The sequence below is a fragment of the Ruditapes philippinarum genome, unplaced genomic scaffold (genome assembly GCF_026571515.1).
Source record: "Ruditapes philippinarum isolate M1 unplaced genomic scaffold, ASM2657151v2 ctg4060_1_1_1_1, whole genome shotgun sequence".
Taxonomy (NCBI): Eukaryota; Metazoa; Mollusca; class Bivalvia; order Venerida; family Veneridae; genus Ruditapes; species Ruditapes philippinarum.
This window is the reverse complement of record NW_026855793.1, coordinates 10358-72381: the sequence shown is the minus strand read 5'-3', so window position 1 is coordinate 72381 and position 62024 is coordinate 10358. Positions and strand designations below refer to the sequence as shown.

At 32.2% G+C, this 62024-nt stretch overlaps 1 long non-coding RNA gene across 1 annotated transcript; it reads left to right on the top strand.

Annotated features, from left to right (window-relative positions):
* Nucleotides 1-2456: 2456 nt before the first annotated feature.
* LOC132744402 (uncharacterized) lies at nucleotides 2457-55820 on the top strand. The gene is made up of 3 exons (XR_009627695.1): nucleotides 2457-2539; nucleotides 16388-16449; nucleotides 55316-55820. It is a non-coding gene; the product is annotated as an uncharacterized LOC132744402 (long non-coding RNA).
* The last annotated feature ends 6204 nt before the right edge of the window (nucleotides 55821-62024 follow it).

Sequence of the window (62024 nt, the reverse complement as noted above, 5' to 3'; positions counted from 1 at the left end):
TTATGAGTTTTCTACAATAGTTAAGAACCTTCTAGTACATACATGTAGTTTATGTTCTAAAATAGAACAATGATAATATTGGAAAAACCAACTGGTCAGATACAAACTATATACATGTAATATGTTGCATACATAACAATAAGAATTTTTTTTTATGCAGACACCACGTTTTTTAGTAGAATTGCATTGTTTGATGCAATAATTAAGCATATCTATTTTCATAGTCTCTTTGCAAATATTCGATGATCGGTAATAATTTGTCGGTAATGATCGGATTCAGTATGGTACAACGGTATATGTATAAAGTAGAATTACAAGTAGAATTATAATCATATCACTTGCTTTACAAGCCTCGATGACAAGGTGTTAGATTTTAAGTTAGTTTCAAATTGAAGACTGTAGGTTCGATAAAGTGATTTTTTTATGTTTTCTTTTATAATACTTTTTGTATTTTGCAAAACTTGACCATTTATCAAAATTATGAAATAAAAAAGTGCTAGAAATAAAACACACGATTTATCAACTTATGTTTCATAAAGTTAAAAGATATAATCTATAAAGATACAATCAATTGATGAAATTTACACACAGGATTTGTCCATGATTCGAACTTGCGCCAACTACATGTAGGTTACAACTTACCACTAGGCCATCGAGCAGTATTAATTGATATAATTATACATGTTATTATACTAACAATGAAATCGTTAACATTAATCATAATAAGTTATGTAAGCTAACGAAACAGCTCCCGAAAATTATTGAGTCTCGGGTAAATATTGTCAAACAGTACTTCCTTATTTAATAATGATAACAGTTTCTTGACAAAATTGCAAAGCAAGTTTGCTTCAAATATGATGTTTTATTATAACACAACATGAATTTATTGCATAAAACTCTTTTACAAAGTTTATAGCAAGAAAGATATAATTGTGGTAAGTACGTGAAAACGTGTTTCTGAATAAACATTACTCAACTTATTGTTCCTCTTTTCTTTATACTCGAACCATTAAACTGATATTTTCTATTATTTATTATGATAATGCAATCATATTTCTATCCGGCGACTTGATGCTTTAGCATCAAAATCTCTACTTGTTAATACTGAATCAATCATCTGGCGGGATAATATGCGCATGTAGCTAAGTTATTCTAGTTTACATGTCATCTTTGTGACTTAAATGCGAAAATATTCATTGACATTTCAGTCCTGACCAGAGCTTCATTACTGGTACTGCAGTAGGTACTGCAGCGATTTTGCAAGTACTGGTACTGATACTGAATTACTCTTACACAATTTTGCTACTACTGGTACTGGTACTGCATTACTGTCTTAAAAAGTGGTACTGCTACTGCATAACAATGCAGTACTTTTGTTTTTAATAAATAGCATCAATTTTTCTCATAAAATAAAGCTGTAAATTACATTAAAACATTAAAGATCCAAGTTATATTTTTTATGTTATGTGCGGTTAAGACTGTTTTGTAATATTTTTTACCATGTTTCTACTGCATTACTAACGCAGTAAGGGCTACTTTTGCATATGTTGATAACTTTTTGGTAATTTTCTTGGATTGTAAGTGCCAATTGCAATATGTAAGTTACTTAATTTGCCGTACAATATTTTACTTCTAAATACATTTCTAAAATTTTCATCAAAATTAGCATGAATCTGGAGGTGTGCTGCTTTAAAGTTAATAATGATTTGATTTCTTTGATGAAGAATATGTGCAATTATTTGTTTGACACTGTGTATTTATTAAATAAAAGAAATGGTACTGATACTTAATTACTTCCCCAAAAAAGAACTGGTACTGCAGTATCGAGCTAAAATCTAGTACTGGTACTTGTAATGGTACTGCATAATTTGCCAAGTACTGGTACTGGTACTTAACTACTACACCCTTAGTACTGATGCAGCTCTGGTCCTGATAGACATAAAAATGCAAAATAACTTATAGATAAAATCATCTGCAAAGATAACCGTAGAGAAGAGAATGAGCCAGAGGAGTATATCACGTTTCAGTGTCTTGTTTTTTTTCCCCTTTCTGTTTTTATCGTTAACGCGCACTAATGTTCGCGTTACACTATAGGCGCGTCAATGGAACATGACCCTTTTAAACTGTAAATCGTTTTTATTTTGAATATGTGGTAAATAGAATTAAATATTCGTGTGGGTTCAAATACTAAAGTTATTGAACGAGTTGAATAAAACAATATTATGCTCGCCTCTTCTACACTCATTCAATATCTTCTATTTTATATTAACTGTTACAACCACCAGCTTGTATGCAACCAAATTAACTTTATTAAGCCGTGAGTAGAACATGAACAGGTTTATGGTACTTTTTTGACATATATGACAGGGAAAAACCAACCAAATACATATATAACACAATGTACGTTGCATGTATTAGTATGTAACATCGTTTTGAAATAGTGTTGCTTTCTTTGCAGATGTACAAGAGACATTAGAACAAACTAGTTATCATTTATTATGAGCTGTATTTACGTCTTGGAAAATCGTTTATTGTACAGGTAAGATATACGCCGCACATGTTTGTTGAATAAGTTTTTACATCGTAAATTCCAAACATTCCATTCTATGTAATTTTTAGTTGAAAATGTGTGTTATTTTATTAATTATGCTTATTAAGCCCCCCCCCCCTTCGAAGAAAAGGGGTTATTGTTTAGCTAATGTCGGTCGGTAGGTAGGTCGGTCTGTCCGTCAGTAGACCACATGGTTCCCGTTGATTATCTTAAAAACTACACAGTCCTCATATTTCACATACTGATTGATCATAATTAGTAGAAGATCCCTGTTGATTTAAAGGTCTCTAGGTCAAAGGTCAAGGTCACATGGGCATAAAATGTCAGAATGGTTTTTGCTGATTATCTTGAAAACTATTTATATCAAGGTCTACATATTTCACACAGTGATTGGCCATAACTAGTACCTAACCCCTATTGATATTTGGATCACTAGGTCAAAGGTCAAGGTCACATGTGCCTTAAATGACATATCCGCCAAATATCTTGAAAACTATTCATTACAAAGTCTTCATATTTCACATGGTGATTGGTCATAACTAGTAGATGTCCCCTATTGATTTTTGAGTTACTGGATCAAAGGGACAGGTCACAGGACCCTTTAATGTAAGAATAGTTTCTGCTAATTACCTTGCTTACTATTTATCACAAAGTCTTCAAATTTCAAATATTGATTGGTAATAATTATTTGATGACCCCTATTAATTTTAGGATCACTAGGTCAAAGGACAAGATCACAAGGCCTTGAATGGTAGTATGGTTTCTGTTCATTATCTTGAAAATATTTTGCATATTGATTGATCATAACTAGTAGATTACGCCTATTGATTTTGGGGTCGCTAGTTCAAAGATCAAGGTCATAGGGACCTTCAATGTCAGAATAGTTTCCGCTTGTTATCTTGACAACTGTTTATCACAAAGTCTCCATATTTCACATACTGATTGGACATAACTAGTAGGTGACACTTAATGATTTTGGGGTCACTAAGTCAAAGGTCAAGGTCACATGGACCTTGAATAAAAGTATGGTATCCGCTCATTCTTGAAAGCTTCTCATCAAAAAGTCTTCATATTTCACAAAGTGATTTTTTATATATAGTAGATGACCCCTATTGATTTTGGGGTCACTAGCTCAAAGGTCAAGGTCACTGGAGTCTTAAATGTCAGAATGGTTTCCGCGTATTTTCTTGAAAACTATTTATCACAAAGTCTTCATATTTTTCATATTGATTGGTTATAACTATTAGATGACCCCTATTGATTTTGGGGTAATTAGGGTAACGGTCAAGGGCACAGGTGCCTTAAATGCCAGAATGGTTTACGCTTATTATTTTGAAAACTATTTATTACAAAGTCTTCATATTTCACATATTAATTGGTCATTACTAGTAGATATCCCCTATTGATATTGGGATCACTTTGTCAAAGGTCAAGGTCACAGGGGCCTTGAATGTCAAAATGGTTTCTGCTCATTATCATAAAAACTATTTATTACAAAGTCTTCATATTACTCATATTGAATAGTCATATGTGGTAGATGACCCCTCTTGATTTTGGGATCACTAGTTCAAATGTCAATATCACAGGTGCCTTAAAAGTAAATATGGTTTCTGCTTATTACCTTGAAAACATTTTATCTCAATTATTTATTAGTCATAATGGGCTCACTAGTTCAAAGATCAAACTCTTTATATTTCACATATTGATTGGTTATAACTAGTACGTCATTATGCCCCCGCCATAAAATGGCTGGGGCATATAGTGTTACCCTGTTCCGTCCTTCCGTCATTCTGTCATCATGAGTTTCCGCTTATTATCTTAGCAACGGTTGCACACATTCAACTCAAATTTGACGTATGGATATATCATGAGAAAATACAGGTCAAGTTCGAATTTGGTCATGGTCCGATTTCTGGCAGAGTTATGCCCCTTGATAAAATTTTCAGTGTCTGTTCATTATCTCCCCAACAGTTGTAAATATTCAACTTAAATTTCAAACTTAAAAGGAATGCGCAGGTCAACTTCGAATTTAGTTATGGTTCGATTATTTTGGCAGAGTTATGCCCCTTTCACTTTTAAAATGATATGAAATTTTCAGTTTCCGTTCCTTATATCCCCAACAGGTTAACTCAAATTTGTCAAATGGATACGTCAAAGGAATGCGCAGATCAATTTCGAATTTAGCTTTGGTTCAATGATTTTTGGCAGCGTTATGCCCCTTTCACTTTGAAAATAATAAGAAATTTTTCGTTTCCGTATGTTATCTTCCCAACAGCTGTACACATGTTCAACTCAAATTGACATATGGATTCGTCCAAAAAATTCGCAGGTCAAGTGCGAATTTGGTCATTGATCGATGATTTTTGCCAGACTTATGCCCCTTGAACTTTTAAACTAATGAGAAATGTTCCGTTCTCCAACAGCTGTACACAGTCAACTCAAATTTGACACATGGATACATTAAAAGAATGCGAAGGTCAAAATCGAATTTGGTCATTTTTCGATAATTTATGCCAGAGTTATGCCCCTTGATTTTTAAAAAAAGATGAGAAATTTCCGACTCGATGACATTTACATGTGTTTTCATATCATCTGCCCTTAGTGCAAGTAGTAAATTATATTTGAAATCTACCTTCCATCGGTTTGGCAGAAGAAAAGTATTTGTTTATTAAAGATATGAAAATGAATGAAAAAATAAGCAGAAAAAAAATGTTTTGTTTTTTTAAATTATTTATCAGAATGATTGTAACAATTTAATTTAGTTATTATGAACAAAAGTCCAAGAGGGATTCAAACTTGGGGTTTGGGACTCCTAAACATCTGAAGCTGTTCAAATCAATATTAACCAATTAGAGACGTGTTTTAAAAGATGGCACCTAACTGTTCACGTTGAAACGACTAAAATTATGGTATTCCGAAAGGGTGGTCAATTACCAAGAAATCAGGCTTGGACTTATAACGGCCAAAACATAGATATTGTTGAAAACTTTAATTACCTAGGCTTTGTAATGAGCAGTGGCGGTTCATTTCGAAAAGGCATAGCTGCATTAAGAGATAAAGCTCTTAGATCAATGTTTTCTCTCAAAAGCATCACTCGAGGGATGCAAATACCATTACAAATAAACTTTAAACTTTTTGATGCTTATGTAACATCTATAATGTCATATTGTTCTGAACTATGGGGATTTGGATGTAAAAATAAGTAAGAAGGGTTATGCACTTTATGGTGTAAAGGGACGGTTTCCGTTAATTTAAACAGAAAAGTGGAAATGATGAAATATTTTTCAAACTATTAAATTTACATGATAAGAATTGTACTTTATATTCTGTTTATAATTTTCTATTTGAGTCACATGATTTACAAAACAATTGGTTATCAAAAGTTAAGACTATGTTGCAAGGAATGGTGTTTTATGATTTCTTGTGTTTTCCTGCATCTGTTGTTAACATAGAGTGCTTTATTGCACAGTTGAAGCTTATGCTTAAAGACATTTATATAGTACAGTGGAGAGAGGCAGTAAGCATTTTAACGGCATTGACTGTATATAAATAAATTAAACAAACTTTTGAAATGTCTGAATACTTGACAAAACTTCAGAAATGTCTTGGCTAAATTTAAACTTTCTTCGTACTGTTTAGCCATAGATCAGGGTCGCCATAGAAACAAGATAAGAAGTGAACGAAAGTGTGTTATATGTACCAAAGACGATATTGAAGACGAATTTCATTTTGTGTGTATATGTGAGAAGTATAAAAAAGTTAGAAAATTATATAGTTCGTCAGAAATCGTCCTTACATGTTTAAGTTTATTGAACTGTTAGATTGCAATAATCACAAAATATTGTGAAGACTGTCTATATTTATTTCAAGAGCTCTGAAAGTAAAAAACAATCACATTAATCTCGAAGTTTAATAATATCAAATGTTGATGTGTTTGTAATATATATTTGCCAATTTGATTTGATGCTCACTGATTACGTTGTATATTATTTTCCTTCTATGCAACTTACATTTTTTGCCATTTTCATTTGCATGCGATTGAATGGACATGTATTATATTTTTATGATCGATGAAAAGCTTTATTTGCTTAAGTCAAAATAAATATTCTGTTCTGTTCTGTTTCAATACCCAACCACCGTTGACAAACAATTTCACAAAACAATCAAATTACCAGACGCAATGTTTTAAAAACTTTAAACATCGATGTATAGAGCCACCATAAAAAGGTTAAGATTGACATTGAGCTTGGAATAAAAAAATCGTTTATGCAAACAAATTTAAAACAAAATGTTATTATATTATTTGAAATTTTGGCTGCATGCGAGGGGCATTCGTGACGTTACCACACATTCCTAGTTTACTTTAAAGCATCTGTTTATATTCCTTGTGCAATAGGAAACCCATTTTGATAAGTTATATAGTGTACATACTTATTCAAATTCTTAACTTTCATAAAGATTATACAAAGTAAGATTTATATGTGTCAGCTCTTAAATTACACATTATATAGACCGTTATAAATTATTGTTACAATTATCATCGAAAGTGACATATTTATCAGGTTTATACGTGGGTTGTAGAAAAAGTAAAGAGATAACCGTTGTGACTTCACTAATAATCTGTAAATTCAAACAAGAAGAATCTTTATTAAAGCTACTCGGCCGAAGTAAATGATGCTTTTTCTGATTTTCGATACATATAGACTTGCATGACAATGAAATGATAATTTTTTGAAGCAAATAGTCGGCCTTTGTTCCTGGGTCATTTTGTGAAAGACAAGTTTCATCCTGGGTGACTAGAAATGCATCCCCTTCCTCCTTAAGCTTCAGACATTCCGACGATGAAGTAACGCGCTGTCTTGTGGTCGCCGGTGAGAAGTCGAGGTACCTATCTAGCGCTCTTCTTGCTCATGTTCAGATCTTTCAGTATCTGAAAAATTGTATCATTAGACGTACCCAGTGTTAAGTTAAAGCTTCTAAATAGTTGACGTCATTGTGATTTCCTCACGTAGACAGTGACGGGTTAAATAGCTCTGTTTCTCCTCTACTGATCATGCTATGGAGTTCTAACAACCAAAACACATATCGTTGTAACATCTGTATGCAGACGAAATTTCGCGCGCAAAAACTTGAATCTTAGTAAGGTTTAAAGGGGCCAATTTTCTCTTGGCGCCATGTAATATTGTGTGCGCCGCTCATCAGATATGCTACATTGGAAACGCTTCGAAGTTTCAAGTAGAAGTAAGAATTTCGAAGTAAAGCTTTTTTTAAAGATGGTATACATATTAAACTACAATCTATTTAAATCATCCCTAAATATGTAATACGATCTGAAATCCACTCATAGGTAGTCACCTTCTCGTGGTCTTTCAAACAACCAATCATTGGCGAGCTTTCATTATTTTGAAAGCGATACGGTTTCTAATTATAACTCCTGGAAAATCAATACTGAGTTTGTAATTTTCACGATTTTAAGAACATCCATAAAAGGACAGGTAAACTAGCAAAACAATCTTGGCCATTAAAAAGTGACTCTTATTATTTCAAGTTTTAGTCACGCCTACTCAACAGTGGCTCTTTTACATTTTGGTTTTCTGTTTAAATGAGAGCCATCGACACTTCCGTTATTGCGCCATCGACCAAAACAAGGCAGAAAAAGGTAAAAACAATTAATAAAAAAATCCGATTTTAATAGTATGCTTCTGTTTCAAAAATCGAAAAATGCTATGCCACGTAGAACATTTTACTCATCAGTTTGGATGCAGTTTCAATTCGAAATTCTCTAAAATGACGTTGCAAGAACTTTTACCAAATATCAACTCGTGTGTTTTCTTTCGCGAGGAGACACATCTTGAGTGATTTTCTCTACCATAAAGTAAATGTTGACCCACACTATCTTACATGTTACATTGTGCCTACCTCACCTTTGGCTCAAGACAAATAATATTTCAAATAGCGTGGTTAAAAATAAAATATTTACATTTATTCTAATGTAATTGAGCCATCTACAAGGTGCTCGCGCCATCGGTAATGTGGAAAAGCCCTAATGTGATGTAGCCAAAACATGCATTCAATTAGTGTCGATATTTTAGAACATTGGTGATTCATATTTATAAATAGACAAGATTGCATGAGTTGATTAAGATCTGTAAAGTCATGACTTGTGTTACAGATCCGTGTAATTAAGATATGTGCCTCAATGAAAAGGCAAAATAAATTAAAAGGATCAGATAAAGAATTTTAAGTTTTAAGGGAAGAAAATCCTCCAGTCCAATAATTTCCCTAAAGTAAAAATTTCCTCAAACAGTTTCCTTAAATATCACCTAAGGTGAATTCTTTGGCAAGAAATTTGCAAGAAAAAAATTAATTTGCTGAATGTTACTATGAACTATAATGTATTATATATTTTACCGATTTGGGGGTATTCTCATTGTTGATGTTATACAAAATGAACAAAGGATTAGCCTTTTTGGCAACCTGGTGACCCTATGACGGGTTCTCAGTATGGCAAGTATATGATCTGCGGGTAGGATGGCATAAGGCGGTTTCGGATAGTTTGGGCACTGACACGTAACTGCCGAGCAGTAGCTGTAGCTGGCAAAATACGGTTGCGAAGGTGATTCAGCCTAATGACGTGGTTGTCCCTTAGTGACGCCATATGAGGTACGGTCATGAACAGATCCAGTATTACCGAGACGTATGGAACGCCATAGCTGCCTCATGTTGTTTTATTTCCCCCTAAAAGCGTCTTATTATGTATAATAGTAGTGTTGGCTTGCCAACGTTTTATGAGAACCTGTCTTAACGAAGTCTTATTAGATCAAATATTCATGTTATCTTATCAAAACGTAGTGCTGACTTGTCTAAACACTGTCTTATTATTTCAAAACGTCATGTTATCATGTCCAAATCCGGTGTTAATATGCCTAATGGAAGTCTTAATATGTCTAACATACACGCCATCTTTTCGAATTAAGATTTCAACATGTCTAAACACAGCCTTGTTTAAATGTGATGTTGAATAGTCTTGAAATTGTCTTATTATGTGAAACAGTAGTGTTATCTTGTCGGAACTTGGGGTCAACTTGTAAAAATCATGTCTTATCATGTCGGCTAGTAATGATATCTTGTTCAACTGTTATATTGACTTGTCTGAGTATTGTCCTGTTTTGTCAAACTGCAATGTTGCTTTGTATGGGGTGGTGTTATTCTGTTTTATTGTGCCAAAACATCATGCTTTCTTGTCTAAAACTGTTGTTATCCTGTCTAAAAATATACTTATTATGTGAAATACTAGTGTTGACTTGCCAATAAATTATGTTTGTTTGTGTAAACGTTAATTTATTATGTCAAACAGTATTGTTGACTTGTGGAAAGATGGTATTGACATGTCTTAACACATCCTTATTTTCTCAGATCGCCATACCATTTTATCCAAACTTGATGTTAACCTGCCTATACACCGTCTTATTATGTGAAATAATGGTGATATCTTTACAAATTATGATTATGAACTGTTAAAACGCTGTTTTGGTTTTGTCGAACTGTCATGCTATTATGTCCAAATGTAGATTTAACTTGTCTAGATTCGTCTTATTATCTCAAATAGTTATATCATCTTGTCGAAATGTGGTGATGACTTGAGTACAATACTATATTTTTGTCAAAGTGCCGTTTTATTTTGTCAAGGTTCGGTGTTAATTATACTAAACATCGTCCTTTTATGGCGAAGTATCATTTTGCCTTTTCAAATGTGGTGTTTACTTGTTAAAACACAGTATCATTATGTAATACAGTGGCGTTGACCTGCCAATTTATTACGTTAACTTCTCTAAATACCGTCACATTATGTCAGATAATCGTGTTATCCTGTCCAGATGCAATGTTGGCCAAATATAGTATCACGTGACCAAAGCCCACGCAGAGCGTGAAAGCATATCTAGAGCAGAAAAGATAACGGAACAGTTAAGCAAAATCAGACAGCGCTTTCTCAAGACAGAACTATATTTGAACGAAATAAGATAATTATTAGACATAATAGGACTGTATCTGTTTTTACAAGAAAACATCAATTTTTCACAATATATAGCACTTCTGTTTTACTTTATAAGAAAGAGTTTTGACAAGATACCGCAATTTTTTGAATTCATAAGACTGGGTTTTAACCAATCAAAACCGCTTTTTTGACAAAATGGCATACAGTTTATCATAGTAAGGCATGATTTAGTCCAGTTAACATGTCAACACCCCATTTTGGCGAATATTTGATAGAATAAGGCAATTCAGTAGTGTACGTTGGCAAATTTACACTTCTGTTTGACAAAATATGACAACGATAAGGCATTTAAACACCGTATTTTGACAAAATAACAGAAGTTTGATCAAATAAAGCTGTGCTTTGATAAGTCAACACCAAATTTCGAGAAAAGAACACTACTGTTTCTAATGATCAAACAGTCTTTTGAAAAAAGCTAATAGCGCGACTAGTTGACATAATATGACACATTTCAGAGAAGCAAAAACGACATTTTGGCATGATAACACTACTGTTTGAAATAATTAAACAATGTTAGGACAAGTCAACATCACATTTCGAAGAGATAAGACTACTGTTACGCATAATAAGACAATGTTTAGACAAGTCGATACAATACTATGGCAACACAACGCTAATATTTGACATAATAAGACGCTTTCTAGGCAAGATAAAAAGAAATGTAATAACATGAGGCAGCTATGGCGTTCCATAGAGACGTGTTAGATTATTACTTGTAAACAAGATTATTACTTGTTTACCTAGAGCAGCCAAAATGCTGTGCAACATCCATAACCCTAGCACTCACTTGCAGCAACCAAATAGTCTGATGGCGTTGATTTTGGAGAGCCGTGGCATGGCTTCTGAAAGTCTCAAGATTTACAATAATGTTTTTGAAGTTGTGAATAAGAGTGAAAGAAGTCGCCCGTACATGATACAACTGCAGGAGATTGTGGGGCTTGTGTTTTAATAAATTGAGGTACGCACTTAATTCAGGTTTACATAATGCAAGTTTCTTTTTTTTGCTGAGTGTACTTCTGTTGAATGTAAATCATTATATTATCCGTGTTAAGTCTATGCCTATTTATTTATGTGTCTCATTAGAAAACCCATTTTGTAAACAGCCGTCGTGGGAACTAATTATTTTATATATAGTACGTTATATTATATATAATTGTTCACTTCAGTCTGTTCCTCTTTATTTTATGAATTAGGTTAGTTTACATGTTTAAGGTAAAATGAAGAACATTTTCGAAATAACATGCCAGTCATCACAAGCTTAAAATATGAAAGCGAAAGTACTGTTTTTGTAAACAGCACATAAATAGATCTGCTGAGTTGGCATAACCAATAAAAATGTCATTTTTTAAAAATGTATAAAGATATATGGGAACCTCTATTATGGCTATAAACTAATACATACTTGAGGTAAATGAAATAATTATTTGTTATCATGTCTATTATAAATATCTTGGTCCGTTTACTTACCATGTTACTCATTTTGACCAAAGCTTTAGGTATAGCTTCGTCGTTACTTAGATATTTGACATGAACCATTGTCTGGTGGACCATTACCCAGGTGTTGTTTTTTTCTTTCTAATTATAGCCCCGGGTCTACATCGATCCTACCTCAGGTCCTTATATTTTCCTAGTACAGTAGAAACCCTACTTAAGACCACCCCGGAATTAAGACCATCCCGCTATTTAGACCAGTTATTAAAAGAACGGAATTTTCTGTTCTTTATGTCAATGGTTATTAAGACCACCTCGCTTATCCACTTTTAAGACCACCAAATTCAGTCCCAATTCTTTGTTATGTTCTTTATTTGACCTCACTATTGAGACCACTGATATTAAAATCATGAGACCACTGATATTAAAATCAACACCTTTCTAGATCTTCAATTTGTTGTTATGTTGTTATTATATGCTTGATTGCTCTTAGGCATGACACTTGATTACACAAGGTGTCAAAACCTGTTATTTAAGGGATATAAAATGAAATAAGGTGAGAAAGTATATTTTAGAGTGGTTTAATGTTGATTTTAGCACATTCATTTTGTGAAGGAATAATGTCTTATATGATATGTGAATAATAAACATCATAAAATGATTAATATTGAAATCAGAACAAAGAAAATTTAATATTAAATTTCTTCAGAAATATGTGTTCTTTCCATTACATGTAACATTATAACATACTTTTATATTGTATTTGCAGGTTAAGATACATATTGTTTGTCCATACAAAGTGACTAAAATAGGCATGTAAGCAATGATAAGAATTTCCACAATTAAGACCACCCCGCAATTAAGACCACTTTTGTCCAGTCCGGATGGTGGTCTTAATTGAGGGTTTCTACTGTACTTATAAAGTAAAAACTTAAGGCAGATCATGTTTCAAAAATTCATATGTTTTAATTCTTTATAAATGATGAAGTAATATTATAATGGAATTAGATATTAGATATTTATCAACTGGAGTAAGTTGAGAAAAATGTGCAGTAATGTGTCATAAAGGTAGCAAAATGTTAACAAACTAGTATTTTTTTATTCAATACAAAATACTCATTCACTATGATTATTACAATTGCCAGCAGAGCAAGCAATTTTTTTTTGTAAACTTTATCAAAAATAAAACGTTTTTTAGAAATAAAAGTGACAGCACAATGCGCCTTTAAAATTTCTATTCCTCAAAAGCCATTACATCTAAATCTGATATATATTTGACATGAAATATTGTGGACCTCTTTTAATTTTGTTCAAATTATATAAAATTGCTCCGCTCCGTTGGTCATGGATTTTCCATTTTATCCCGACCTTTTTAATGAAGAAAGTAAAAGAGGTATTGTTACAGTCATGGCGGCCTTGCCGTCCGCAAAGTCTTCATACTTGGCAACAACAACCCTTGGAACAAGACCTTGAAGTAGAACTAAACTTTACTTTCATTCATAAATAACATTGACCTTTAAGGCCAAATGTTTTACGTCCAATTACAACTCTTATAAAATTCTCTCATGGTCCATGTTCATGAAAGCCTCTGGGAGATTGTGGTTAATAGAATTGCAAGACGCTCCCTAGCACCGGCTTAAGCGGTATTTAATCTCAACACTAATGGTATTGGAATCACTGATACCGGAGGACAAGAAAAAATGTAACTACACTAGTGGTGTATATATGTACGAGGGACGGTCAGAAAATATCCGGACTTTTCTTGTCCTCTCTTTCCACGTGCAGCTATATAAACACATTATATATTGGTGAAAACTACATTCATTCGCCAATAACGTGGTCAGTTTATTTTCAATGATAGTTGTGTATACACAGTATTTTGCCCTCTGATATATGATAGGTGTTTCGTCTATCATGGACTCTTTGTTAGAGGAACAACGCTCTGTAATAAAGTTTCTGGTTGCAGAAGGTGAAAAGCCCTGCCACATCTTTCAGAGGCTTAAACATAATAAATGTGTATCACGTTCAACCTTCTACAACTGGGTTTCTCAGTTTCGTGAAGGCAGAACAAGTGTTTGTGACAGGCCTAGGACTGGGCGGCCAGCTGAGGCGGTGACCCCAACAATGGTAGCAAATGTTAAAGCTTTTGTCAACAAAAATCGTCGAGTAACTTTGGAGGAGGTAGCCAACAAGTTTAGCATCGGTAAGGCATCGGCACACAAGATTTTACACGAACACCTAGGCATGAGCAAGGTAAGTGCCAGGTGGGTGCCTAGACAGCTGTCCGCAGATCAAAAGGCAACCAGAGTAACCAATGCAAAAGAACATTTAAGTCGTTTTAATCGTGAAGGAGATAAGTTTTTGAACCGCATTATCACTGGAGATGAGATGTGGGTCCATTATTCCGAACCTGAGACAAAAGCTCAGTCAAAGCAGTGGAAACGAGCTGGTTCCCCACCTCCTAAAAAGTTTAAGCTGTCTTAAAAAAGTCATGCTTGTTGCCTTTTGGGATTCACGAGGAATGGTACTTACTCATTTCATGCCAAAAGGTCAAACTGTCACCGCCAAGTACTATTCTGAAGTAATTCTGAAAAATCTCAGAGAAAAGCTGAAGCAAATTCGTTAGCACAGGAAAAAATGTCCTCCTTCTTCACGATAACGCCCCCTCCCATACCGCCGCAGCTACAGTGGAGGTTTTAACTCTTACAAATGGCAACTCCTTATAGCCCAGACCTCGCCCCCTGTGACTTTTATTTGTTTCCAGAACTGAAAAATTGCTTGCTGGAAAGAAATATAAGACCAGGGCGGCTTTGATATCTTCTGTTACACAGTACCTAAAACATAGGTCTACGTTATGGTTCACAGCGGGAATAAAAAAGCTCCCACGAAGATGGCAAAAGTGCGTAGACGTAGGTGGAGAATATTTTGAAAAAGAGTAGAAAGATTTTTTTTTAAATGTTGAATGGTTTTCGAGAACGAGTCAAAAGTCCGGATATTTTCTGACTTCCCCTCGTATTCTATGCATTTGCCCGTGTCGGCACAAATGGCAGCTTTCGCTGTCAGTTATGGACCCCGGACATGTCACCAAACATGCCCTTAAAAAATGTTAATTTTAAAGCACTAATGGTATTTCCTCGGAGTATTACCCAATGATGTGAATTTTAACTTGTACGGCGGCCTATGAAAATACCTGAAATGGACTGTTTTGATAGCAAAGGGCCTGACCCTTAAGCTGTCACTGCAATACTAGAGTACAGGGCAATTTTATACGCACAACACTTAACGCCTGTTGTTAAAGGGAGCGATGAGAATTGATATTTGTTTTACCTGTTTATGTGGGATATTTGAAGGTGTACTATCTTTTCAAGTTTACAATAACACACTTTGAAAGCCAAATATTGACATATGATACATTTTATGTATGTTATATTTGATGACTAAAATTGATGTTATTTAGGCATGGTTTCTTAAATGCGTATAAAAATTAATAAATATTTATTCAGAGGGTATGCCAAGTATTTTAAAATATTAATAAAATCCAACTTTCCTAATTCATGTTTTTATCAGATGTTATTTTTACTCTAAAACGCACATATACATTACAATTTTATCACATGCATAATAGAATTATGAATAGCTTATTTTCTAAATTGATTTTATTTTACATGCAGCACTTCCATGGATATTTTTCAATTGATATTTTCAACCTAGAAGCGGCTTGTAAATTGGGATGCAGCGATTAAATTTTCAACATAACTTCTCAATTTGTTTTTAATTATTTAGAACTGTCAAACATGTGGTTAAAATGTTGTAATTGTGAATTTAGAGCGTTTTAGATGTTAAACAGCTAAAGAAACGCGACATATTGATTGTCCATACAAAACGACTGTTGGGTCAAAGGCCTCTGTCAATAACTTGACAAATTTGAAATGATGATGCAATTTGGTGAGTTCTGTCACCCAAAATCAACTGTCATTCAAATTATCTCTTAAGATAACTACCCGGCACTTAACGGTAGGAACGCGTTGTTCTTTGGACAACTCTTGTTTTAATATATTCCTACCTAAGTTTAATTAAAACATTTTAAAACTGTACAAGTCATTATATCGAAACCATTTACAGGTCATCACATTAAAACTATGTACAGGTAATCACCACAAGTCATACTAAAATATTTGCCTAAGGCTTTAAATCAAGGGCGTGTTCTGGTTGTTAATATTTCCTCTATTTCTAGGTTCTATTCTTGATGTTGCATATGAGATATACTTATGCTACAAAGATTGCAAATATATAAAAAATTATTCAACTTTATATATATATATATATATATTTTATGTAAATTGTTACAGGTGCAGAAATTTCTCATTAACGTGTAGTTATATGAAGAGGTAAAGGTGTATTCACTTGAAAGGTAAGGTCAGACTTATACGATGATTTTTGAACTGTAGTGGATATTTTTTGTCATGTGTTTATAATACGAAATCGACAACATTTTTCCAGTTAATATTTAGTACATATCTCACTGAGGTGTCGAAGAAATTATATATGTTTTATATGAACGTATATCTAGACGAATAAGAATACAAAATTTATGTATAAACATATAGTGTCCAAAACACATTTAATGATGCTCATTTTTTTGAAAACTAATGAGTTTTTCATTCTTCCTTCTCATGAGAAGGAAGAACTACGTTTGTTGAAACTCACTGACACGTGACGATGTTAAACCAAGACATCCAAAGCATTCAGAATTATTATGGAGCGCGCCATTTTGTTCTATGAAGAAAGCGACCATTACTTTATCATTGTTGCGCATTTATCAATCTGCCACAGGTCGGCATCATGTATTTACATGTCTTGCCATTTATCAACAGCAGAATTGTTTTATTACGATTTTGTTTAAGCTGTTACAAATATATATCTTTAAACTATTAAAGATACATGAAAATATTTTTAATCTATCTTCTGGAGTCCTGTTTATACCCATATTTATTAAATTAGTATTGCCCTAGAAGGAATTTTGGTAAGCTAATAAGTGGTAGATATAATGAGCAATGATACTCCTCCGGTAATACTTTCTCGTATTAGCTATAAATAAGCATGACTCACGATCAGTTTGTGTATCCAATTGATAACACATGTCCTCATTATATACTTTCATTTTCAACACAAGACATTATGTTACATCATTTTACATGTCACAAATTACTACTGATTATAATTAAATATTTCTACAAGAGCATATTATAATGATATAATTAGAAATAACAACAAATTTATTCAATATCCGCCATTGCATTGTATTAGGTCAATAACTTTAATAATGCCTTTGAAACGAATCTTGATATGTTCAGGTGAAAAGCTTCGTACCAAAACTTGACTGTGTGTATCTGAAAAAAAAAACTCTTCGTGATGACATTTAAATGTATATATGGTATCATTCATTTATGATATATCCCGATACTAGGGCAGAGGATCGAACTTGCGGTGTCTAGTGCAACTTACATACAAAACAGGCACCAACCCCCGTGAATTAATTTAATGTGATCATTGAAATAGAAAGATTCCTCACATCATTTGTAATGCATGTTAGTTTTGTGTTATTAACACCAATTATCAGTAAATATTGGTGGCTGATTTTGGACGCTTTTGTGCGCTAACAACAACATGTCAAAGCGCCAAATGTCGAACTTTCGTCTTGTCATCATGTCGCATCATGTCGCATCCGCGCAGTCTGGTCAGGATCCATGCTGTTCGCTATCAGTTCCTCTACTTGTAATAGAGTTGGTCAGCGAACAGCATGGATCCTGGTCAGACTGCGCGGATGCGCAGGCTGGTCTGGATCCATGCTGGTCGCAAACGCACTTAGTTGGTTTTGTCGTGACACGGCTCATATTTACCTTAACAACCATGATTATACAGAATGCCATTTGTCAATTCAGCAATGCTGGAAATCAGTCTAATAAAAAAACCCTGGAAACTTCTAGTATACCCTCTTTATAACCCTAACATTGCCAAAGTGGACTTTCGTAAGTTTGTGGCGATTTTATTCAGTTCATGACCTCACAATGTGTTCATTAATTACACGCATAATTGCTTTATTTCGTGAGTGATTATACAACAAAACTTTCGACAAGACTTAGTGGATCTCCAGGCATGAAAAGTATGTCCGTTTGGCTAGCGATTATACCGAAAAGTATGCTAAACATTTCTCATGCTGAAAAATCATACAGATAATAGAAATAATTTCTCTCAAAATTGGGCAACTCAAATCAAAATGATATTAGATAGTCACGGTTTCAGTTATATTTGGAATTGCCAGTTTGATATAGATATTCCGTTTGAAGAGATTAAGTTAAGAGTTATTGATAGTTACAAACAAAATTGGTACTGTGAAATAAATAATTCGAATCGCTTACATTTTTATTCAATATATAAACACGAATTTTTGTTGGAGAAATATTTTTCAGATGTTTGTGAACAAAAATTTAGAATAGCTTTAACTAAATACAGAATATCAGCACATAATTTACGCATTGAAACTGGAAGATATGACGACACACCCCGACAAAGTCGACTATGTACCTTTTGCAATTCTAATCAAATTGAGGGCGAAAATCATTTCTTGTTGGTCTGCCCGTACTATAGAGATATAAGAATAAAATATTTGCCAAGTTATTATTGCCATTGGCCAACAATCACAAAGTTTGAAAATATCTTATCATCTAATTCTAGAAAAAAGACTTAAAATTTATCAAGATTTTTATACTTTGCCTTTAAAAGAAGAGGTAATCAAATTTTTCTCTTAATTTGTGTAGTAATCTTTATTTAATCACAAAAAAATCAAATCAAGATTTATATTTTTGTCATATAACAAATATCCCTCCGCTAACACAGATTTCATATCATTTTGTTTTGCATATTGTTGCTAATAACTATGTTACCTGTCTATTATTATGCTAGAAACGTTGTTATAATGTTTAAAGCAAATAAACTATTTTGTATTTTTCATTGTATTGTTTTGATATATGGTTATGTCATTTTGATATAGAACAGAACAGAACATTTATTTTATTAGATTTGTACCATAATTAAGTACATCATCGTAACATATTTACAAAATCAATACATTTACATGTAATATAATATACAGTCACATGATAAACCAGTGTTTATAAGTATCGAATCGCAATAACACATACATTACATTTACACATTTACATTTAATAAAGTTACAATTACATAATATAATCATGATATTTTAAGCATACAATTTCATCGTGTTCTTTTCTAAGAGGATGGACTTAAATATGTGTAGCAGATGCTCTTAAAGTCATAGCACGTTTAATACATTATATATAGCTAAATTTTTAATAATTGTTCTTTCATCATTTTTTAATAGTTCTACAAATTTAAACATGCTTGGTTTAACATAATAATACTTTTTTGTATTTTCTGATCGCAAGATCAGTAAATACATAGCTAACATCCACGGTCTAACACAAAATTTCCTAACAGACCTAACAACGCAAAGTAGTTCTCACTCAAAACTGCTTAAAAACCAGCAATTTAAAAGACAGAATAATTTTTAATGTAGGCATTTAACGAATTACAGTGCATTGAAAGTTCAGATAAGTCAATAGAAATATGAGGTTACAATCACAAGTTTCGCGGATGAATATCATTTTAATCAATGAAAATGCTATTTTTAGCTATGTCAATTACTGAATACTCCAGGGCGTAGTACACAAATAAATCGTGGAATATATACATGTCGGACTGTTTTGGCGAGAAGATTTTCGCTAAATTATTTTTATCAGTGTTAAACAGGTTTATCGTGAACAAAATACTTCGAAATTGATAAGGATTACAAACACGAAATGGAAATTCTCAATTTAGAATAACAATGTATTTGTTTTTATTCAGGCTACATATTACGTATTACTTCCACGTGGTGCAGGAGTATCGCGCCCGTATCGCGCTCGTTTAAAGTGTGAGAGGCCTAAGGTTCAAATCCTAGTCGAGGCAACTTTTTTTTTAAGTGTCTTTTTTAAGGAAGTAGCCACGATATGCAAGGATAAAGTGTGGCTGTCATAAAAAATGATTTTTGATGCAACTCTAGTCATGCAAAATTCCATATGTATCAATCTCAAACTATTACAGAAAAAAAATCTTAACGCAGTCGCTGCGTAAGATGAATTATAGTATATAAAAATAAACTTATATAGGAAAATACATACAGATAGTCAGTATGATTTAGATTGGAAAGATCAGAAAATACCACAGAGCTTGCAGCCCTTTGATTATATATAGTTTCCTTATAGTGGTACTCTGATTTTATACAAGTATAATTACCAGGTACCATTAAACAGTCTTCAAGAGAGTCGGGGTATACTTCAAGGAACACTGGGGGTCTACAAGTTGTACGCGGAATTGTCACCAACAGCGTCAATGATAAATAAATCAATTAGAATAATGAACAAGAAAAGCATTGATGCAAAGCATCAAAGGGCGTCCAAGCAAGAAATGCAGCAAGTGAAGATGAACTAGTACACATATGATGACAAGATATTCTTATAAACTACCAGAAATGTATATCACTTATGAATGAGCGGACGAAAGACATTGTTCATTATGAACTTTGATTGCAAGCTAGAGATTAGAATATTACTTGTTATTTCTTTATGATCGTGGTTATTAATAGCAACGGATATACATGTATGCAATCATTTATAATCCATATGTGTAACGCATGATCAACAAGTACCACACATTTGTAATTGTCCCTTATTATGTTATCGCTATTAGCGAAGACCCCCTTAAGGTATCTGTTCACACTTTAAGTTAGTAAAAATATGACACTGGTTATATTACCATGCTGATCATAATTGTTTATTATACAATAATTGTAATATCTATTAATTTTAATTAAAAAAAGTACAAATTTTATGAATATTGTTTTCTTTTATTCTTTTTTGTGTTTTATGTGCTATTTTAATACTGAGTTTTTACTACTCTTTTTTTATTAAAATTGTAAAATAAATTTTAAGAATTCAATTGTCATATTGACCGACGATTATAAGTCAAAGCTTGACTGGAAAAAGTCAGTAAATTATGGTTTATCTTTCAATATATAATATTGTTTATTCTTAAACCATGTACATGTACATTGTATTTTTCTTTATCATTTTTTAAATTATCAATCAATTGAATAATTCATGAAATCTAATTTGTAACTTTGAATAATTCCTCGGCATCTTTACTAAACACGGATAACAAATTAAATAAAATGTTTCAAAGTTGATAATGTCATTTTAATACCATAAAAATGTACCTTTTTCTCAATTATTGTACATATCACGGATTTATATTACATATAAATCCGTGTACATATTTATTGTTTTTATCTCATATAGATAAAATGAAACATGCTATTGTTGTTTTTTTTTTCTAATTGTAACGATATCAAACATCTATTCCAAAACCGGGAGAGACCGGACAATAAACGTGTGGTACTATCCGCCGGTCACTAGTAAATCCTGGTCAAAATAGACCGGGAGAGACCGGCATTTACCGATAGGGGTGATAAATAGATATATCTATAAATAGTTTTTGGAATATTTAGGTCATCAACTGATCATTCTAGGATACATGTACAACAATAACATACCATGATAACCGACTGTGTACTACAAAATGATAAATAAAAAACCCCGAAGAGCGCGATTTATTGACGGAAAAGGTTATTTCATTTGAAAATGTTTGCATTGCGAAAATTCATTGTAACATATCGCGACATTTCATTAATTAATAATCAAGCACCCTCATACCGATCGGAATTTTCGGCTTTTATTATGACCGACTAAAAGGCTCGAGAAGTTGCTGTCGCCCTTTCACAAAATCTGATTTCATTCCATAAGAGCGCCGCGCTTCGGCGCGGAGGCCAATAAATGTGCTAATATTTAAACTGAAGAGTGCTAAAATGAAGTAATGAACATGAAAAAATCTGAATATCGAAACAAGTAATACAAGTAATGTGGTTAAAATTCCTTTGTTTATTTCTAGAAACATCCCGCCTTTTTAATGAAATTTCATTTTACTAGCAAAATGAAAAAAGAAAGAAAGGACTAGAACAAATGGATCACCATCAACGAATTCTTAAATTCATCCATAATATGCACGTTTGATACCAGACTTTGGAAGGGATTTAGGCACTAACCGATAATGTAACGCGAAAATTATGAAAAATAAACTGGCGCGTAAATATGGTAGCCACAGACCTTTAAAGTTAGTGTACAAGTAATAATACAAAACACGAGACTTTCGTTATATTTTAAATGACAATGTTTGGTGATTAAAATTCCTTCTGATCAACCGAAGTAAGTTTAAAGGTGAGATACCAGCTATTCATACCGGAAAGCTGTCGCTTTGTGCATAATTTCATGCTTGCGCTTCTTTATGTGCAGAATCACTGATCTAAAGTAAAGCTAACTATTTTCTTACCGACATGAAACACGCCGGAGATAAAAAAAAAAAACTTAATATAAATGACGCAATAAAGTAGTAGTCTGTGCATTTATGACACGTACAAAGATTTTCTTTTTTACGTGTTTTTTTCTTTGTCGATATACCGTACTACATACAGCTCGAGGTGGCATTGCTTCAATATCCGGGTTTTCTGAATCAGAATTCTTTATTGCGACGGACGCGCCCTCAGGCATGGAATTTCGACGTCTACAATCAAAAAAGTGTCCCGAAGACCCGAACCGAATAACATCTAACAAATAGTGCACGATTTAATCATATAAAGCACACACATTATGTTGAAATATGTGGAAAGCGTTTATGTTCCAGTTTGATTGCAAAGACCATTACTTATCTGACTTATAATATAAACAAATGAATATCATATAAACGAGAAAATATCGTAATAATTGCACTACTTTGACCTAATTTGTCCAATCCGAAGTCAGCCAAACACGGTTTTATGAATGAAAGTCGTAAGCAGAAAAAGTAGAACGACAAGTTATATAGAAAATAGTTATAATAATCAGTTCAATAAAAACAAACGCTTTTCTTAAGCTTTCGACGTTTAATCTTCTTCAGAAAAATTGACGTTTATAAAATAACAAATGACAAATGACGCAACGTCCGTTTAACTATACGCTAAACAGAACGTGACGTTAACGCGGGAATAAAAAAACTTTGTCAAATAAATACAGAATCTTTCATGAATATAAATACAGCAATATACAATAAATTACACATAAAATATGGATCTGCACATGTGATACAAAAATTCTCATAATTAATAATGATAAAAAACCTTGATATGAGAAAAAACATACTACATGTATATGTATATGTATACCTATGGAAGCCTTGGAGGGTCACTTTTGAGTTTCGACTTATAGATTTATTTTATTATTTTCTTATGACTTTTGATTTATGACTTTTGATTTATGACTTTTGATTTATGACTTATGGATTTTGTTATTTCCCACGTGCTTGCCATTATTATTATAATTTCCAAGGAAAATATGGTAGAATATGACAACGATTCAGACGAGGTAAGTTCATTTACTTACCTAAGTTTCCTGGAGACTTATTTAAAAAACAAAATATGTGGGCTCATATGCAAGCACAGAATGTTATTCTTATATAAACCTTTTAAATTGATTAAGAAAAGAAAATACGTTGCTTGCATTACATTGCATTGCATTGCAATGGGTATCCATTTTTTATTTTGATTTCCGGAACAGGGATATATAATCTCAAATTAACATACAGCGTATGAATCAAACGGTTTATTTTTTATGTGGGTTCCAGTTTTAAATTCAAACCAGTCTCTTATTGTTGTTTGCTGCAGTTACAATCGGTATTCAACTGCAGTTTATTCTTCGTCCATCTGATATTGAATATAGACCAAATTATTGGCCTTATTTTGACAAAGAAATTTGTGGTTAAGAAGTTTCATGAAACATGGTATTTCAAAAACAATAAATCATACAGCTTTGAAACTTCACACACTTGTTTAGAACACGCTCTAGGTTAGAAATCTCTGAATTGCATTGTTATCAAATTCAAATTTTTCGATTTTGAATTCATGGTTTAGAATTTTCATGAAAAATGGTTTCTCAAACACTATTTTAGCGATTCCTTTGAAACTTGGAACACATATTAAGTGTTGACATCTAAGATCAGTGACCAAGTTTCGTATGAGTGGCGCACAATTTGACATACTTATGCCCATTTTAAAGCTAAAATGTTTTGTCAGATGGTTTATGAAATATGGTCCAATAAACCAGTTATGATATAGTATTGAAACTTTATTCGCTTGTTCAGTATCAATAACTTAGGTCACATACCAAGTACAAAGTACATATTATTTGTATATAAACTTTTGTATACAGTTATGTCTTAAGGAATATTTTGTATTTCATTTTGTATATATATGTATTTCATTTCAATTGAGATAACATATACTTTTAATGTTTTCAGTTTAAATTCTAGTAAAGCTACCTGTAGGAATTAAGGACATGCTGTCGAATGGTTTCAACTACAAAGCAGTTGCAAGAGCATCAGCAATACATATTTGTCAAGTTTTCGGAGCCAGTTTAGAAGACTAAGAGGTTTCATGGCAAAACAGCGTTCGTTCCGAGTGGAAAGTAGTACAGTTAAGCAAATGCAAAATGTCCAAACACTAGTGATTTGGTTTTCTTCGTTATTGTCTATGGAAATATTCAGACATTTTTGGAATACGAGCGTTACCATTTCACACTTGTTTCAGACGCTCGATAATTTTCAAGTTTTAACCCCACCACTTATTGTGGACGCTTTATTGGAAACACGCAATGTCACGTCCCGCCACGTTTATTTTATACTGTCCATACCTCCAATATGGTACAAATCTTGTATCGATATACAGGTCATGGTGAGACAGAGAAAAGTGTGAAAAATCATGAATTCATAATTCTGGCTTTCATAATTTTCAGAATATGCCCATTGTAAATTTTAAAACTTAAAAGAAAGGTATCGAAATCAAACTTTGCATGTTCATATAGCTTGGCGAGGCAGAAAGAAACATACTTCTTGCTATCATAGCTACATTTTAGAAAGTCCCCTTTGTTGTTGATATTTTTTTCTTTTTTTCTTTCATACTTAGATTTTGTTACACTCATAATTATCTCAAAAACTGTTGGAGGCATCATTTTGAATTTACTGGCGAGACAGAGTGCATTGTGTTGTTAACAAAACTTTTGATTATAACATTTAATCGTTCTTCTTAGTTAAACATTCCCTTTTTCGACATGCTGTGGGTTTGGGGTATGCTCATTACGAAAGACTATGATATTTCCATTACATATAAAGTCGGTTATTCTTCGGAAAAAAAACGAACTTTTGGACGTTATTTAATATATACATTATACAATGTATACATTTTCTTAAAGTTAACTAGGAAATTTTTAGCTAGAGACTGTGTTTGTTTTTTCTCTCTTTTGAACAAAATAACGCTTTGACAATGATTTTAAAAATTTTGACTTCAATAATAATACAGTCACTCTAGCGTTGCTAGTTTACCTAATTTATCTTATGTTTTCAAAAGCGTCGTTAAATCACTCATGATTATCTTAGTTTTTCATCAGTAACGTATCAACGATATGTTGTTTTGTAGACATATTGCATGTATATATGTCTTCTGTGACGTAAATACTTGATGTTTTTTGTTGATGGCAGTGTTTATTTTTAGCTGTTCTATAGTGTTAGCTTTTAAGTAAGGCATGTGTGCTATTTTAGAAAAAAAACTTACCTCTGTTGTTCTTATCTCTGTTTTTGAATTAAATATAATGAAGCTCAAATTCAGTTTGTTTTGCTTATCTAATGCATTTGTTTTCTTAAAAGACAACAATTTTGTTAAACAAAATAAAGCACGGTTGTAGAATAAAAAATGTTTGTTGTTATCTGTTTAAACGCATTTATTCCAAACAACTATTGATAGCTCTGCCAACTTGTCACGGTCAAGACCGTGAGGTAAAAGCCTTTGGTAGTGTGGTCTCTCGGTAGAGGTATGTTGAGGGAGTTGGCTGGTTCCACACAGTTTACTTCTATAGTGATTGCTATTCTATTTCTACTTTGCTCATTTCAACCTCTTACTTATAATTTTAATGGAACACTATCTCTACATAGATAAATAAATTCTCTGTAACATTTAAATACTGTTTATTCCGGTGGGAAATTGCAAGTTTATTTTGGTTATAACAAAGTTACAATAACACAATAATAAATTGTCAATAAATGAGGAAAATGTCTTTTTATCATTCAGGACCAGATTTAATATGATAATGTAAATAAGTACAAGTTTGAAGTAGAAATCACAAGAGTTTCAAGTCATATTTGTGTCAAAACCGTTTTCTAAATTTTATTTTATACCTATAAATTTTCTTCCAACGTATTATGTTAGTGACAAATACGGTACCATATATGGAAATGCCGGATTATTTTTGACATTGGTTCCGATCTTAGCTGTGTCTTACGTAGCATTAGAAAACGGGAACCAAAATTATAAGAGGCGTCGCCGGTTTTGCATAAATTACGTATTCATCCGTCAGTCATAAATTTATTTTTTTATTTTCTGAATTTTCTTATAGAAGTGTAGTTAAATGAAAATCAGTTTTACTAAAAACGAAAAGGTATATAATAAAAGTAAAATTATGTTGTAGTAGCTTTCTGAGGCTATGCATTATTCTAATTGCAACATTGGAAACTTGATATCTCACTCGACCTTCGGTCTCGCGAGATATCAATTTTCCACCACAGCTTGTAGCAAAATACAAAGCCTTAAAAAGCTACTATTACATAATATTCCGTACATATATCTTCTTTATTTTAATGTATTGTAATGCCTAACGCTTGTACCCTCTTTAATAGTCATCACGGAAAAATAGCGTACCAGTCAACCATGACTAACTTCAACAAGGAATTAAATAATCTATTTCAAGATGTAACATGTTAATAAAGATTTGTAATAAAGCTACACATCTAGAAAATAGCTAAGAACTGTTTTATCTGAATAAAAAAATCGTTATTTGTCAAGAATAGTTTATTTACTTTAATACTTAATGCTGCAGACGGCACTTATAAATGAATGTCCCGAATTAAAACTTCTATACATATGATTTCACACCAACACTTGATGTTGTTTCTTCACGTAAAAACGATCAACTATGATAAAATCATATGAATGCAATAATTCTAATTTTAAACATCATATGACTTCAACACCACTCTCGGCTGATGTGCTCCTTGCGTTTGGTGATTTATCACAAATATGCTTATTTTGCATTAATCTAAAATCAAGTAAAACTAATGTTTATACCAAGGCAAAGAGTAACAGCAAATGGCAAAAAGTTATAAGTCAAAAGATAAAAGTCATAAGTAAAAAGTGATAAATTAATAAGTGAAAGTCATAAGGCAAAAAACCTAAAAAAAAAAACACGAGAAAATAAGTCAGCAAATTATTACAAAGATCAAATTACTATTTTTGAAATAACAATCATATATATTCCTTTTAAATACCATAATACATCCTATAAAGTATGATTGCTATTTGTTGCGAATAAATAAGACGTTTGAATCTAATTACACATACTTGAAATTAAACGTATAACTTTATATGTCACGGTACGAATATATTCAGTAGATGATATGCAATCTCGGTGGAGACAGAGCTAGCCCTGTAAGGGGTTCCCCGGGTTCGATCCCGGTATGGCTGCATATCTTTTCTCCCCCTGTGGACATTTGGCATAGTAGAAAGTGTCCCTGCCAGTCCATGCGGGAGACCGAGGTCTATTCCTAGTCGGGCAGCCTTTTTGTAACCAGGTCTTGATAGAAGAGATACAACCAGAAGTCGATTCATATAGTGCAGTTAATCTTCGTAATAAGTATGCCAAAAAACAAAAAAGAAAATACAGCATGTAATTTTACGTAAAAAGTCACAAAAATTGCACATACCTATATTGTGATGTAAAAACTTTACAAATTAAAAATTTTACAGGCTGCTGAGTTGGAAATCTTTAAAAGGACAATTAACTTGTGCAATAAATGTGTTTAGATTTTTCTAGTTATATTAAGATGGAAAAATATGCACGTTTTCTATTATTATAAATTTTTTTTACAGATATTTCATTGCCTAATTAATGCTAAAAAAATCTAAGAGCAAATTACAATTATAACATTTTCAATGCTTTATATATTACAAAACTAGCCGGTTAAAGCCGTCCATATTTCACAAAAAAAAATGAATCAATATACTTCTAGAAAGATTTTAGCAAACTTTTTTGATACAAGCCCTTTGACTAAATGTAATTTTAGTGATTTTTTAAATTTAGAATGATATGATAAAAAAAAATGTTCAAATTGGTGAGGAAGAGAAACATTACCATGCATTATTTCTATCGTGTCGAGAATAGTCATGCATTAAACATGCATAGTTTATTACTAGAATGTTATTTTTTTTGCATCTAAACAAACAAACTTGCAAAACATGTTTAAATGGAGATTACACGGATTTTTTTTAGACTTTCAATACATGTATTTCTTTTAAAAAAGCCTTTTTAATGTATATGTTCTGAGTCATAATAATGCCTACAACTCCAAATCCCGTACGGTAAATTTTGCTTAAATTTTCATACAGGTGTCCTTTAGGTTTATACCCACTAAACAATGTTGTCAATTTTACAATGCCTTATAGTGCAAATTAGAGTGGGTTATAACTTAAATGATAAAATTTACAAATATATTGTAATTCGCTCAATATTTACAAACCAATATCTTAAAATAACCATATAGATGAAAGTTTGTGGAAAATCGTAGACTATCATCTTTATGATTTTTAAAACATCATTTTTTGAAACTTAGCCTATAGTAACCTAGTAATTTATCAATAGCAAAATCGACGAAAAAAAAATCAGTAATTTGTCGTTTCAAAGCGTATTTATATTAAATCTATTCTCAAAATTAAAATCTTTCAACTCGGTACACAGGTTGTAGTGCTGGAATCAGCGTCCATTTTTTCTCGTAATGTACCACCACCACTTCAAGCGTTGGTTAGATGTGCTTTTTTCCAAGCTACAAGGCTTTTGAGTACCAACTATCGGATCCTGTTAAAATCGTGTCTGAAGTTTTTCTACAATAGTACAATGCAGTTTTTTTTCCCGTACCGACATTCACAACCTATAATTGGGAGAGGGGGACTTGAATAATGTTCATTAAAGGTGGGTTTAAAAGAATCTTGGCAATAATTTGTGGGTCTTTTTTTTGGAGTCCAAAAAACCTCTAACCATTGTTATTTTTCTACTTATTACCCCATTCACAGCCCCATGAATATAAAATCCTAATGGTTTAAGTTTGTTCTTAACCGTCCATATGGGCCATGGCGTAGTATACGCGCTCACCGGCATAAAGCGATTGAGCTTTCCGCATCTCAATACCACCCGGATATCAAGCGGTTCCTCTTATTTTCCATGACGTCGTCTCCCTTGAGGTACATGTGGTTAAATCCAGCCATTTAACCTACGCCATTATTGTACGGTACATTCTATGCGCTGTCCATTTGTTTTGTTATTTTCTCTGTTTAATAACATCAGACTCACAGTCTTCAAAGGGTAGTTATATATTCCATAACGCCGTTTAAAATTTTAATTAAGCGTTTAAAAAGTTTATTCACTGTACTAAATGACGTTTCGTAATGCCATGGCTGTTACCGCAGAAAGAACTCTATTATAAGCAGAGTTTTTGTTTTGTTATAGATGTTGGAGGGTAGGTATCTTGGCACCCGGTAAGGCTTTTTGGTAATGCTTGAACCAGTTAATGATGAAAGACACAGATCAACATCATAGGTTTTTTACAAACCCTCGTTACCCTTTTTGTCCAGTAAATTTGTGTCTGGAAATAAGAGTTTTATCCTTTTCATCTTAAATCTTTATACATTCATAATGATATAAAAGGGTAAATCTGTTAGCTCCCGTTTTTTTTTAAAGTATTGAATAGGTGCGAAAAAAAATTTTTTAAATGTAAGTGGATATTTTGTTCTAACTGCGTTCTATATCTACGTTTTATTCTTAAGTGTTTTTTCTCAGTTAAAATTTTTAAACAAAATTAGACTTTGATAAAAGAAATTCCAAAAATTTTTAAGTTTTAACTTTGTACTTTGGGGTTTGAACATACATTTTGCCGTTTTTCAAATTCCTTTCAGCTCAAAAAAATTGGGAATTGCGATACAGTTAATACGGCACCATTTTTTTTAAAGGGAAAAAAACTTGTTTTCCCTGAATTGAAAACTTTTTGTTACCATGGCAATTTGTGATAGGACAAAAAAGTATAAGCACAAAATAAATGAACAATTTAAACATAAGGGTTTTGTACAAAACACACATTTGGGGGAATTTAAAGTCTGTGAATTCCACTATGGATTTAAAAAAAAAAAACCCTTTAACAATCCTCTCCCCCAGCAAATTGAATAAATTATTAAAACTTTTAAAAAACAACCAAAAAAAATTTTCGTTTTCAGTTTTCTGGGGCACGTGAAAAGGGGTTAGCCAAAAGTAAAAACAAACCCAAAAATCAAAATCAAAATTTCAAAAATAAAAATAAAATATCCAAAAGTGAAACCAAAATGACCCTCCAAGGTTAAAACCGGGCCAAAAATTTACAAAGTTATATTTTGTAAAAATTTTTCATTCATCCCTTAGGAGATAAGTGTTAACTTTTAATCCCGTATTTTCTTGTAAAAGCTTCCATATTATCGGGGAAATCTCTAGGATAAATTTAAATCCTTTAATAAAAAGATTAGTTTTTTTGAATGTTAGCGAATTTGGGTTAAAATAACGGTTTGGAAAAAAGTTGATATCAAATCTAGGTATTCATGCGTTTTTAAAACTTGTTTGTTTTGTTTTACCAAAAAATGCTCTTTACATTTACAAAATGACAAGATATATAAAATTTTTCGTAGAAAACAGTATTGTTTTTTATTTTTTTATAAAAAATATTTACATTTTTAAAAGGGGGAAAAAAGTTAGTAAAACAAGAAGAAAATTTTAGGGAAAAAAATGCCCCCAAAATATTTTTTTGGGGGTGACTGAAATTTTTTCAAATAAGACCCCTCGAGAAGCACTATTTTATGGGAATTGTCAGAACGTCATTTCCTCGAATTTAACTTGGCCATTTGCAGACATTTCCCCCTAAGAAGTTAACTCATCTTTTAAAAAATTTTTGTTTGAGACATTTTCAATTTTTTTTTTCTGTTGAACGAAAATAATGTTAAAAAGATAAAAATTTTCAATAGGGATTTTGAGGGGCTGGGTGTGGCTTGAATTGTACGGGGATTAAGTGTCTTTTTCCCATGAATCTGACCTAGTTTATCGACGATCAGATCAAGCATCAAACTGCAGTATTTTTTAATGTAAAATGTGTTTAGATATTAATTTCCTTCATTTGCAAAAAAAAATGTGTAAATTGCTACGATTACGCATGTAGTTAAAAGCAACTAAAAGTAGTGTATACTGTGTAGAAAGTACGTACTACGGTAAATGGTACGACCTTTTATATTTTGATTGGCATTTTTTTTTTTTCAAAAAATATATAATTGTTTATAATTGGAAATCAATAAAATTAAAAACAGTCGTAGTTAGTGGGCGTCTCCATTATAAACAGAGATTTTTTCTAGTTTTCGAATAAGTGAATGTGATTAATGTAAAACAGTAGGGATTGGCGAAAAAATATGAATTCTGAAAAAACAACAACAAAAAAAAACATGAAAGAGATACCAATTAGCCAGGCAGTAGAACCCAGAATCAACAAGTCGTTGTACATTTTCCTTAGATTTGGTTTCAAGACAGTTCTTTTTCACGAATGGCACACTTCTTTATACTCTATGCATAAACCATTTAAATTCAGGCGAACTATTATTTATTAACTATAGAAATACGACCCATACAAATTATTAAAACATTGAAATCGAATATTTGTTTTATTTCTTTTTTATTATTTTAAAACCGTAGACTGACATTAAGAAAGAATCGACACAAGTATGTTTTCTCCAGCATCATGAAGTATGTCATACTGAACCTAGATCTATATTCTAGACAAATGCGATAGGTACCCAGTTTGTAACCAAGATATTAAAGTACGGTTCAGCTATAAGACTAAGATATGTCTCAAATTGAACTTTTATGGAAAATTAAAATTGAATTGACCATTTATTTTGATATTTTTCCATATTTTAATAGATAGTGATCATTTAAAGGGACGGGGACACGGGAGGGGCTGAAGGCTGAGCCCCTTCCAAAAAACCCTGGGCCCGAATTGTTTTTTTAAAAAAAACAAAGGCATTTAAGAAATATGAAAAAATCAACCTTGTTTTTTTAAAAGAACCCAGCTAGTTTCCTGTCATAAATTCTTTCAGTCCTTTTACAAATTGGCGAGATAAATAAATGGCTTTGACTAAATACATAATCAGACATAATTTGTTCTCTTTTATGAAAGAGATTATTGAACATCTAAAAATTTTCTTTTATGAAGTACCCTATTGAAGAATGTGATATGATTTTTTGTATATATTCAGCAATTTTGTTTTAATATTTAAACGGGAAATGATTTAAATTTAAAATTTTTTTTAATCTTAAAACCGCTTTTTTTGGGGTTAATGTAAAATATCTTCCCCCTTTGGAAAATTTATTTTAAAAAAATGGCCCATACATTAGATTAAATTTTTTTTCCATTTTTTAAAAATCATTTTTTGAAAAATATTTTACAATTAGTTCAAAAAAGTCAAAAAAATCCCCAAAAGCAATAAGGAAAAATGAATTTTTTTTTTTTCCTGGGAGAACGCCAGCCCCCCCTCAAAAAGGGAGTTTGGTATTTCAAATACCCCCCAAATTCTTTGGCCGGCCCCGTAATAAAGAGAAATTATTGAAAGTTTTTCTTCACAATTCTTACCTATTTTTATTTCTGCTAATATTGTGCAGTTATAAAAGCTGACCTTGAGGAAAATATTACTTCCCCTTTTTAATTTTTTGTTAAATTATGAACAATAAAAATTTAAAATATTTCAAGTTTATTTTCTTTTATATGAAAAAGATGGAGGGCTCCGGGGGCTGAGAAATTCTCAATGTCCCTTCCCTCATCTTGGCTTGTAGGATGTCACGTTTGCGCATACCACTTTGGTTACAGATTTTGGGGCAACGTTCAGCCTATAAGCATAGAACTTCATAAAACAATTATTATTGTAATTTCAAAATATTTTTGAGATCGTCTGTAATAAAAATTTAAAAGCAATAAAACTCTAGCATAGTTTTTGACAGAAGAAATTGACAATTTTGAACCAAATTAAATCTGTGCTATTTCTTTCTATTTTGTTGATATGTTTTCAGGATTATAAATGGAGGTTTACTCTCTGAACCCCATAAATCTAAAAAATCATTTAAGAGTCAGTAATAGTCTTTTTTTAGGTAAGAAAAATCTTAATTTAAAACTTTGCAAGAAAATCAATCTTTAGGACAAAAATATATACTTGTGGTATTTCATTTAAACATATAACATCAGTTTTCAAAAGAAAACAGGAGATATTCATATAAACCTTTACATGTCTTTAGTCCATGCTAGTATAAATTGGGAATTTCTATCCAAGCTCCTAAATCTCAGGCATAGGAGTTTGCTGCCCCTTGTTAAATAATAACAAAACCTTGGTTGCCCTTTTTGGCAGATTTATGCAATTTCCTTTTTATGTCCTCGCACCCCAGTGCTTTCAGCATTTGATTTTTTTTAAAGATCTACCATGTTGGCTAACTTAATCTCTCCCGGAAAAAAATGTGGACACCTAATCTTTTTATGCCCCGAGCATCTGCGATGCGGTGGCATATAGCGATTACCTGTGTGTGTGTGGTGTGGTTTGTGTGTGGTTTTTGCTGTGTGTTATATAGATTATAAGGTGAAATTAAAAAATTTTTCTTGTGAAAAACACTGGTCCCAATTTAAACCCAATTGGCAGGATTGTTCCTTGGGGGAAGAGCTTCGCAAGTTGTTAAAGAATTTCATTCCATGCAGAAATCTGGTTTGCCATGGCAACCAAAGGAAATTATAAATAAATTTAAAACATCTTCTGTAAAGACCCCAAAAAGGCCTAGAGCTTAGATATTTTGCATAAGGGCATTGTCTGGTAGACTCTACAACGATTGTTTCAAAATTATAGCCCTGGGGTCCAAATCGGCCCCGCCCGGGGATCATTGATTTTCACTATGTACATATAGTAAAAACTTAAAATACCTTTTTGTAAAAACCCAAAAAAAGGCCTAGAGCTTAGATTTTTGCTTAAGGCATCATCTGGTAGACCCTTACCAAGATTGTTCAAATTAATAGCCTTGGGTCAAAATCGGGCCCCAAACCGGGGTCATTGATTTTTCGCTAACTATGTACGTATAGTAAAAACTTAAAAACCTTCTTTGGTAAAGACCCAAAAGGTAGAGCTTAGATATTGCATAAGGATTGTCTTTGGTAGACCTCTACCATCCAATATAGCCCGGGTCAAAATGGTCCCGCCCCAGGGGTCATTGGTTTTCCTTATATGTTTATTTAGTAAAAAGTCTTCTAGCAATTGACAATGCTAGAGGTAGATATTTTTGCAGAAACATTGTGTTGTAAACTCTAGCAAGATTGTTCAAATTATGCCCCTTGGGTCAAAATTGGTTCGGCCCAGGGGGTCATTGATTTTCATTATGTACATATAGTGAAAAAAAATTGTCTGAAGGTTCAAGGCATAGAGCTTTGATGTTTGATATATAATATCATCTATAGGTCCTCTACCAAAGTTGTTCAAATGTCAAAAATTGGCCCTGCCCGGGGCAGTGATTCTCATTATGTTACACGTAGTAAAAACAGAAAATAAAACAAATGTTTTCTGAATAAGAGAAAGCTATAGCTTAGATATTTGACTTGAAATGTTATTTGGTGGACCGGTATCAAGATTGTTATTAAACCTTGGGTCAAAATTATGCCTTGCCCAAGGGGACAGTGACCTACTTTCTTGTCCTTTGATGTACAGCAATGACATTTTGACCATGTGCACAGTTTTAGTTGTAAATTGAACTTTGACACCTAGATTTTGATGATGTGACCTACTTTCTTGTCCTTTAATGTACAGCTATGAAATTTGAACCATGCGGTGGCATAGCATTTTTCTCAAATGCAATCTTGTTTCGCCACGGAATAATCTTATATTATTTGTCATTACGTATCTAGGAAAATTTGTCTATAGATGTGAAATCATGCACATACACGTGGACCCAACCCCATCTCGTTCTCGGAAAATTAAAAAAGCAATTAATGGTTTAGCATGAGTTCACTAACAGAATTGCACATTATGTCTTAGAAACGAAAACATTTTTTCTCATTTTTAAAAACCTGAACTACTTGCAAAAGAAAAGAAAAAATAGATAGAGATGGTACCGGCGATTTGCCTGGAATGATATAAGTTCATTTTTTTATAAAAAAAGCATTTGTGAAGCATAATTGGTTACGTTTATAACAAGGTTTTTAATCAAAGTGCTGCAGCACTGAATGCGACGGACATGCAACCGGAGAGACATTAAGGCTTTTTTTAGCAAAAAAACAAAAACAAAAACAAAACACAAAATATATACTAGGACGAAAAAGAAACGCCGGGTAACCTATAATGATTGTTTTAAGGGATAAATTGTATTATTGGATTATTATATTCATTTTTGTATGAAATGTCATCTGTATGGAACTAGCTGTTGAAGTTTCAATCGATTTCCGATGCTGATTATGTGAAAAAATACCCCCTTTTAACGATGACCCTTCTTGTTTTGCGAAACACGGCCGGACATATCAGTATCTTTGTGTGTCCTCCATGCGCAGCTGTGGCAGCCCTGATCCGTCTATGCATGGAATTCACCAGGGTGTTAATCATGGCCATGGGGATGTTATTCCATTCTTCATGCAAGGCATGTGTGAGCTGGACATGATTAGTGGGGGCATTTGGACGTCTCCTTACCATCCTATCCAGTTCGTCCAACAAATGTTCAATTGGGGACAAATCTGGACTGAATTCTGGCCAATCGAGTGGGTGTATGTTACTGTTGGCAAGAAATTGCTGGCAAACTCTGGCGACATGGGGCATTATATAAATCTGACCGATTTTCATTGTTTTAGGCCAAGCAATAAAATATGTGTTGCATATTTTATGTACCCGGCGTTTCTTTTTCGTCCTAGTATATAACAGAGAAAATTTGTTCCATACAAGTTCGAGATTTGTAGAGCAATATATTTTGTGTCCCAATCTGATATAATTCAGATTTTCTACTTTCAAGCATTTAAATACAGAATGAAATTTATGCCTAAAAACTCTGGTCAAACTTGTAAATCAGTGTCCTTATCGATTTATTCCAAGAAATGATATGTAAATAGAAAAAAAACTGTCAACGAAATATTTCTAAAATAAAACCATGCAAATAAACTTCAAGCATAATACATTATACATGTGAGAATGCTATTTAGAATTGCTTCGTGTTATATCATAGTGGGCATATAGACAATAAAATATAAGTCATTTGTATTTTTATTTCTCTTGGATATGTCTCATTAAAAATATTTTTGGTTAAAATCATCAGCAATTAATAGTGTATTTTTTAGATTTTTTTTATTTACAAGGTAAAGATGTAGAGGCCAGAGCACATCGTTTTTATTTTAATTTAAATGTCACTTAAGCACTACAGTGTCTAGTTGTCCTTTTCAATTTCACACTAAATTCCATTTTCAACTTGTTTGCTTCTTACAATTGTATAGAATTTCTAAAAGTATTGCATGTAATCCGCTGGTTTATTACATGTATATATAATGTGTACTCCCTAATCGCCTGTCCGAAAATCAGCACAAGTGAAGCAGAATCTATTTTTAGAATAGCGAAGGTTAACTCATATCGTGACCTAGAAAAATATGTAAACAAACCACAAGAATCGGAAGTAGAACTGATATTATAACTTCCTTCAATAAAGATTACCATGAAAGACTACATGGTGGTAAGGTGTTGAAAAACGCTCTTGTTACATGCATTTTCAAAAATAGATATTTATACTAACAATTGTACTGTATCCAATTCGTTAATAACTGCTGAATATTCAGCTAAACTCGCGGTATGAGTCACGAAAATAGTTCTTCTTTTATTAATGCGCGAGTTATTCTAAAGTCACGAAAAACTTTTGATTTGTTAATAATAATGTTTTCTATAATGTAGAAATATTTATTTCCTACTAATAATTTCTTGGAACTCAGAGTTTACACCTTTATTATAGTATAATTTGCTGTCCTACTTTTTCGACAGCGGTAAATCGTTTCGGCAGTAATTTGCATATTGCGCAATAATACTACGGGACTACAACGTTTTTATCAATCATATACGTTCATATTTTAACTTGGATAACTTAATTTGAAATTGAAAAGGCTAAATATGGAAAATTTTAAGATATCCCGACAAAGTATGGGAGTTTTAAAGGATCAAATTCATGTACTATTTCTTGGGCTGTTAATCGGTTGAGGACACTTTGCGCGATTGTAGCAGACAAAATCCCATGTGTAGATGACTTAGCTCTGAACGCGCCTGAGGGCGCGTCCGTCGCAAAAATGATTGAATTGCATTAATACTGACTAACTACGTAGAATACCTTCGATGATATTAAGTACATGTATTTGGCCAGTCTTTGTTTGGCAATTCAGTGTGTAATATACAAGGTAATGACCGATACATAACCCTTTGACCGGAACTTATATTTCTAAAAATAAGTCAAGCTCATAGTATGGAAATTCCAAATACTTTCTTTTTCATTTCACAAATTTCGTGCTGGAGATATAGATTTCTGATAGAAAATATAATAATGTAAGTGCAAGTGAGTAATTTTTTAAAGTATTTTTGGACGCTTGCAATTTATTGCATTCAACATCTGGGTAATAATTTTTAAACCAGGTTTCAACAGTAGTGTGTTTTGATAATTATATTCAATAACTTAAATAATTGTAGAAACCTCGTTATTCCAAACATTTAATCTGATTTGTGTTGTTAAATAATCCCTTAAATTCCATTTGTACTTGTTTGCATTTCACATAAAAAACGTGATTTGCCATTGAATAGCTTTTATGAATGATATAAGTTCATTTTTTTTGAAAGATAGTAAAAGCATTTGTGAAGCATAATTGGTTACGTTTATAACGAGGGTTTTAAAAATGATTGAATTGCATTATTACTGACTAACTACGTAGAATACCTTCGATGATATTAAGTACATGTATTTGACCAGTCTTTGTTAGGCAATTCAGTGTGTAATATACAAGGTAATGACCGATACTTAACCCTTTGACCTGAACTTATATTTCTAAAAATAAATCCAGCTCATCGCATGGTTATTTCAAATACTTTCTTTTTTATTGCACGAATTTCGTGCTGGAGATATAGAATTATGATAGAAAATATAATTATGTAAGCTCAAGTGAGTATTTTAAAGTATTTTTTATTTTGGACGTTTGCAATTTATTTGCATGCAACATCTGGGTAATAATTTTAAACCAGGTTTCAACAGTAGTGTGTTTTGATAATTATATTCAATAACTTAAATAATTGTAGAAACCTCGTTATTCCAAACATTTAATCTGATTTATGTTGTTAATAATCCCTTAAATTACATTTGTACTTGTTTACATTTCACATGAACTATTTGAAACATTTTATGCAGATATACATACAGATCAATGTAAAAAAAAAGAGTATGATATATGCACTGTAAAGGAAATGCGTATAATATAAAATTCTGTATTTTTTATTTCACTGAACACGTACTTTACTTGGGAAACCTTTTTTTCTTCGAAATTCTGTAACAGAGAACAATTGTCAAGATTACCTGTGACTGATCATATCATTTGGCGGAGTCTTTGATGTGCAGCATCAATATTTAACTTGTTTACATACTACGAGTAATTGGTATATTCCAGTCCGTGCAATTTACGCAATTTCGTAGATGCGTTACATTTAACACCTTTTTGGATGAGTTATTTTGCAAGGCATTTGTACTCGCAGCACGTAATCATGACCTTAAAATGAATGTACATTTGTATTGAAAAAATATCCAAGCTAAATAAATGCCTTTTTGTATACATTGTATACAGAGTTATAAGCTATATCTCAGAAATCGTTACAGGTTAAGTCGTTACCGAACAACATCCACTCCCGGATAAAAACCGCTATAGAAACTAGTTTTTCATTCTGCAGTAGCGTTACATTCCGACTACACATCATTAAAATAGTGTTTGCAAAGTTGTTTAAATGCTTTGAAAGTTCCAAATCGTTCATTTTCATGAAATAATAGACTCTAAATTCCTTTAAAGAAAACAAAAAATAACAGTTCATTGATAAAATCGTAGTATATACCTACGCGTTAAACTTCGCATATACACATGCGCTTGCTAGCATGAATGAATACATCGTAAATATAGTAAAGTCGTCAGAATTATATAAATGGGACGAAACATCTCAGATAGATATTTAATCAAATAAAATTCCTGATTTACATTTATGCAATAAAATTGGCCTAAAATGTTTTACAAAATGAGTATGGAGCTCCGTAACAAAATTTACCAGCGTATACCGGAAAATGTTTGTTTTTTTTTTTAAAAAAAAACCTGGCAATTATCGTGGCTTCGAAAAATAGAAATTTCGTAAGCTATTCTTTTGAATACCTTTTTTACAAATTATTTTCCTTCCACTTTTGTATGCCTTAGATTTTTGAAAAGAAATATGTTTCGAAATTCAGCGAAGACGGTATGCCTAAAATACGAAAGTGAGATTTTTGACGAAAGTGAGCGAAAGTGAGCGAAAGTGTCTTTTAAAATAGTAATTATAACATTTTAATAGACTTTTAAAACAAACTTGCAGTTTGTAGACGTATATTATTAGAAAATAATTATATTTATTAACAGAAATAATCATAATGATGATTTAATCGCTACTAATTTGCATAATTTCTATACACAAGTTCTTATATCTTCCTTTCGCTCACATTGAAAAATACGAAAGTGACTTATAAAATATTAAATATTCTGTTTTAATTGAAATTTTTACTAAAATTACAATTTGTAGATGTATATTATCAGAAGATTGCCTAAAAAAAAGATTCGGCCGCTCGACCGTTCGACCCATAACGATTCGTCGAACTTGGGATATTGACGATTAAGCCAGAGCATGGAGCTAAATATAGGCATATGTGGCCAGATTCGACGATTGAAACTAACTGTAAATCAGTGTAAGCATTAAGAAATAAATATATTAAATTTATGTTCAGAAAATAGGAATTATTTTAATCTGCTTATATTAATGGGTGCATGGAATTGCCGAAAAACACCAAAAAACCGAAAAACATCAAAAAATACCGAAAAACACTTAAAATACAAAGAAATATTAAGGCTGTGATTAAATTCAGCAATATAAACAATTTTTGATGGTTATTTGATGAAATGGGTTCAATAATATCAGTTTTAAATCGATAATATATCATAAAATACGCTGCCTGATGAATGTATTCGCTGAGCCTGCGTCGCACATAGAAAAGCCGAAAAACACATGGCACAGGCAAAAAAAATATGCTAATTTCCATTTTAATCACTAGAGAAATTGTTCCAATAAATTAATGTATTGTCAGAATTATATCGAAAAGAACACACTATAAAAATAAAATGTTTTTGGAAACTCAACGGGTAAGCTTAAATAATATGGATAAGCCGAAAAACACTTTTTACGGCGATACAATTGGTATAATTCCAACAAAATTAGTTTTATCTACTTTTTTCTATCCTTTAAATGATTAAAATTTACTTTCTTTTTGCAACCAGTGTAAATTAGAGAATGTTTAATTCTATTCTGTATTTAATGCGATATGAAAGTGTTTTTCGGCAAAGTAACAGTCTAGCGTCAAAAACATGGAAAAGCCAAAAAAACACATTTTTACGGGCGATAAAATAGTCGTAGTTAAAACAAGAGCCGCCATTTTTTTTCAACCTTTTAAATGAATAACTATTACTTTCTTTTGTTACCAATAGAAAATGTCAGTGATATTTATTTTTATAAATACAGTATGAAAGTGTTTTTCGGCGACGTAACGCTCTAGCCTCAAAAAACATGGAAAAGCAAAAAAAAAAAAAAAAAACCCACATTTTACTGGTGATGAAATGGACATATTTAAAATAAGAACTATTAAAAAAATTTTTCAACCGTCTAAATGAATGATTATAACATTTTATTTTATGCTTTTCAGTAGATTACTGATTTATCCGTGAAAATTATATTTGATAATTTCACAGTGAAAATTATCAAAATATAATTTCACACTTTTCAATGACGAAACTACTTTTTTAAGATTTTCCCCATGTGATACCTCAATTTTATTTTTGCTGACAATTCTGACAATATCAGGCTGTGTAAAGAAAAAGCAAAGCTGAAATTGATAAATAACTTAAATGTCAAAAGTAATAAAAAGAAGAAAACTTACTTCTATTCATTCAAATTCCAATCACCAAATGTCGTCTCTAAATTTTTTTGTTTTATTTTTACAGTCTGAAAAATACATTCCTTCCCCATGCAAAACTGCTCTTGATGACATTTGGGCATATTAAAGTATCCTACGAGCAATAACTGCCGTATGCTTCTTGAAAAATTGAAAAGCAATGACAGTCATCACTCGAAAAATAAGTAAAACAACCCAGCGTTCCTGAGCAAGCTTCCAAGTTTTCCATATTCCTAGCTCCTTTTTTGAATGTTTTCACATCTGTCAACACTTATTTTTTGTCTGTTACAATCCTCAAATAAGTTTTCTTTCTTTTAAAAAGGTGTATGACTAACAAATCCAAATTATATCCCTCTGAATCTTACACAACTATTTTCCTCCCATGAAATACACAACTTTAAAAAATGGCTGCCGCTTACATTTTACAAAGCCAGGTCTAATATAAATTCGCGGTAAGTAACAGAAATATGGATGGATGGTTGGACTTTTTCTCCGACAAGAATTGTTTGTTTTTATTATTAAAACAAGCGATCATTCATATTTTTTTAATAACATGAATAAATATCACCGTCATTTAACGTTAATTTGCGGACTTATTTTGCAGCTCAAGACTTCTTGTTTTTAATGAGAAGTTCCGACTAAATGGGGCTCTCAATGGGGAAAACAGATTTTAATATTAACGTTAAAATTATGGAAATTTCGTTTTTACTTGTTTTTAAGCATAAAATAAAAAGAAAATTTGTTTGTTTGTTGTGTAAGATGTAATTTTATTTCATCTCGTGAACTTTAAAAACAGTAATCTCACGAGTCCACTCGATGAAATAAAATTTCATCGTACACACAAACAAACAAATATCCTCTATATATTTGTAAGCAATGTAAAATATCAGTAATATTTTTGTAATAAACATTGTATATGAAAGTGTTTTTCGGCTATGTTACTGCCTATCATCAAAAGCATAGAAAAGCAAGAAAAAAAAAAAAAAAAAAAAAAAAAAAAACAAACAAACACATTTAACTTGCGATAAAATAGATATATTTAAAAAAGTGCTGCTAAATACATTTTTCAACCGTTTAAATGAATAACTATTACATAAATTTTATTACCTTTGTAAAATGTCAGTTATTATTTGTAATAAGTACAGTATGAAAAACTTGTGTTTTTTCGGCTATGTAACAGTCAGTGTTAAAACATGGGAAAGCCGAAAACCACATTGGACCCGCGATAAGAAAGGTATATGAATAAAAAATACCCATCAAATTAGACTTCTCAATCGTTTAAATAATTAACTTTTACTTTTTATTTGTTTATAGTAAAAACTAATCTAGCAGTCGTTTTATTATATGCTATACGAACTTTCGTAGTTACAATAGAGTTAAGAACATATATAGAAAAGTAATAATTTACTTCTGATATAATGGCTACACATCCTCTTAATCATTACGCAGTATCTTATTATTTATTGGGTGAGGTTTTAGATTGTTGAATGTCGGTCATCCATCTTATGTCAACTGTGGTCTGTCCACATTTAGCATCGTCGGATACCCACGGCCGAACCATTTACATTTATCAGTTATGTCATGTTAAATGTTAATCAACCATGTGTATCCGACGATGACATTACAGTTGTTAACAATCTGCTGGTCATTTAGTTTGTTAACACTCTACTGGTCACACTTTTGCCCCAATTGTCACACAACATCGTAAGAATGTGTGTGACAGGTTTGTCTCGAGTTTGAGCATGGATCACCTTGGTTGAAAATCAGAAGTAGGTCACAGTAGCCAAAAAATAGAAAAAATGTTTTAGCTCAATGGTTCATCTAAAGTTAAGAAGCTGGTAACACAGCCTGATTATGGAAAAAACCCTTGTTAACTTGCTGTCCAATATAAATGAATTTCTTGGAAAGGTTGTATATGAAGACTATATGTAACAATTATTGAATAATGAAAATATTACAGTACATTTGAATTGTTTTGATTATAGATTTCATTTTTATTAATAAACGATAAAGTAATGCATTTGAAAATTAATGTATAGAGATGAATACAACACATCAGAATATATGTATTAATGCATCAAAGTACAGTACATAGATCGGTAACATGGAATGCTATACAAAAGGATGTACTATAATTTGGTAATTAAGTCTTGTAGGATGATTCAATTAATTGACTTTGTATAGAGTTCAAGCCAGATCATGTATTTTATTAGATAGCATCACTGGAAACTCAATATGACTGTTTCAATATTCTATACTGCAGTCCATTTAACGGGTGTTTCAAAAAATGATTTCTTTATTGCTCATCTATCAGCTTGCCTAGCAATACACAGATGGAACATCACATCTTCCTTGTCTCATAAATAACTTTGGAAGAAAAAAGCCTTGGTGCATGTGAGTCACTTGTTAGGGACATTGACCTTGGTCAGAAGATGACCCCTATTGTTTTCGAGGTCAGTAGGTTAAAATCAACATGGCCTTGATGACAAAAATGGATTATATTATCAAGCAATGTATACTTCAGTACTTTCAGTGCTTTGATTTTCATTGTATCGAGGAATTTTGCTAGCAAGTTCAATATGTTTTATTGATGATGGTCATTATCATAGTAATGTTTCAAAATTACAAAGTATTATCCAAATGTTTCCTAGAAAAATGGTTAGGTATAAAAATAAATCAAATTGTGATTGGACGTGACCTACAGACGCCTTGAATGTTAGAATATAATTGATGTGGCGTTTCAAAAGGTATTGTCAGATAATCGTTCTTTTCAAATACATTTAGTCATGAAAGTTGACCATAACTTCATAAAAATGTTCACTGGTAGTTGTATTTGTATAGCGCAAGCAATACATATGTATATAAAATATACTTCAAAAAATATAGAGTGGAAACCTTCTTTTCTTTGAAATGACATAGATTAAAATGTGGATAACAAATTACACTACCAAGTCTATCTTGACACTACCTAAAGATATAATTTTCTATCACTGTAGTCTTACAATTAAATATTCCAAAACTCTATTTTTTTGTCATAACATGAAATATTAGAAAGTGGGGAACGCTCATATTTGCCCGTTACTATGGAAGCCTTGGAGGGTCACTTTTGAGTTTCGACTTATAGATTTATTTTACTATTTTCTTATGACTTTTGATTTATTACTTTTGATTTATTTCTTTTGATTTATGACTTTTGATTTTTGACTTATGTATTTTGTTATTTCCCACGTGCTTGCCATTTTAATTATAATTTCCAAGGAAAATATGGTAGAATATGACAACGATCAGACGAGGTAAGTTCATTTACCTAACTTTCCTGGAGACTTATTTAAAAAACAAAATATGTGGGCTCATATGCAAGAACAGAATGTTATTCTTATATAAAATATGATAAACAAAATCGACAAGGAAAGGCGGCTATATACTTTGCACTATGGTAAATAAGCCTTTTAAATTGATTAAGAAAGGTAAATACTTTGCTTGCACTGCATTGCATTGGGTATCCATTTTTTATTTTAATTTCCGGAACAGAGATATATAATCTCAAATTGACATGCAGCGTATGAATCAAACGCTTTAGTTTTTATATGGGTTCCAGTTTTAAATCCAAACCAGTCTCTCATTGTTGTTTGCTGCAGTTACAATCGGTTTTCACCCGTAGTTTATTCTTCGTTCATCTACATGTAATATTGAATATAGACCAAATTATAGGCCTTATTTGACGAAGAAATTTGTGGTTAAGAAGTTTTATGAAACATTGTTTTTCAAAAACAATAAATCATACAGCTTTGAAACTTCACACACTTGTTTAGAACACGCTCTAAAGTAGAAATCTCTGAATTGCATTGTTATCAAATTCTGCCTCTTTTTCGATTTTAAATTCATGGTTAAGAATCTTCATGAAAAATGGTTTCTCAAACACTATTTTAGCGATTCCTTTGAAACTTGGAACACATATAAAGTGTTGACATCTAAGATCAATAACTTAATTTCGTATGAGTGGCGCACAATTTGACACACTTATACCCATTTTTAAAGCTAAAATGTTTTGTCAGATGGTTTATGAAATATGGTCCCATAAACCAGTTATGATATAATATTGAAACTTTATTCACTTGTTCAGTATCAATAACTTAGGTCACATACCAAGTACAAAGTATATGTTATTTGTATATAAACTTTTGTATACAGTTATGTATTAAGGGATTTTTATGTATTTCATTTCAATTGAGGTAACACATACTTTTATTGTTTTCAGTTTAAATTCTAGTAAAGCTACCTGTAGGAATTAAGGACGTGCTGTCGAATGGTTTCGACTATAAAGCAGTTGCAAGAGCATAAGCAATACATATTTGTCAAGTTTTCGGAGCCAGTTTAGAAGATTAAGAGGTTTCATGGCAAAACAGCGTTCGTTCCGAGTGGAAAGTAGTACAGTTAAGCAAATGCAAAATGTCCAAACACTAGTGATTTGGTTTTCTTCGTTATTGTATATGGAAATATTCAGACATTTTTGGAATACGAGCGTTACCATTTCACACTTGTTTCAGACGCTCAATAATTTTCAAGTTTTAACCCAACCACTTATTGTGGACGCTTTATTGGAAACACGCAATGTCACGTCCCGCCACGTTTATTTTATACTGTCCATTCCTCCAATATGGTACAAATCTTGTATCATGGTGAGACAGAGAAAAGTGTGAAAAATCATAAATTCATAATTCTGGCTTTCATTATTTTTCAGTATTTGCCCATTGTAAGTTTTAAAACTTAAAAGAAAGTTATCGAAATCAAACTTTGCATGTTCATATAGCTTGGCGAGGCAGAAAGAAACATACTTCTTGCTATCATAGCTACATTTTAGACAGAAAGTCCACTTTGTTGTTGTTTTTTTTTACTTTTTTTCATACTTAAATTTTGTTAAACTCATAATTATCTCAAAAACTGTTGGAGGCATCACCTTGAATTTTTGAATTTACTGGCGAGACAGAGTGCATTGTGTTTTTAACAAAACTTTTGATTATAACATTTAATCGTTCTTTTAAGTTAAACATTCCCTTTTTCGACATGCTGTGGGTTGGGGGTATGCTCATTACGAAAGACTATGATATTTCCATTACATATAAAGTCGGTTATTCTTTGAAAAAAAACAACAGTTTCTTAAAGTTAACTAGGAAATTTTTAGCTAGAGACTGTGTTTGTTTTTCTCTCTTTTGAACAGTTAGAAATGAAGAAATAACGCTTTGACAATGATTTTAAAAATCTTGACTTCAATTATAATACAGTCACTCTAGCGTTGCTAGTTTACCTAATTCAAAAGCTTCGTTAGATCACTCATGATTTTCTTAGTTTTTCATCAGTAACGTATCAACGATGTGTTGTTTTGTAGAAATATTGCATGTATATATGTCTTCTGTGACGTAAATACTTGATGATTTTGTTGATGGCAGTGTTTATTTTTAGCTGTTCCTTAGTGTTAGCTTTTAAGTAAGGCATGTGTGCTATTTTAGAAAAAAATGCTTACCTCTGTAGTACTTATCTCTGTTTTTAAATTAAATATAGTGCAGCTCAAATTCAGTTTGTTTTGCCTATCTAATACATTTGTTTTCTTATAAGACAACAATTTTGTTAAACAAAATAAAGCACGGTTGTAGAATAAAAAATGTTTGTTGTTATCTGTTTAAACTCATTTATTCCAAACAATTATTGATAGCTCTGCCAACCTGTCACGGTCAAGACCGTGAGGTAAAAACCTTTGGTAGTATGGTCTCTTGGTAAAGGTATTTTAAGGTAGTCTGTTGAGGGAGTTGGCTGGTTCCAGACAGTTTACTTCTATAGTGATTGCTATTCTATTTTTATTTTGCTCATTTCAACCTCTTATTTATAATTTTAATGGAACACTATCTCTACATAGATAAACAAATTCTCTGTAACATTTAAATACTGTTTATTCCGGTGGGAAATTGCAAGTTTATTTTGGTTATAACAAAGTTACAATAACACAATAATAAATTGTCAACAAATGAGGAAAATGTCTTTTTATCATTCAGGACCAGATTTAATATGATAATGTAAATAAGTACAAGTTTGAAGTAGAAATCACAACAGTTTCAAGTCATATTTGTGTCAAAACCGTTTTCTAAATCTTATTTTATACCTATAAATTTTCTTCCAACGGATAGAAAATTCCGTATTATGTTAGTGACAAAAACGGAACCATATATGGAAATGCCGGATTATTTTTGACATTAGTTCCGATCTTAGCTGTGTCTTAAGTAGCTTTAGGAAACGGGAACCAAAATTATAAGAGGCCTCGCCGGTTTTGCATAAATTACGTATTCATCCGTAAGTCATAAATTTATGATTTTATTTTCTGAAATTTCTTATAGAAGTGTAGTTTAATGAAAATCATTTTTACTAAAAACGAAAAGGTATATAATAAAAGTAAAATTATGTTGTAGTAGCTTTCTGAGGTTATGCATTTTTCTACTTGCAACACTGGAAAATTGATATCTCACTCGACATTCGGTCTCGCGAGATATCAATTTTCCACCACTGCTTGTACCTTAAAAAGCTACTACGACAAAATATTCCCTACATATATCTCCTTTATTTCAATGTATTATAATGCTTAATTGTACCTTCTTTAATAGTCACGTACCAGTCAACCGTGACTAACTTCAACAAGGAATTAAATAATCTATTTCAAGATGTAAAATGTTAATAAAAATTTGTAATAAAGCTACACATCTAGAAAATAGCTAAGAACTGTTTTATCTGAATAAAAAATTCGTTATTTATCAATAATAGTTTATTTATTTTAATATTTAATGCTGCAGAAGGCACTTATAAATGAATGTTCCGAATTAAAATTTCTATACATATGATTTCACATTAACAATTGATGTTGATTCTTCACGTAAAAACTATCAACTATGATAAATACATATGAATGCAGTTATTCTAATTTTAAACATCATATGACTTCAACACAACTCTCGGCTGGTGTGCTCCCTTGCGTTTGGTGAATGTATCACAAATTTGCTTATTTTGCATTAATCTAAAATCAAGTAAAACTAATGTTTATACCAAGGCAAAGAGTAACAGCAAATGGCAAAAGTTATAAGTCAAAAGATAAAAGTCATAAGTAAAAAGTGATAAATTATAAGTGAAAAGTCATAAGGCAAAACCTAAGAAAAAACAAGAGAAAATATGTCAGCATTTATTACAAAGATCAATCACTATTTTTGAAATAACAATCATATATATTCCTTTTGAATACCATAAATACCATTATACATCCTATAAAGTATGGTTGCTATTTGTTGCGAATGAATAAGATGTTTGAATCTAATTACACATACTTTAGTGACATTTGGCATAGAGGAAAGTGTCCCTGCCAGTCACGCGGGAGACCGAGGTTCTATTCCTAGTCGGGCAGCCGTTTTGTAACAAAGGCTTGATAGAAGAGATACAACCAGAATTCGATTCATATAGTGCAGTTAATCTCGTAATACGTATGCCAAAAATAAAAAGAAATACTGCAAGTATTTTACGTAAATAGTTACAAAATTGCACATACATATATTGTGATGTAAAAACATTACAAATTAATATTTACAGGCTGCTGAGTTGGAAATCTTTAAAATGACAATAAACTTGTACAATAAATGTGTTTAGATTTTTCTAGTTATATTAAGATGGAAAAATATGCACGTTTTCTATTATTATAACTTTTTTTTACTGATATTCATTGCCTAATTAATGCTAAAAAAATCTAAGAGCAAATTACAATTATAACATTTCAATGCTTTATATATTACAAACTAGCCGGTAAAAGCCGTCCATATTTCACAGAATGAATCAATATACTTCTAGAAAGATTTTAGCAAACTTTGATATAAACCCTTTGACTAAATGTAATTTTAGTGATTTTTTAAATTTAGAATGATATGATAAAAAAATGTTCAAATTGGTGGGGTAGAGAAACATTTCCATGCATATATCTATCGTGTCGAGAATAGTCATGCATTTAACATGCATAGTTTATTACTAGAATGTTATTATTTGCATCTAAACAAACAACACTTGCAAAACATGTTTAAATGAGATTACACGGATATTTTTTTAGACTTTCAATACATGTATTTCTTTTAAAAAGCCTCTTTAATGTATATGTTCTGAGTCACAATAATGCCTACAACTCCAAATCCGTACGGTGAATTTTGCTTAAATTTTGCATACAGGTGTCCTTTAGTTATACCAATAAACAATGTTGTCAATTTTACAATGCCTTACAGTGCAAATTAGAGTGGTGATAACTTAAATGATAATTTAAAAATATATTGTAATTTGCTCAATATTTACAAACCAATATCTTCAAATAACCATGTAATGAAGTGAAATCGTAGACTATCGTCTTTGTGATTTTAAAACATCGTTTTTTGAAACTTTACCTATAGTAACCTAGTATATATCAATAACACGAAAAAAAATCAGTATAAGTCGTTTCAAAGCGTGTTTATATTCAATTTAAATCTATTCTCAAAATTAAATCTTTCAACACGGTACACAGTTGTAGTGCTGAATCAGCGTCAAATGGCATCTGTAGATCTGGCTTCAGAAGGGGTGCTAATTCTATGAATTCCTCACATTGTCTTCTTTGGCGTGAAAACATGTTCTTTGCAAATATATACGTCTCTCAAGTTAACTGCATTGCCGAAGTTGTCAGTTTCATACAGACCTGGTACAAAAACAGTGTGTCAGGTTTACCACAAATAACAGAAGAACCTTTTGTTGCCTTATTTCATGTGCAATCCGGTCTAAATCGGTTTGTATCAGGTCGATGAAGCAAAATTTTAAGTTCTCACATTGTATCGGATCCAGATCATTAATATACACAAGTATCGCGTAAGTCTTTGGAAAAAAATCCACCAATGGATTCCATTTTTTCTCGTAATGTACACCGCCACTTCTCAATGCGTTGGTTAGATGTGCTTTTTCCAGCTACAAGGCTTCGAGTACATGTACCAACTATTGGATCTGTAGAATAGTGTCTGAAGTATTGCTACAATAGTAAAGCAATGCAGTTTTCCGTACCGACATCACAACCTAGTAATTGGGTGAGGGGGGCTTGATAATGTTCATTAAAGATGTCTCAAAGAATCTTGCAATAAGGTGTGGGTCGTTATTTGAGTCCAAAACCTCTAACCATGTTATTTTTCTACTATACCCATTCACAGCACCATGAATATAAAATCCGTATGGTTTAAGTTTGTCTTAAACGTCCATATGTCTTAGCATAGTATACACGTCGGCATAAGCGATAAGCTTTCCGCATCTCAATACCATCCGGATCAAGCGATCTTATTATTTCCATGACGTCGTCTCCCTTGACGTACATGTGGTAATTCAGCATTAACCTACGCCATATTGTACGGTATTCTATGCGTTGTCCATTTGTTTGTATTTCTCTGTTTATTACATCAGACACAGTCTCAAAAGGAGTATATATTCTATTACGCCGTTTTAAATTTAAGCGTTTGAAAGTCTATTCACTGTACTAAATGACGTCGTAATGCCATGCTGTACCAGAAAGTACTCTATTATCAGCAGAGTTTTGTTATAGATGTTGAGGGTAGGTATCTTGGCACGGTAGCTTTGGTAATGCTGAACAGTATAATGATGAAGACACAGATTAACATCAAGGTTTTCATCCTCGTTACCTTTTGTCCAGTAGTTGTGTCTGAAATAAGAGTTTATCTTTTATTTAAATCTTTATACATTCATATTATATAAAATGGGTACATCTCTTAGCTCCGTTTTTTTAAAGATTTATTAATATTTTAAATGCTAGTAGGATATTTTGTTCTAACTGGTTCTATATCTACGTTTATTCTGAAGTGTTCTTTTCTCAATTGTTAAAATTTACAACAAAATTAGACATTGATGCTAAATGCAAATGGTGCTCGATCAAAATTTTAAGTTAACTTTGTACGTGTATGTATGAACATAGCACTTGCCGTTCTTTACTAATTCCGTGTTAGCTCTATAAAATGCTGAATTGCGATACATGTTTAATACTGTGCACCATGCCATTTTAATACGTAAAACTTGTATTCCCTGTCTACTTGTAAAACAGTTATTTGTTTGTTACTCATGGACAGATTTTGTGATGAGGATAAAAATGTATAAGCACTAATATAATGAACATATACATATTTAGAACATAGAAGATTGTACAAAACACACAGTCACACTTGTGGAAATAAAGTCTGTGGTATGTTACCACTATGGATTATATCAAATAATATCGAATTCCCTCCTTAACACTTCCTTTCCTTCATGACAAATCTGAATGAAATTATTTAAAACGTTTAAAAAACATACCTGAAACCAAAATGGCTGCTTTCAGCTTCTAGAGCACGTGTAAAATGGGTTAGCCAAAAGTCATAAGACGTAAGTCACAAATCAAAAGTCAAAAGTCGAAAGTCAAAAGTAAAATATCTGTAAGTCGAAACTCAAAAGTGACCCTCCAAGGCTTCCATACGTTACTGACAAATTGTATAAGAAATTTAAGTTTCTGATAAAACTTTTAATAATGATTATCCTTTTCGGGATGTCAAAAGTCAAGGTCAGAGATAACTCTGTTTCACTTCACAAGATGCATTGAATTCCCCTATTATAGGTTAACGTTCCATGGTATGATACTTGTACTTAAAAGAGAGGTTGGCCAGAACATGACTCATATCGATTTGGAGGTCTTAGGTCAAAAGTCAAGGTGATAGTGATACTAGTGTAAATCCTTGTTCGATCATTAATTTGATAAGTAATACACCTAGGTTTGTGAAACTTATCATGGCCAGTACTTATTTCCGTTTGAGGTCATAAGGGTAATGTCACAGTCATACAGTGTAAAAAATCTTGTTAAATTAATAAGAAGGAATAAATTTAGATTCGCGGAAATCTTAATGACTTTGCCATTGAACAGTAAATGACCCCTATGGATGCTGTGGTCACAGTGACACAAGTGTATAATCATCGTCCGTTTAATAGCTTAAGAAGGAATTTTATGTTTGTAAAACTTGGAAGGAACAGTACTTATGGTCAGTAGATGGCAATTATGATTTTAAGTGTATAAGGCCTAAGGTCAAGGTCACAGTGACACCTTAGCGTATAAATCTTGTCCGATCAACAACGTGTTCTAACGTTAGATGGTTTGTTTTCTTTTCTTCTTATTTTCTTATGAATGATAATCAAGACTACGTCACTTCAAATTGACAAGAATATTACTGATGTAATAGGAAAACCCAATTTGATTATGTAATAGTGTGCATACGACTTCATTAGATTTCTCCAACTAATTGCTTACCTTTGGCATACAAATTATTTGATGAAGATTTAATAATGTCAGGTAGAATTTATATTTGTTTCATGTTCGTTTCATTGCCCATTTCTAGGCTACTATTAATTATTTAAAAAATAATCATGGAAGTAAAATATAAGATTGTTTTCCTTTTCAAAATTTTCCACAAACTATAACTTTTATACTGTACAAATAGTGCGTGATGTGATTTTGATTATTTTTGATGTTGGATGTTAGAAACTGTGCATTCCTTATTCATGCATGAACTTTTTCAATAGGAGCTTATCGGCCCTTTCCGTCAATCTTCGGATATGGTCCTCGAACACAAAACAATTGACCCTGCTTTCCGTCAAACATCGGGTAAGAACCTCGAACACAATAGTAAGGTTAAGGTATTTCGGTCTAAACTAAACATGTAAACAAAGCTGGGAGTTGAAGACTACATTTATACCAATATTTCGGATAAATAGAGTAAATTGACATATATAACTATTGATATACTTATCGTTATGGTTGTAGAAACCGAAAGTACAAAATGTCTACCGCTTGCATAAATATATATATATCTGTCCGTTCACCACAAAACTTGTAAAAAAAGCTACCTGTGCAATTTCATCCAAACTTAACAGGAATGATCAGTACCAAGTCTAGTTGTGCATATCGTTGACATTTTCCATTTCTATGATTTTCATCACTTAATTTCGGAAACTGTAATATTTTGAAAAACAGTATGTTCTTTGTTGACAGAAACTTTGAATTATAAAAAAATAAATATCATAAAAAAGTTTATTACCCTTCCAGATTTTTTCCGCCTTTTTGATTGGATATTGATCACCCGAAAGAAATTGATATTACCGAGCCAGACGGGTAATATACACACTAAATTTCCCCGTTGGGTACCCCACGTTGTAAACAACATGCGCTGTGGCGATGCGCGTACGGTTTGATTTTACGCGATGTAAATTCCGATTTACAAGCACTTTTTAACTGTCAAATGATAAATATTTACCAAAATAGAGTAATGATACATATTCTCATCAGTATTGAAAACAAATATGACCTTGTGAAAGCTTGATATTAATTCCAAAAAAGTGCGTTCAACAGACTACTCCTTTTCTCTTGTTTACATTCGTTAGGTTCGAAAGAAAATACGTCATGTATTTATGTGACGTCATGTTGTGGTGAAGGGGTACCCTAAAGGGAATCTTATTTCGACGTTTCATTTGAAGTAGCAATGATTTATTTCAAAATCGTCTTAACTCGGCAGGGGAAGGGTAATAAATAGAGGATATTTGTTTAATTCAGTGTAAGATCGGAATATATTTCACCGAGTGAGCACCAAAAGGTATATTTTACGAGTGGCGCAGCCACGAGTGAAATATGGACTTTTGGTGTTCACAAGGTGAAATATATTTCAATCTTACACTAAACTAAACAAATTTTCTTTTTATTATATGCAAAGAAACGTTTTAAAAAGACATTTAACCTAAAACTGAATGAAAAGCGCGCCAAATAATAATACAACGTGACGTCATTTACGACGTCACGTCATTAAGTTGGTACCCAGTACTGTGCACTCTGGTATTTCACTGAAACAACGTAAGGGGCTTAAATTCAAAACAGTGAAATTATCAAAGTGGTAATTTCACTGTTTCAAACAGTGAAATTACCAGTTTTATATCACTGATATATTTCTATAATCCACCAAAAAGCATGTAATAAAATTATTACTCCAAAACCAAAATAATAATTAACTAACGGCTCGGGTTATATAAAATCTTGACAGGTAATATATCAACATATATCACTCCAAAACCAAAATAACATATGATCTACGCATTGCCACAGAAATATAAATAAAAATAAGAATTTTAGAGGTAAAAATTAGCTTATATTACAAAGTCTTACGTTTTCCATAAAAGGAATAAGAAGTTTCTACACGGACTATTGGAAACTAAAACAATTACAGTTAATAGCATTTTAACAATTTTTATGATGTACGCAACAGGACATTTACAGCATAATTTACATAATAAGTGTGAATTTACATACAGACATATTAGAAAATGGGACACAGAAATTAGACATTGGGGCAAAGAATATTAAAATATTTATCTAAAATTGTAATATGTATTTTACATGCAAGAATAGGTAATTTGCATAAATGGAATATTTTACTTAAATACACTTCCCCTTTAGGCTAAGATTACATGTATACATATTCTGTTACTGCATATTAAATATTTGCTGTAAAGATTGCAAATGTATTTAACTTAATATCTTTTATCTCTTTGTTACAGGTGTGTTTTTGGAGTGTCCAGGAATTTCTTAATTACGTGTATTTGAAGAGATAAAGCTATATTTAGAGGTAAGGTAACAAAATGTCGTCTGCCTTGAGATACGATGACATTGAAGATGTAGTGGATATTTGTTTGTATAAAATTCTCACTGTGGTACCAGAGAAATTATTATTCTATGTTGCATAAGCGTATATATACATAAAGACGAATAGGAATACAAAATAAACGTTTTTTTTTTATTACTAATGACAGTGATACTTTAAAAAAGTTTAATCTATGAAGAAGTATGACGTAAGATCAGTCTTGTAACATCCCTGCAAAACATATCCTCATCACTTTGTCTTGTACTTTCATTTTCGATACAAGACATTATGTTACATCATGTTACATACTAAAAGTATATGTAAGATTTCTACCAGATCATATCATAATGATGTAATTAGACTCATGTAACCAATGATTTATATCAACAATAACAACAAATTTATTCAATATCCGCCATGAATTATATAGAGGATATTGAATGAGTGTAGTTTAATACTAAATTTTTTGAACGAGTTGAATAAAATCATATTATGCGAGACTCTGGCGAGCATAATATTGTTTTATTCAACGAGTTCAATAAATTTAGTATTGAATCTACACGAATATAATATTCTTTTTATCACATACATAAAATAAAAACAGTAAACTGTTAAAATGAGTAATTTTTCAATTACGCGACTATATTGTAACGCTAACATTAGCGCGCTTTAACGCTATGTTTCTATATAGCGCAAATGACGTCACGTCAAAGTGTTATTACACTAGTGTAATATCGTTTTTGTATTTTCTGATCGTAAGATCAGTAAATACATAGCTAACATCCACGGTCTAACACAAAATTTCCTCACAGTCCTAACAACGCAAAGTAGTTCTCACTCAAAACTGCTTAAAAACCAGCAATTTAAAAGAAAGAATAATTTTTAATGAAGGCGTTTAACGAATTACAGTGCATTAAAAGTTTAGATTAGTCAACAGAAATATGAGGTTACAATCACAAATTTCGCGGATGAATATCTTTTTTACCCAATGAAAAATGTTCGGCTATTTCCGTAAAGCTTCGGATTATCATGAATATCATTTTAATCAATGAAAATGCTATTTTTAGCTATGTCGATTACCGAATACTCCAGAGCGTAGTACACAAATAAATCTGACTGTCGAGTAGTGGAATATATACATGTCGGATTGTTTTGGCGAGAAGATTTTCGCTAAATTATTTTCATCAGTGTTAAACAACAGGTTTATCGTGAACAAAATACCTCGAAATTAATAAGGATAACAAACACGAAATGGAAATTCTCAATTTAGAATTACATAATGTATTCGTTTTTATTCAAGGTACATATGTATAACTTCGCCGTGGTGCAGAGGTAAGCGGTCTCGTTGAGGGTGTGAGAGGTCTATGGTTCAAATCCTAGTCGAGGCAATTCTATTTTTTTTTCATGCAAAATTCCATATGTATCAATCTCAAACTGTTATAGAAGAAAATCAAAACGCTGTCGCTGCGTAAGATGAATTATAGTATATAAAATAAATTTGACTTATACAGGAAAGTACATACAGTTTAGATTGCAAAAATCAGAAAATACCATAGAGCTGCAGCCCTTTGTTTATTTGTTTGGGTCGTCAGACCAAACAAATAATGGTAGCGAAATTTCAGAGTCTAATGCTGTTAATTGCAAATGCCGAAAGTAGTCCACTTTTTTGAAGCGGTTACTTCCCTTAATATGTACACTAACGCCGAAAGATTCAGGGGAGATCACTGCGTAAAGATGGTCAAAGACAGGCACATTAATTTTCAAGCAAAATAATTCCCGAATCGTCGGAGATTTCTAATATTGTTTTATTGCATTTTCTGATCGAAAATAAGTAAATACAAAGCGGACATTCAATCTCTGATACAGAAGTTTACAACAAACCTAACAACAAGTAGTTCTCAAAACAGCTTAAAACTAGCGATTTAAAAGAAAGAATTTTTTTTTATTTTGTTACAAGTATCCAACAAATTACAACACATTCAAAGTTTAAAAATAGCGTTGGCTTATAGAATTGTCAATAAATGCACATTCACAAATTACGCGGATGAATATGATTTTATCAATGAAAATACTATTTTTAGCGATGTCGATTACCGAATACTACGCTAACCATGTAGTGGAATATATAGATTCTACATGTCGGACTGTTTGGGCGAGAAAATTTTCGCTAAATTATTTACTTCAATTTTAAACAACAGGTTTATCCTGAACAAAATACCTCAAAATTAATAAGGATTACAAACATGAAATGCAATGGAAGTTCTAAATTTAGAATGACTTGATGTTATTCAGCCATTGTTTGTATAACTTCTCCGTGGTGCAGGGGTAACGCGCTCGCTTAGTGAGTGAGAGGTCCCAGTCGAGGAAACTTTTTTTTTTAAATTCTTTTTTAAGTGTCTTTGTTAAGGAAGTAGCCATGATATGCAAGGATAAAGTGTGACTGTCGTAAAAAATGATTTTAAATGATTTTTTGATGCAACTCTAGTTATGCAGACTTCCGTATGTATCAAACTCTGGTGCCTTGCAAAATGAATTATAATACATAAAAATAAACTTATACAGGAAAATACATACAGATATACAGTACGATTTAGATTGCAAAGATCAGAAAATACCACAGAACTTGTAGCCCTTTGATTCTTTATAAATATACATGCTTATAGTAAGCTCAAGGATTATTTACATCTGTGTTAAACAACAGTTAAACTCGTTACAAGCCCTAATTTAGAATAATATGGTTTTCTTTAGGCCGTTTAAATATAAATTCACCGTGGCTGTAGGGTTTTCGCGCTCGCTTAGGAAGTGAGAGGTCTGGAGTTCAAATCCCAGTAAAGGCAACTCATTTTTTTTTTCAAATTGTTTTAGTCAAATAAACATTGGATTGAATATCAGTGTTGCAATTAGTCTTATAGCCAATTTACTACAGTTAAAACACTGGAAAGCATTGGTGGCACTATACATATAATCTCAAAACCTGTACCTTTCTTACATTCTGAGAACCAAACAAATTCAGCGCCTTCTGTGCTTTGATTATTAAATGGCTTTATTACCCTCCTGAGCCGCGGTTTATGTGACAAATTGTCTTTCTGTATAAAGTCAATACTTGAAACGCATCTTGATGTCCTCAGGTGGAGGGCTTAACTTGGTCAAAACCAGATTGTTGTTTGGTGGAAAATTATTCTTATTTTTCGTGATTACATTTAAATGTATGTATAGTATCATTTTTAACTTGTTTGATATGATATATCCCGATATTAGGACAGGGGATCGAACTTGCGGTGTCTGACGCAACTTACATACAAAACAGGCGCCAACCCCGTGAATTAATTTAATGTGATCATTGTAAATAGAAGATTTCTCACATCATGTGTAATGCATGTTAGTTTTATGGTATTAACACCAATTATCAGTAAATTGATATAATAGAAAAAGATACTGTGGTCCCCGATATCGGGTATATTTGTACAAGGGAGGTAATCAGCAAATGATTTGGTTATTATAAGGAGTTACTTATTATACCCCCAAAAACGAAGTTTGGGGGGGTATATAGGAGTCACCCGGTGGTCGGTCGGTCGGTTGGTCGGTCGGGCGGTCGGTCGGTCGGTCGGTCGGTCCAGACGTCCGTTGCATTTTCCTTGTCCGGAGCATAACTTGAAACTAATGGTTGGAATTCAATATAACTACATACAATGGTCAAGCACATTGAAAGGAAGTGCAGTGCACAAGAACCATAACTCTATCTCGACTAATTACAGAGTTATTGCCCTTTGTTACTTTTCCTTGTCCGGGGCATAACTTGAAAACTACTGGTTGGAATTCAAAACAACTTCATACAATTGTCAAACACAATAAGGGGAAGTGCAGTGCACAAGAACCATAACTCTATCTAAAGTAATTACAGAGTTATTGCCCTTTGTTGCTTTTCCATTGCTTTTTTTTTGTCCGTTGCATTTTCCTTGTCCGGAGCATAACTTGAAGACTAATGGTTGGAATTCAATATAACTACATACAATGGTCAAGCACATTGAGAGGAAGTGCAGTGCATAAGAAACATAACTCTATCTTGACTAATTACAGAGTTATTGCCCTTTGTTACTTTTCCTTGTCCGTGGCATAACTTGAAAACTACTGGTTGGAATTCAAAACAACTTCATACAATTGTCAAACACAATAAGGGGAAGTGCAGTGCACAAGAACCATAACTCTATCTAAAGTAATTACAGAGTAACTGCCCTTTGTTGCTTTTCCATTGCCTTCTTTTTTTTTGTCCGGACCATAACTTGAAGACTAATGGTTGGAATTCAATATAACTACATACAATGGTCAAGCACATTGAGAGGAAGTGCAGTGCATAAGAACCATAACTCTATCTAAAGTAATTACAGAGTTATTGCCCTTTATTACTTTTCCATTGCTTTCTTTTGTCCGGACCATAACTTGAAGACTAATTGTTGCAATTCATTATAACTTCATACAATGGTCCAGCACATTGAGAGGAAGTGCAGTGCACAAGAACCATAACTCCATTTTGACTTATTACAGAGTTACTGCCCTTTGTTTCTTTTCCTTGTCCAGAGCATGACTTTAAAACTACTGGTTGGAATTCAAAACAACTTCATACAATGTCCAAGCACAATAAGGGGAAGTGCAGTGCACAAGAACCATAACTCCATCTTGACTAATTACAGAGTTATTGCCCTTTGTTACTTTTCCATTGCTTTCTTTTGTCCGGACCATAACTTGAAGACTTATTGTTGGAATTCATTATAACTTCATACAATGGTCAAGCACATTGAGAGGAAGTGCAGTGCATAAGAACCATAACTCCATCTTGACTAATTACAGAGTTACTGCCCTTAGTTACTTTTCCTTGTCCAGAGCAGGACTTGAAAACTACTGGTTGGAATTCAAAACAACTTCATACAATGGTCAAGCACAATAAGGGGAAGTGCAGTGCACAAGAGCCATAACTCCATTTTGACAAAATACAGAGTTACTGCCCTTTGATACTTTTCCTTGTCCGGAGCATAACTTAAAACGTACTGGTTGGAATTCAAAACAACTTCATACAATGGTCAAGCACAATAAGAGGAAGTGCAGTGCACAAGAACTATAACTCTATCTTCAGTATTTATAGAGTTATTGCCCTTTGTTCTTTTTCTTTGTCTTTCTGGACTTATTACAGAGTAATTCAATTAAACTTCATCAATGGCCAACCACATTGAAAGGAAATGCAACATACATGAACCACAATTATCTTTAATTGCCCACAACCATAACTCTATGTTTCAATTCTATTACAAGGTATTCTGTTACTAGTAACATCCTCATTTCCAAAGCAGACTTGTGGGGGTATTAATCACATTTAGTGATAGTTCTAGTTCTTATTTGATATTCAAAATATCAGATCGTCATTGGCAATAATGGTGATGGTCTGAATAAATAAATATTTCATAGGTAATAAGATTTTTACAAATGTAAACAGAAATGACGGTCAATAAAACGATATGTCCATGATTAAACAGTGTAAAAACAGTATCATTACGAAATTCAAGAGAAAAGGAAGATATAAAAATGTTTATATGTCAAGGAGGGTGACGTAATGTTCAAATGTCAAGAAGGGTGACGTAATGTTTATATGTCAAGGAGAGTGACGTTATGTTTAAATATGTCAAGGAGAGTGACGTCATGTTTATATTTAAAAGACAGTGACGTAATGTTTATAGAGTGTGACTAACAAAAAAAGGATTGGAGCACCACAGTAAATACCGTATTCCGGTACATACCGGACAAGACGCTTGAATCATAAAATTCTAAAATCTTGCCTTTTTACCCGACGGAATGAACTTAAATAGGTCTAATTCATCTTTTCACACCGATTTATGTATAAATAATGAATGAAAAATGTAAAAATCGGCGAAAAAAACGATATTTGTCTATTTTGTGATCATGATTTCTGCAAGCGTCTATAGGTACTGCTCCAATCCTGTATCATGTTTATATGTCAATGAGAGTGACATACAGTTTATATGTCAAAAAGTGACATAATTGACCCTGTCTACCATAGCATAGACTATGGTTTTTAACAGGATGTTTATTATAATTCACAGTAATGAAGCTGGATAGTTATAAAATGTTAAACATATTTGGCTTAACGACCATGATTTTACAGAATGCCATATGTTGTCATAGTCACGACATCCTGAGCACTCAACACAATTTTAGATGGCAGGATAGAGCTATGGTTTTGAGCTTAATCTTAACGTCATTTCCGCAAAATTTGAACGTTTTATGCATGTTGTTGTTACAGAAACAGTAACTTGCAGTAAAATAAAGTTGTGACGTTAAAAAGTTAATTTGAAATACGCGCTGACATTAAATGTTTTACAGATCCTTACCAGGTTTGGATCTTACACATGGCATTTTACGCCAGGACAACATGTCCGTTCACAATGTCAATTCAACAATGCTGGGAATCAGTCTTCTAGAAAAAACTTCAAAACTTCTAGTGAATCCTCTTTATATAGCCCTGACATTGTCCCAATGGGCTTTAGGTATTTGTGGTACTAAATGGACGGCTGTCTAATTCAGTCCATGACCTCAAAATGTTCATTAATTACACGCAT